This window comes from Cnephaeus nilssonii (assembly GCF_951640355.1).
Source record: "Cnephaeus nilssonii genome assembly, chromosome: 9".
NCBI classification, from domain to species: Eukaryota; Metazoa; Chordata; class Mammalia; order Chiroptera; family Vespertilionidae; genus Cnephaeus; species Cnephaeus nilssonii.
This window is the reverse complement of record NC_137080.1, coordinates 64,976,644-65,048,732: the sequence shown is the minus strand read 5'-3', so window position 1 is coordinate 65,048,732 and position 72,089 is coordinate 64,976,644. Positions and strand designations below refer to the sequence as shown.

General features: G+C 40.4%; 1 protein-coding gene across 2 annotated transcripts; it reads left to right on the top strand.

Annotated features, from left to right (window-relative positions):
• The first annotated feature begins 18,518 nt into the window (after positions 1-18,518).
• On the top strand, positions 18,519-53,561 carry OGFRL1 (opioid growth factor receptor like 1). 2 transcript variants are annotated; one of them, XM_079781434.1, is made up of 7 exons: positions 18,519-21,005; positions 25,309-25,395; positions 25,555-25,633; positions 29,293-29,371; positions 29,469-29,535; positions 29,641-29,786; positions 34,206-53,561. In XM_079781434.1, the coding sequence occupies exons 1-7, from the start codon at positions 20,769-20,771 to the stop codon at positions 34,867-34,869; spliced, it is 1,359 nt and encodes a 452-aa protein (XP_079637560.1). In that variant the 5' UTR covers positions 18,519-20,768; the 3' UTR covers positions 34,870-53,561. The 2 variants fall into 2 exon arrangements, with proteins under 2 accessions (XP_079637560.1, XP_079637559.1); XM_079781433.1 differs by having other exon boundaries at positions 25,552-25,633.
• Positions 53,562-72,089: the final 18,528 nt, after the last annotated feature.

Below are 72,089 nucleotides of genomic sequence, written 5' to 3'. Positions count from 1 at the left end.
CACAGGAAAAGGCACTTCTGTCTCTGAAGCAGGAGGAAGGAGGGGGCGGATGATGTAATTACAGTTAGATGTGTGGGCAGGGGGGCAGGGATTTGAGGAACTTCCTGTCTGACAGTTTCTAATACCTCTCTGAAGGAAGAGGCCTGCCCTGTGCCTGCTGAAAGAGAGCAAGCAAACGGACAAAGATTCGGTTCATTGTGTGATTTTTCCCCAGCATTTGCACTCAGTGATCCCAGGCAGAGTCAAGGCAGGGGGAGAGGTGGATCCATCCAAGATTGGGGTTTTGCCAGGTGAGTGCAAAAGGTGAATAGGTATTTTCTCAGAGCACAAGGGGAGGAAGGCAGAAGCAGGCCAAGTAGCAAAAGGCTCATTTGTCAAAAGCTAATTCTGTAAATTGTGAAAATAATTTTAATTATGTAATGAAGCAATTTAAAAAAATGCAAAGCAGGTGACAAGAGGGTTGGAAGGTACACAAATAATTTATTAATTTATTAATTTATTAACCTGATTCGGGCTAAAGGAAAGCCCTGAATGCCCCTTTCTAAAGCTGGGGCAATCAAGAATTCCAGAATGTAGGGATTCTCTCTTATTTAAATGCAGTCTTACTGTACGTACAGTAGAGAAACATTCTAGAGAAACAGGCCCAGACTACAAACATATGGGCCCACTTGGTAAAGAAGCCTGAAGTTTAGGTGCCAATTAGGGTGGGGAAACATTTCATTGCAAACTGCTATGGAACTATTCCATCCCAATGCGAAAGAGGCCTTAAGAATGTGGATTATTCTGGTAAAGGTCTTGAGATTCGTGGAGGCAACCAAATAGCCAACTGGGCATTGTGCTTCCCTGACCTCAGCTTTGCTTAGCTTTTCTGGAATGTCATCTTGGCAGATCCCATCTTTCCACAGGCATCTGTGGGACTTAGATGATGCTGGCTCAGGGAGAGAGCACTGCCAGGTGATGGTGAACTTTGGTCCAAAGTCACTGTCATTTTGCAATGACTCCAGGAGCTGCTTCTGACTCAGGTCCTCTAAGGCAAGGCAGTTAGGATTCTGTGGCATGAAGACAAAGAGCTACCCAACTGGGGTATGTTGGGAGATGCAGGGGACTTCTGAAGGAGACTAAGTATGTAATGATGGCCAGTGTTGCCATACACCCCATAAAATAGACCTGACCAAAGTCTATTATTAGAGACCAATTCCAGCCTCTTCTGTTTGTTTGCTGCTGTTGCCTGCAAGCTTAGGAGCAGTATTTAGCAATACAGTGACACATGCTTTTTGTCCTGAGAGAAGGAAAGCGGGGACTGTGTCTGAGTGACCCTGAGAAAATCCCCAGAGGACAGAGTGTGGCAGCTTTAATTTTGTGCTTGGTGGATGATAGGATGATTGCTTCGTTATGGATTGTATCATGGTTCCTTTGCACTCTCAAGGACATGCATAGATATGCATTCCTTTGTTTGCTCTTTTTTTTTTTTTACTCTTTTGAACATATATTTAGAATTGCTGTGTGCCATGCACTGTGCTAGAAACCAAAGATGGAAAACCGAATAAAAACCAGATCCACATTCATGAGGACTCAGGATCTATTTCTTTTCTTCTGAACCCTTCCCCTCCACCCCCACCCCAGTACTTTTTTTAATCCACATTTTATTTTATTTTATTTCTATCTTAGATAATACAGTTTTTTTCTTTATTGATTAAGATATTACATATGTGTCCTTATCCCCCCATTGCCCCCACCCCCCCAATCAAGCCCTCACCCCCCTGGTGTCTGTGTCCATTGGTTAGGCTTATATGCATGCATACAAGTCCTTTGGTTGATCTCTCCCCCTTACCCCCACCCTCCCCTACCTTCCCTCTGAGGTTTGACGATCTGATCGTTGCTTCTCTGTCTCTGGATCTGTTTTTATTCCTCAGTTTATGTCATTCATTATATTCCACAAATGAGTGAGACATGTGATATTTATCTTTCTCTGACTGGGTTATTTCGCTTAGCATAATACTCTCCAGTTCCATTCATGCTGTTGCAAATGGTAAGAACTCCTTCTTTTTTACCATAGCATAGTATTCCATTGTGTAGATGTACCACAGTTTTCTAATCCACTCATCTGCTGATGGGCACTTAGGCTGTTTCCAAATCTTAGCTATGGTAAATTGTGCTGCTGTGAACATAGGGGTGCATATATCCTTTCTGATTGGTGTTTCTAGTTTCTTGGGATATATTCCTAGAAGTGGGATCACTGGGTCAAATGGGAGTTCCATTTTTAGTCTTTTGAGGAAGCTTCATACTGTTCTCCACAGCGTCTGCATTCCCACCAGCAGTGCACGAGGGTTCCTTTTTCTCCGCATCCTCACCAGCACTTGTCATTTGTTGATTTGTTGATGATAGCCATTCTGACAGGTGTGAGATGGTACTGCATTGTCATTTTGATTTGCATCTCTGGGATGATTAGTGACTTTGAGTATGTTTTCATATGTCTCTTGGCCTTCTATATGTCCTCTTTCGAAAAGTATCTATTTAGGTTCGTTGCCCATTTTTTGATTGGGTTGTTTATCTTCCTTTTGTTAAGTTGTATGAGTTCCCTGTAAATGTTGGAGATTAAATCCTTATCAGAGATAACATTGGCAAATATGTTCTCCCATGCAGTGGGCTTTCTTGTTGTTTTGTTGATGGTTTCTTTTGCTGTGCAGAAGCTTTTTATTTTTATCTAGTCCCATTTGTTTTGTTTGTTTGTTTGTTTGTTTGTTTGTTTGTTTTGTTTTCTCTTTAGCTTCCATTGCCCTAGGATCTATATTGGTGAATATATTGCTTCAGCATGTGTCTGAGACTTTGCTGCCTGTGGATTCCTCTAATATTTTTATGGTTTCCTGTCTTACGTTTATGTCCTTTATCCATTTTGAGTTTATTTTTGTGTATGGTGTAAGTTGGTGGTCTAGTTTCATTTTTTTTGCATGTATCTGTCTAATTTTCTCAACACCATTTATTGAAGAGACTGTCTTGACTCCAATGTATGCTCTTGCCTCCTTTGTCAAATATTAATTGAGCATAGTAGTTTAGGTCGATTTCTGGGTTCTCTAATTCTATTCCCTTGATCTATTTGTCTGTTCTTGTCCCAGTACCAGGCAGTTTTGAGAACAGTGGCTTTGTAATACAGCTTGATATCTGGTATTGAGATCCCTCCTACTTTGTTCTTCTTTCTCAGGATTGCTGCAGCTATTCAGGGTCTTTTTTTATTCCAGATGAATTTTTGAAGAGTTCATTCTAGGTCTGTGAAATATGCTATTGGTATTTTAATGGGGATTGCATTGAATCTATAGATTGCTTTGGGTAGTATGGACATTTTATTCTACCAATCCATGAACATGGTATGTTCTTCCATCTGTTTATGTCTTCCTCTATCTTTTTTTTTTTTTCCAACATCTTGTAGTTTTCCGAGTAGAGCTCTTTTACCTCCTTAGTTAAGTTTATTCCTAGGTATCTTAATTTTTTTGTGTGCAATGGTCAATGGGTTTGTTTTTTATTGGGTTGTTTATCTTCCTTTTGTTAAGTTGTATGAGTCCCCACCCAATGGTTTGATCACCTGTCATGCCTTTTTTGCCTCTGAAAATCTTGAGACTAATTAGGAAAATATGATTGTTGATTATGTGTGAATCAGTAAGAACTGGGACTTCTCTAAGTGGTGACTAGAAAAAAAAATAAGAAGGGAAGAACACAAGAAAGAAAGTATAAAGGAAGAATTTTCAAGGTTTAGTGACCAATCCAGTATGGCTTGACAGGAATAGAAGTTGTGATCCTAAGTGGCCAGGGAAGTGATGATGTTTCCAGTAGGCATGGTTGTTAGCCAGTCAGGTGCCCTTTACCAGAAGTGCATATATCTCCTGGGTGCTTTGAGAGTTGACTCACAGTTGTTCCTTTCTCCAGAAAATTGCCATCCATTGAATGGGAGCATAAACATTGAGAGTTAACAGGTAGGGCTCTCTGCAGGAGATAGCAGCCCATAGTCAATGCTTAATTGACATGGACATATAGAAGAAAATCCTACTTGCCTCAAGGTGGGATCAACTCAGTGGTACCATTCATGCTCCAGAGCTCCCCACAGATCTGATTGAAACTAGACTCCAGCTGTGACCATGGCTTTACTAGTATTTAGCTCCTCCCTCTGTTGTGTCTTGCTCACCTTACTCCTTTTATCCTGAGAGTACTCTCTCAATAAATCATGAACAGCAGTTCTCAATAAATCTTGTACTTCTTGGGAACCCAGCCATAGATAGTGTTTTTAACAGAATTATGTAGTTTAAACTTAGGAAATGGTTAAAGGTGGGAGATAACATCTAGGAGCTCCTACCCATAGCTATTCTTTCAAAATCAAGGTTTGATCTCTACCTCAGAGCCTGGCATATGGAAAGTGTGGAGTAAGTTTTGTTTTGTTTGTCAAATGAATTTGATCTGGAGTCTATTGAGTTGAGGAAACAGCAAGACATCTAGTGTAAGATATGAAACATGGGCATAGGAGAGTGGATATAGTCAGATATTTAGGGTTTTCATAGGGAAAGAAACAATTCAAGAAAGAGGCAATAACTTTTACCATTTGCAACAGCATGGATGGAACTGAAGAGCATTATGCTAAGCGAAATAAGCCAGTTGGAGAAAGATAAATATCACATGATCTCACTCATATGTGGGATATAATGATCAACATAATTTGATGAACAAGAATAGATCGATCTAGAGATAAATGGTAGTGGAGGGGAGGGTGAGAGAGCAACCAAAGGACTTATATGCATGCATATTAGCATAACCAATGGACACAGACACTGGGGCGGTGGGGGCTTGCCCAGGCTGGGAAGGGATTGGGGAGGGAGTTAAATGGGGAAAAAGGAGACATATGTAAAACATTAGATAATAAAAAAATAAAATTAAAATAAAGTTAACTATACAATTTCAAAAAAAGAGAAAGAGGCAGTAATTAGCAACAAGTGCAAATAAAATCTTGATTCTTTTCAATGTAAAGCAGCCAACATTTGTCTTTACCTCAATTAGGTACATAACTCCGATTAGTCTAGATCAATGATCGGCAAACTGCGGCTCTCGAGCCACATGCGGCTTGCGAGCCGCGGTTTGCCACTCTGTTGACTAATGAGTTTGCTGACCACTGGTCTAGATCAATGATATACAATCCTTCACTAATTCTTAGGCAAAATTCCAATTAGTGAGTTTTGCTCCTTGCTAATATGTAGGTCTAGTGAAAAAGATTAACATTCGATTGGGAAATAATTTATGGATTTTGTTTGTCTTTTGTATTCTATTTGTCAAATAATTGTGTGAGCCATCTGAGATTTTTTTGTTAGAGCCAGGGAGTATGCAAAATAAATAAAATACTGTAATAAAGTATTTATTGTACTTACACTTAAGAAGTGACTTATTATGCCTATCTCTCTTCATTAAATTGTTATATATTTTTAAAGATAGAAATTTTAAAAACAGACAAAAGCATTAAGGTGCTTCAAAGGTCATACAATTTGTCATTTCAAATATGGGTCTTCAGCATCCCAAATAAGGTGGTTTTGAGTGCTTTAAATCTTGGTTGTCTCATTTCATTTCATAAACTATAATTACAGCTTTTCATATCATGCTAAATAATTCCTCCCCTACTGGATGTTTATACCTTTCAAATATTTATAGACTGTCATAAGTCCTTAGTCATCTCTTTGCAAAGTTGCACATATTTTGTTCCTAGAATATTTTTCATAAGTCAATTTCCTCAATACTAAGCTGCTTTTCTTACTTTTTTCTTCAGTTTTTCTCCATCATTTTGATATAGTTCTAATCAAAGGAAAGTGAGATATTATGGGTACAATTTATTGCAAAATTGTTTGAGAGGTTTGAGGTTTAAAATGTCCTCACCTGGATTAGAGTTCCTCATGTATACATAGCTCAGAATAGTGCTGACTTTATTGGTATTTTCACCATTTTACTTTGAAAATTCATAACCAATTTCCCATGTAATGGCATTCAAAAATCACAATGCCATTACTGTTTCTTCACTGATCATGGAATATGCAGAAATTAAATGAGTTCAGGATATATTTCTGTAATTTGCTTCTTATTATGCAATATTGAATCACATTTCCAGCTTCTTTACATCCATAAATTATTGTTATTTCTTAGTGGCTTTCCAAGTCAGTAATACTCTAAATTGTTCAAAGAGATATTGAATTTTTTCTTGCATTTTTAGCCTTTCAACATTGTTAACTTCTTTCCAACAACATTTTGGTTGATCTGTTTGTGTTATTATTTGATAATTTATTAATACAATTCTTTTTGGCCCTGGCTGGTGTGCTCAGTAGTTAGAGCATTGTCCTGTGCACCGAAGTGTCAAAGGTTCAATTCCCAGTCAGGGCACATACCCAGGTTGTGGGTTTGATCCCTGTTCAGGACAGGTAAAAGAGGCAATAAATTGGTGTTTCTCACATTGTTGTTTCTCTCTCTCCCTCTCCCTTCCTCTCTCTCTATAATCAATAAAAAACATATCTTTGGGTGAGGATTGAAAAAAACACACAATTCTTTTTGCTTATTATGTCTTGGGCATCACACTGGTAGATACCATATATATACCCTAAGTGTAACAGATATAAAAATATTTTTATATTTCTTCCTCAGGTAATATCATTCCTCAATAACCACTTTCTATATATACATATTTCAAGTTTTCAAATATTTTCACATACCTGTTTAGTTTAAAAGCCTCATATGGATGCCAAGTGCCATAAGGGAAATAATGTAGGTCTGGCCTCTGCAAGTTCCACTGAATCTGACTCCACTGGTCGCAGCTCTTTCCACTCAGTGCCATCATGCTCTACTACACACAGCGATTGTCTGTGAAGCCTTTGAAGGGTCCCCACAGAATTAATTGTCCCCTCCTCCAGGTACTTGATGCCTTAATTTGTATCTCTGTGATAGCCCTTGTTTCATTCAAAGCTTTCCTGTTATTGGTATGCATCGTTCTTCCACACATTATTACATAAGCTTGTTTTCCCCCTGCCCAGTGCCTCACAGGAGAAGTGCTAAATAAATAACTGTTGAATAGTGGCAACTCCTGATTTTCTACTTAGAGAGGGTTTTGGGTGATGTCCAGTTGAAGACAGAGTTGGCAACTAGGAAACTTGTCTGGAAGCTGCCTTGGCAGAGCAAGCAGGGGGCACTTAGAATGCTTATTTGGGGATGGCTGTGGGTGGCTTAAAAGAGAGTGTGGGGGGAGGTTACAGGCCTTTGTGCACCCCTAGGGGTTGGAAGCAATCAGGGAGGAAGGAATTGAGGACTGCTAGGTTCAGAACCGTGAAATGATTTGCAGACGTCACCCCATCTGTGATTGATCGGGATTAGGATCCTCGGCTCCTGTTTCTACTCTTGATTTGTTCCCAGAATTCATCATGCTCTTTTGCTCTGGGTGTTTCTCTAAATGTGTAATTCTTGACTCATTGACATCAGACAGAGAAGATAATTTTCTACCATCATGCAATCTGTCTAGAAGATAGAAGCACCTTCTCCCACCTTGCCCCCATATCAATCAGAGTCCAGTCAGGAAAGCAAACTACTGTAGGTATTTTAAACAGACAGGATTTTATACAGCATTGGAAGGCCTCATGGAGCAAAAGGCAGAAGGCGGGGTAGTGAAGAACCAGGGACTATAGGGAAGTCCCTACCAGCCCTGGCTATAGGAACACAAGGGAGAAGGCAGTGTTGCCAGACCCAGCTGGATGCTCACAGCAGACACTGCTGGAGGCCGGAAGCCATGCCATTGCCAAATCCATTGTCATCGCTGCTGCAGCTGCCGAAGATTATGGAGGGCACAGCCAGTTGGCTTTGTGGCTGCTTTTTTGCTTCGGGAACCGTGGACAGTTCTGGAGCTGCAGCTGCTAGCCACTGTCCAGAAGACAAGAACGACACTGAAGTCTGAGGCTACCACTGCTGTCAGGAACAGTTAGAATTTTTTTTAAAAGAAAAAATACATATTTTAAAATTTTCCTTCAGCTTTCCAATCTTCTGTGAGTGCCTCTTTTTGGAAGAACCAACCCAGAAATCATCCAGCTGAGAAATCTGGAAATTTAATTTTCAGTGTTTTAGTCTCAGAATATGAAAAGGTAGAAAGGAAACTAAGAGAAAAATGGAAACTAAGAGAGTGTCACACACTCTCTCCCACCAAATCTTTGGTATAATTCCAATTCTCTACTTTTTCCACCCATGACATAATGATAGCAGGTTAAGTTTAAATATCAATGTAACTTAACTCTATAACCCGGTGAAAGTAGTTTTAGCATATGCAAAATTTCCAGTTATTTCTTTAGATCAGTATTTCCCACAATGTAGTCTACAGTATACATCCTGAAGAAAGATCTAATGGTCACATGAGTCTGGAGATTCACACTTCATTAAGGCTCTGAGAAATTCATTAGTCTCAACTGGATTTGACATTTTTGACATCGCAATTGGTATGCATTAGTAAAAAACACAAAACAAAAAAGGTCACATACCTGTCACCTGGGGTTTATGAGGAACAGGCAGGGAATAAAGTAGGCAGAGAAGTGTGTGTGTGTGTGTGTGTGTGTGTGTGTGTGTGTGTGTGTGTGAGAGAGAGAGAGAGAGAGAGAGAGAGAGAGAGAGAGAGAGAGAGATTTAGATAAGTGTAATGAATGAAAAAATAACTGATAGAAAATATTATAAAGGGGGATGGACCTAATTAGATAGCATAGTCACTTCTTTGAAGAAGTGACATTTAAGCCAAGAACCTAGCAGATGGAATCAGTCATACACAGAGAACTCTAACAAAGGGCCACTCAGCAGCCCACGGATCTTCCCCTTCAGCAAACTGTTCTTGAACCCTAATGAGATCTGTGTAGAAATTGAGAATAAGCATTTGAAATATGTACAGTAATTTGATAGACTACCTTTATGTCTGTTAAATCTAAAAATATAATGTATTTCTTTAACAATTTTTTCCAGTCGTTGATTTTTACTCTGCTTTAGACAGTATGATTTTATGATAGATTGAAGAAAAGGAAAGATCTGATCCTTTATGGATAATTTGAGAAGATCTGATCCAGCAGAAGTGAACTGCAGTATCGAAGGTTCTAAAGAAGGAAAGAGGTGTCTGAATTAGAAGAACTGACAGGAGGCTCATGACTGGAAGTGTAGTTGTGTGCAGAGCTTTGAGGAACAATAATAAAGTGATTGGATGATTTTAAGTAAATGGGAAGCCACTGAACATGTTTTATCAACTTAAACAGACACATGATATGATTTAGATTTTTAAGATAATCATTCTAACTGCTTTGTGAACAGTGAGTTGAAATAAAGACTGTAAAACAGGATGATCATCTGAGAAACTTTGAGAAATTTTGGAGTGCTGATGATGGCTTAGACTATGGCCATGATGGCAGGAGTGGATTAACTGGGGGAGAATTGGAAGAGATTTGGCACACCACTCCCTGATGAATTGGAAGCAAATGGGAGAGATGGATGGGGAGGGAGAAACAGGAAGATGCCCAAGTTTCTCTGAGGAGATGTTAAAGATTGGTATATACATTCAGGGATCATCAATATTTAGTTTTCTAGTCATTGGGATATATGATATTGAAGTTTTCTAGTCATTGGGATATATGATATATATGATATTGAATGGAAAGGAAAGAATTGAAGGCCCAGAAATGAACCCTACATAGTATCTTTGGACCTTCTCTAAGGCCCTGTGGAATCTAGTTTGAGGAGAACTAATTACCTCAAGGGCATGGTGATTCCCAGGCATTCAGATTTGTGTCTAGATATTTCTAACATTAAATTCCATTCAGTAAATTTACTGAGCACCTATACCATTTAAGAGATCATGGAGGGAGTTGTGAAAGATAAAATCCAGATAAAATAAAGACCTTTAAGAGTTTGCTATCTGGGAGGACATCTAAGATACGTACAAAAGCACAAAATCTGATAAGTGCTCTGAGAGAATTATAAAGCAAAATGGGAATCTGCAAAGGGGAAACTGAAAAGCTTCATGAAGGAGGTGGCATTGAGCTGGTCCTAAAGGAGGTGCATAAATTTAGTCAATAAAAAAATAAATAATATGTATATATACATATAGGTATATGTGACATATATATTATATTAATACCATGCCTACACATATTTATATTTATTTATACAACTTTATTGGTATATATAACTATACATGTGTATTAAAAACATACACACACACACACACACACACACACACATATATATATATAAAATAATAAAAGCATAATATGCTAATTAGACCACACGTCCTTCCAGACGTCCTTCCTTCTGGACAAAGCCACTGCGGGCAGATGCTGCGGCACAGGGGGCAGAGGCCCCCAGCCGTGGCAGTGGCGGGTGGGGGCTGGGGCCAAGGCCCTTGCATGAATTTCATACATCAGGCCTCTAGTCTATATATATAAAAAGCCAGTGACCAGAATGCCAGAACGACCAGAACGACTGGTCGCTATGACGCCCACTGCGGCCAGCGAACTGGCCAGATCGGGGGTGAGGCCAGCCAGTCAACCTCTCACGGACCCTCCCTGAAACTGGCCCTCCCCTGATCAGCCTCTCCCACTCTGATCGAGGGTGGGGCAGTCGGCCAACCCCCCGCAGCCCTTCCCCCTGGTTGGCCCTGCCCCCGATCGGCCTGCCCCACCCCAATCGGCCCACAGCCCTTCCCCCAGGATGGCCCCACCCCTGATCACCCTCCTACCCCAATAGGGAGCGGGGCCGGCCGGCCAACTTCCTGTAGCCCCTCCCCCTGGCCAACCCACCCCAGATGGGCCCCCACCACCCTGATCAGGGGCAGGGCCAGCTGACAAACTGCCTATGGCCCCTCACCCCAGCCAGCTCCACTCCTGATTGGTCCCCCCACTCTGGTCAGGGGCAAGGCCAGCTGGCCAACCATCCATGGCCCCTCCCCCAGGCCTCTGGCCCCCAATCAGCCCCCCAACCCCATTCGGGGGTGGGGCTGGCCAGCCTACCACCCACAGCCCATCCCCACAGCCGGCCCCACCCTTGATAAGCCCCCACCACTCTGATGCCCTGGCAGTCCTCAATTCCAGCTCTGCCCCCAATCGACCCCCCCATACCAATCGGGGATGGGGCTGTCTGGCCAACTTCTCATGGCTCCTCCCCTGGCCCCATTCGGGGGTGGGGCTGGCTGGCCCACCACCCACAGCCCCTACACATGGCTGGCCCCGCCCCCAATTGGGGGTGGGGCCCGCCAGCCAACCTCCCACCGTGTCCTCCTCCTGACAGGCCCAGCCCCGACCCGCCAGTTGAGGCCAGGCCAGCCAGACCCCACCCAATCACAAATTCGTGCACTGGGTCTCTAGTATAATAATAAAAGGGTAATATGCTAATTAGGTCAAACATCCTTCTGGATGAAGCCAGGGCTGCGAGGGAAGCCTGGGTGCCAGCAGCCGGGGAAAGGAAGGCCTACTCTTGCATGAATTTTGTGCATTGGGCCTCCAGTATATATACATATGTATATATACTGGAGGCCCAATGCAAGAAATTTGTGCACAGGGGGTCCCCTCAGCCCAGCCTGTACCCTCTCCAATCCAGGACCCCTTGGGGGATATCCTACTGCCGGTTTAGGTTGGGCCTAAACTGGTAGTCAGACATCCCTCTCACAATCTGGGACCACTGGCTCCTAACTGCTCACCTGCCTGCCTGCCTGATCACCCCTAACTGCCCCCCTGCCAGCCTGGTTGCCCCCAAATGCCCCCCCTGCTGGCCTGGTCACCCCCAACTGCCCACCCTGCTGGCCTGGTTGCCCCTAACTTCCCCCCTCTGCTGGCCTGGTCACCCCTCACTGCCTCCCTGCCAGCCTGGTTGCCCCCAAATGCCGCCCACCCCCACCGGCCTGGTCGCCCCATGCAGCCTGCTATTCTGTCATTTGGTCGTCCCTCACTAACCCCCTTGCCGGCCTGATTGCCCCACGCAGCCTGCTGTTCAGTCATTTGGTCATCCCTCACTAACCCCCCTGCTGGCCTTGTCTTCCCAGACAGCCTGCTGTTTGGTCATTACTGTGAGGGTGTCCCGACCAATTTGCATATTACCCTTTTGTTAGTGTGTATATATATATATATACACACACACACACACACACACACACACACACACTAATAAAAGAGTAATATATATATATATATATATATATATATATATATATATATATATATATTGACAATCCCTGACAATTATTTATTTTCTGTCTCTATTTTGGCCAGTTTCAGAAAGTTACATAAATGGTTCATAGAATATATGGCCTTTGAGTCTATTTACTATTACTTGGTAAAATATATTTGAGATTCATCAGTGTTGTAGCAAGTATCAATAGTTCATTCTTTTTTATTGCTGAGTACTATTCCATTGCATGGATGTGCCATGCTTTGTTCATCTGTTCACTGACTGAAAAATATTTGGGTTGTTTCCAGTTGTGGTAATTATGAAGAGTTATATGATAAACATTCATTTGTAGATTTTTGTGTGAGTACAAGTTTTCAGTTCTCTTGGGTAAAAACCTAGTAACTTTTAATTTTTTTTCCTTTTTGTGTTTCAGTTTAGGTCATTTCTATTGACCAAACTTCAACATCACTGATTCTTTGTTAAGTCTACTGATACCCATTGAAGGCATTCTTCATCTCTGTTATTGTGGTTTCCATTTCTTACATTTCAATGTGATCAGTTTTTTCTAATAGTTTCCATGGCCTGCTGAAATTACCCATCTGATCTTGCATATTGTTTTCCTTTTCCACTAGAGCAGTGATTTTTAACCAGTCTACTGAAAGAATTTTTAAAACATGCAATATCTGTCTATTTAGTCAGGGGTACTGACCTCTTTTCCCTTGGATTGTCAAATAAAAGAATGACAACAGCCAACACAACAATAGCCATTCGGTGTAAATGAAACAAAATTATACCAATTTTTTTGTCAGATCAGCAAAAAATATAATATTTTTTTGGTGTGCTGCAGAATTTTAGTAATTAGTTTGTGTGCCATGAGATGGGAAAGGTTGAAAATTGCTGACCGAGAGCTTCATCACATCTCTCATAGTTATTTTAAATTCCCTGTCAGGTAGCTCCGACATCTCTGTCATGCCAAGTCTGGTTCCGTTGACTGCTTTATTTTTGACAATGTGTTGTTTTTCTCACCTTTTCGTCTGTCTCATCATTTTTTGTTGAAAGTCAGACACCTTGTTTAGGAGAGTAGAGATGCGGAAAATAGATTTTAGGCTTGGAAATGCATACACCTATTTGTGGAGTTTTTTTGCTGGATTTTTAGAGTGCAAAATGAGTTAGGAGCTGGGCTGAGATTGTGATTCCCTTCCTCTGCTGCAGTGGTTTTAGCCTCAATGCACCACAACATCAAATTCCTTTAGTGACTCCTTGTGTTGCAGTTGGGGGCTGGTTTGCTGGTAGTTTTTCTCAGTGTCTGCTTCACCCTCAACATTAGGCCTCCCCTTTGCACTGCACATCAACGAGGGTCTGTCTCCACAGTTTTGACCCTCTCCTAGCAATCTCTCTCTGTCACTTGTTACTCAGTTTGTGAGCCTGGTGTGGGGAGAGGGAGTTCTCTATTGTCATTAAGCCTCTCTACAGTCTTAGGCAGGCATGCTGGCGGGTGTGGTCTTCTCTGTACTCCTGTTCCTCCCTCACCTGCAGTTGTGCGTCAAGAAGTATTCTAGAACCTCACTCAGAGTTTGGATGACCATCTCCTCCCAGTGTGCCAGGGACTTTCCCAGTTTTCGCTCTGAAAGCCCCATGTCTGTTCCAGGCAAACTGGAATTAGGGGTGGAAGGATTATTTGCTGTTCCCTTCTTCAGTTGCAACAGGTTTTCACCACTCCTGAGGGTGACAGAGTTTGTTATTCTCCGAAATAGCTTCAGGCTTTGGTTCCATAGGCTACATGCAAGGTCCTCGTGGGGGTTTCTTACCCTTTCAGTGGAGGCTGCTATTTGGCTTTTCAGGTCTCCACGCTTAGTGCGTTCTAGGTGGGGTTCATGCAGAAGTGCTTGCAAGAGGGTGCAAACACTCCCATATCTGCAGCTCGCAGACACATGCAGCCTTTACCAATCTGTTAACTATTCTGGCTGAGTTCTTCTACAACCAGTGTCTCACCGGGTCTGCGCCAGGTAAGCAAGTGGCCACTTCTTGCCTCTCCTCCTTAGATTTGGAGCTCGTGGTTATCCTGTGACCTCAGCTCTCTGATGGGTTAACAAAATTGATGCACTTGTGGTCATGAGTGATGAATAAGTGACATTTTAAAAAGCTTTCTACATCAGTGAGCCAATTTTTTTATTTTTAATATACTAAAATAAATTTCAACTGCACACACATGATACACACACACACATACTCTATATACTCAGCTCAGAGCTGCCCTGGATTGGTGAGTATACTCACAATTGGTCTGTGTTAGTTGGATGTCTAGTTTAGAGCAGAAGGGTTTGGTTTTACTTTCAATGAACTATCCTGAAAATTTGCCATTTCTGTGTCTGTCTTACATGCAATCTAGGAATATTGTGGAAGTTTCTTTGACATCTAGAATGTCAGTCACAATATTAACATTCTATCTCCCTGCCCATGAGGCTTTCTCTTTCTTTAAAAATTGGATTTTTATAGTTTACTTAGCTTGATTTTTGCTACAGTAGATTAATTCAAATGCATTCAATAATACATATTGAATGTCCTACAGAGAGTAAGGCATATTAAAGATATAAAGTATATATTAAGATTTTATGGAAAACTCCAATATCTTGTCAGTTTGGGGCTCAAAGCTGTCTTATAAGTTGATGTTTTTGATTTTCATTCCTGTGTGTCTTTGTGTTGGGAAGGCTTGTATAAGCAGATTCATAGAACCTTCTGCTACCCATATCACCTGGTGTTTCTTCACAAGGGCATATCCTCAAATATGTACAGGTTCTCTTTACAATCTCTATCCTCACTGAACACCTAACATTGCATTTTAAGCTAACAATATGAATGTCATTTCACCTACAATTGATTTTTAATTTAGAGTTATTTAATCACAATCATAATTACTATTTTATTACCTAGTACTATGCACATTGTTTCTGTCTCATAATTTTTATTTTTAACTCATAAATATTTAAAATATCACTTTTCACATGTTTCTAACTACTTATAAAAGTGTTTATTAAACACAACTTTTTTGCATCCCTTATTTTAATATCAAAGGCACTTAATATATCTACAAGAAAAATACCCTTTAAATAGAATACTATAATATGTTTAACTACTGTAAGTATATTGTTTATTAAGTCCATTCATTGGTATTATTTTCATGGTTGTTTTTAATAGAAAAACATTCTAGCAACCTAGATCATGATAGAGATGTTTCTGGAATTACACATTGCCCTCATCCAGTGTGGGAGGGGACTTTCCGAGGCCGCAAATATCAGGAAGTGAAGCACAGTATGGCTGTCTTGGAAACTGGGTAGAATAAATGATTAGGCATTAGAAAACAAAGTTTAAAACTGAGACAAAGAACTATCTAGGCACTCCTCTAAAGGTAGTTGTAAACTATGAAGACTGAAAGCAACAGTTGTTACCAAATAGGATGGTACCTCTCTTTGAAGAGATGGCCATCTGGATAAATAGCGCCTCTCCTTGCCACACACACCCATGCCTCACTTCTCTCCTGATGGACTTGCTGACAGTCTATGAGGAACCACCCCCCCCACCCCCCACCCCCCAAACAGCACACCCATCTCACAGAAGACTAGATCAGAGTGTGGGGTTGGTTCAGGCTTAAGCGGCTTACACTTATCTTTGGGGAGCAGCATGACTTGGTTCCTCTGGAGTCCTGGGATAAAGAGCCAATGCTTGCTTTGGGTTTCTCTGCATCCCCTCTGGTATGTCCCTGGGCTCAGTGACAGATGTCTGCTGGTTCTGATGTGTCCTTCTAGGAGCTCCTGCTCTGAGTAGCCTGGAGGAGATCCATTCCTATAGCCTGCCTCCGGGAGTCTTTTCACAAGATTAAGAGTAGTTGTAAAAGAGAAGGGCAGAGACTCTGAGGAAGCCTGGAGGAATCCACAAGAATCACATATTCCTTGGCTCTAGATTTAAAGGTGCTTAAAACATCACTTTTGATATTATGAAATATATGAAAAGTGATATTTTAAGCACCTTTCTGAGCTAAGGAAAAGTCCAGAATGTGTTTACAAATTCATTTCTTATTCAGTTATGGTAATGCTTTTAAGTGATCAGATAAATTTAAAGGGCCAAGAACAAGAATGATATGAAATAATAACAAATACTTAATGGCAATAATTGGTAAAAGGAAATTTGGGGATATATATCTATTTTTATTTGTGGAAAATAAGCAATAACTTTGCAGATGATAGGCAAATTTTCTTCTTTTCCTTTCTTGATTGAGGTAAAAATTCCTATATTTCATCATGTTTATACTAATTTTCTTTTAAAAACGTGAATGTTTGTTTTATTGAAATGTGGCTAAAAAGGACCTTTACCGTTCAGCATCTTAAATGGAATACAAAACCCCAAATATAGTTCTAAATACTTCTCATTGTCCAAATAAGGACTCCAATCATTGTTATTGAGCAAATGTTATTATTTTAAAAACTTAAACATAGCTCCACTTTTAGTTTAGTGGCTGAACTTATTTGCTTAGTTATGCAAATGATGATTTATTATTGAATTATTATCATATTAATTTTAACTTGCTTCACTGATATCTTACTATACACTAATACATTCTATGAACACTCACTATTGCTTTATTAATAACTTTAGTGTGATTGGTATAAAGGGCTTTAAGCTGTGAAAATACTCCATTGGATGTGAATCTAGAATTGGCCTTTGAATTGAAAACTACTTCTTACAAATTTATTAGTCCTTTAAAAATGTTAAACTTTTCTCTTAGCAAACCATAATATTATGTGGATTGTAGAATTTTTTTTTTAATTTTAATGTCTCTAAAATAAGATGCAGTTTAGATTCAAATGCTTCTTAGTTCTCATGCAACACAGTACATATTGTTCTGGGGTATTAGCCAGTACTTCAGTGGCCAGAGAAGGCTGTGGAAGGCATCTAACATAAGCAATCAGGGCGGCTCTGAACTTCTCAAGTCTGTTGATGACATCATTATCTACTCTGTACACTTTTACTTAACTATAAAAAAAAAAAAACAACAAAAATAACTACCCAAAATAATAAAAATGGGGCTGCTTTTGATAAAAGAGGGCAATATTTTTTATAACATTTTTTTTCTCCATAGGTCTTAAGTTCCTGGGAGCTACTGAGAATATAACACCTGAGCTTGAATAAAGTGGCCTTTGATCTGTCCTTTCCTTTTATTTGAAAGGCTCTCAAAGGAAATTATATAACAATAAATGTTCTCCTGAACTTCCCTAAAACACAATTGACTATAAAAAAAAAACACCAAAATTTAAGATATGCCATATGTGTCTTTGGTTCCATCCAAAAAGTTTAATTCCTTCTTACAATGGCATCGCCCATCAAGGACATGATTGAAGCATGACAAGGTTGAAAACAGTTACATTGAAACATGGTTATAACATCTGTATTGCTTAGGGTAGATTTTGGATGTAGGGACTCAGAAGTTATACTTTATAACAGACCATTGTGATAGTTCCTTTTTGTTCCATGTAAATGTATTTTATTGTGCAATTCAATATTCTTTGAAGACATATTGAATAAATTATAATTAGAGCTAACATATATTGATAAATTAATACATGCCTGGCACTAAGTGTTGAATTTTTTTATATGAAGCAAAGATATACTTCTTTAGTGTTAATGAAGGAATATTAAATACTTTCAAAGGTAGGGATAATGAAAAACTTTAAGGTAATTTCTGTGTACAGAATCTAGAGATGAGAAGACTCCAGAATTAACTATCTTAAATATATAAATTGGACACAATGTGATCAATTATTGCTGTAAATTTACTTTTTAAAATCATTACTTAAGGTTGTTACATTTTACTTTATGTAAAATTATGTTCTTTAGGAAATATGTTGCACAATTTGGCACAAAAATCTATGGCCCCATGAAAAATTGATACATTTGCCAAGAGGTGGTAGAAAGGTAAGGACATAGATTGCAGTGGTTAAACATATGTACACATACAGACTTACACAGATATTTTTCACTGTTCCATTATCTATTGCTGGTTAAGAAACTACTGTAAAATTTAGTGACTTAAAACAACAGCCATCCTATATAATAAAAGCCCAATTTGCAAATCGACCGAACGGCAGAACAACCGGTCGCTATGATGAGCACTGATCATCAGGGGGCAGATGCTCAATGCAGGAGCTGCCTCCAGCCCACAGGCCCTAGGCCAGCCAAGACGGGTGCTAGCGGGGGCCCACCCCCCCGATCACCCTGCTGGTCGCCCCACAGATCAGCTCTGATTGCTGGCCAGGTCTAGGGACCCTTCCCATGCATGGATTTTGTGCACCAGGCCTCTAGTTTTATCATATTTCACTATTCTGAGGGTCAGAAATTTGAGCAGGGCTCTGCTATATAATTCCTTTGTCACATGACATCCATGCAGTCAGTAAGTGGTATTCAGCTGGTGGGTGGGCTGGGCTGGAGGATCCAGTAAAAACTAGCAGGATTCAGGCAGGGATGCTGGAAGGCAGGGTTCAGCTGGGACTAGTGACCAGAAGTCATGCACAGTAGCCTTTCTGGCATGGCAGTCCCAAGGTAGTTGAACTTCTTACATGGCAGCTCAGGGCTAACAGAGAGTATGTTTCAAGAGACCCCAGTAGAAGATGCAAGGTTCCTTATTGTTTAACCTTGAAAATTCCAGATATTCTATTTTTGAAAATCCTCATATTCTATTTTCCAAAGCAAGCCACTGAGGGCATCCTTGATTCCAGGAGAGGGGAATTCAACTCTACCTCTCAATGGGAGAAGGACAAAGACTATAAGGCCACCTATTACACAAATCTAAACCAACTGATGGGGCACCTAGCACAGCAACGATCCCCAGACTTGCTGTGTCTGGAATGTTTATGGCGATGGATAGCATTTACTTCTGCAACGTGTTCTGATCCTCTGCCAATGGAAGATGAATTCAATTCTCCAGCTATGAGCAGTTAGATTCAGGTATTCTACTGTTGCCCATTTCTTTTTCAATAAGCCATGATGACCCAAAAGTGTGTGTGTGTGTGTGTGTGTGTGTGTGTGTGTGTGTGTGGTGTCTGTTATTATTAATTTTAGAGCTTTTCCAAGTCAAGGATCATGCAAAGTCAGAGCTGCAAGAGACACCAGAAATAAATGTGTTCCTGTTTTATAGATGAGGAAATTTAGGTCTAAAGTAGCTATGTGACCTGTCCCAGGTCAGAAGCTGACTAGGGACAGAGCCACAGCTGGGATCGCCTGCTGCCATGCCCAAAGACAGGAAATCCTGAGTTATCTGTGGAGTGAGCAACCTTTCCCCTAGAAACAGCCCAGCGGGCCTTGATTCAGTACCCTATTTTATCATGAAACATTAAAAAAGCAACTATTTATTTCAAGTGCACCCATTTCATCTTGCATATCTACCCTATATCTAACCATATTCAACAAATGTTTACTGAGTGCCTACCAAGTTCCGCACATACAGATACAGCTGCTTGGAAAGGCTTTCCTTCTAGTTAGAAGGTCATAATACAAAGTGTACAGCAGTCACTTTCCTCTGGACCACTTATCCAATCATGTTATTTTATCTTGGAGTACTTCTATAGCCCCCGCTCCGCCCTTCATCTACAGAACAGACCCAGGGGCCAAGGATTTTGAGTTTTTCTGCTACTTCAAATGCCTGTTTGGAGAGGGTGTTAGTAAAAATGTCCACAGATTCAGGTGAAGGTCCAGTTGTTATTGCTCCTTTTTTTTTTTTTTTTTTTTTTTTTTTTTGAGAGAGACCTTTGCTCATTAGGCGAAGTGACAGATAGCTTTGACTTTATTTAGAGCACAGGGACTCCAGGTGGCTGCCCTAAATACAGTCTTCATAGCTTTGGATCTCCGTTTACATGGTACCTGTTCACCATTAGCTTTTGTCTTTTTCTGCTGCAGCTAATGTACTTTCCTCCTGGACCAGCAGGGAGAAGGGGAAGGGGTGTGGACAGGGCTTGCTGAGGACCGTGACACCTCCTAGACACCAGGTCCACCCCAGCCCTCCCTCCCAGAGCTGGGGAGACCCATCACTCAGCAGGAAAGGACCCCAGGGCAGGGGTCCCTGGCAGGGGAGTGGGAGTGGGGCTGAGGGTGGGAGAGGAAGAGGGAGGGTCAGGGAGGAAGGGGATGGATAAGATGCCAACCCCAATCCACCCCTGGGGACCTCAAAGGCAGGGCTGGGGCGGCTGGGGGAGAGGGGGCAGCAAGTGAGGTGCGTTCCAGGAGCCCTGGGCGGCGGCGCTCAGGCCGGAGCGGGCTGTTGGCTGCCCTGGCTCCGGGCGGGCACCGGCTCCCGCCCAAGGGGAGGAGAAGGAACCAGATGGGCGGGTTCAAGCGGTGGCGGCGGCGGTCCCGGGGCGACCGGCTCCTCCCCGCGAGTGTGGCAGTCTGCGCTGGCCGCGCCGAGGCAGTGCGGCGCCCGCCGCCGAGGATGCCGCCCAGCGCCCTCGCCGCGGCCGTGCCCCGGCCCTAGCGCGCCTGCCGCAGCCCGCGCCCCGCGCCCCGCAGCCCCGCGCCCCGCGCCCGCCGCCGCCTCTTCAATGGGCAACCTGCTCGGCGGGGTCAGCTTCCGCGAGCCCACCACCGTGGAGGACTGCGACTCCACCTGGCAGACGGAGTCGGAGCCGGAGTCGGAGCCCGAGGAGCCGGGGCCGGGCAGCGGCGAGGGCCCGGGGCAGGAGCCCGCGCAGCCCGCGCAGCCCCCGGAGCCAGCCGGCGGGCGGCCCCGCGCCAGTCCCGCGCCGGACGAGGACGCCGAGGCGGCGGGCGCCGAGCAGGTACGCGGCCCCCGGTGGCTTCGGGCTGGGCCGGGGCGCCCTTGCCCCGGGCGCCGGGAGGAAGGACGTCGCCGGCGAGAGGAGCGAGCGCCCGCCGAGCTGTCCCCGCGCGGAGGGCCGGGGCACCTGGCGGCGGCTGGTCCTCGGCGGCCGGACCCCTCTGTGCCCGCGGCCGCCCCGCCGCCCCGCGCCCCGGGGGCCTGCGGTGGCCGGGCGCGCCGCGCCGATCGCCGCCGATCTGGGGCCTGATCGCAGGCACGGCCAGGAAGTCCTGCAGGCAGAACCCAACTTGAATGAGTGTTTTCGCTGCCTCTGCAGCGCGGCTGGGGGATGCGAAGGTGGGGTGGGAGGACCCTGTCTAAAAATAGCGGTTGGTGGAAGCCGGTCTAGTGCGTGTTATTGGTGCAAATTACCCGGAATAAGGTGGGACCGCAGTTGATCGGCAGCGAGCGCTCTCCCCCCCGGGGGCGTTTGCAACCGGTAAAAGTAGTGTGGAAGGTCCCCATCCGAAGTTAAAACGCCACGGTTTTCACCCACGAGGAAGGCCTTTCAACGGAGGCGGTCAGGGCGCTCTTCACCAATCTTATTTCACGCAGAGGACTTGTTGATCCACCTGTGCTTAAGTCATTTGCCTAACACAATTTGGAGGAGAGGTTAGCCAAGAGATAAATATCCCTTGTGCCCTCTGAGGCAACAGAAAATAATTCAGCAAACTTTAAAAAGGAGGAACTGTCTAGCCAAACCTCTGAGGAAGTGTGCATCGTAGAGGCATTGACTGTTGGCTCTGCAGCGGGCCCTCCTCGGTATCAGCGATGGGAAAAGGAGCGTGAAAAAAAATGGAGCCCAAAGAACCACAGGTTCTCTGCTCAAGTAGGGGAATCGCCCCCTCTAAGTACTACAGCTGAGGCTGCCTCAGACCGCTTGTTGAGGATCTCTGTTTAGGTCAGGAGGAAACATACAGTCTTAGTGCGAGCTCTATGCTAAACAAGTTATTTTAATCGACTGCAATTTTGGGGGTGGGGTGGGAGTTGCTGGTTTTAATTCTCATTTTAGAGAAGACAGGCCTCGAAAGCAGCTTGCTAAGGATCATCCAGAGAGAGGAGAATGCACACCCAAGCATATACACATATCGCCACTGTCAGAATCTTAACCTGTTGGAATTGTGAATATCCCTCTGCCCCTTGGTTCTGGTCTGCTGCTGGGTCATTTTGCATTGCGAATTCCACCCCAGGAAAGTACTGCATGCCGTATTCTATATTTTCCCCTTCCATTTGTCTCCCAGTTAAGTAACGGTCTAAAGAAGTTTGGGTTATCAAAACACACCAGCAGAGATTCAATCCAACAATCAGGTCCATCTATAGAAACCAACTTGATAATTAATGTTTCAATCAGTTAATTGCAACCCCAGCCAATGGTAGACCACACCTGCTTTCCCTTTTTTCCTTGAATGGTTGATTTTTTTCATGTTGGTATCACCACCTAACTTCTAAAAAAAAAATCGCCTTTTTAATTTTGCTTTTTGACTATCAACCCCATTTGTTCCCTACTCCACATAGTCAATTCATTTGCAAGTACTACTGGCGCTCCCTTTAAAGTATATTTCAGACTTTTTGCCACTTCCTAGTCTAAGTTAATACTTGACAAGTGATGGTGCCATTAACTCAGATGGGTAAGTCTAGGGAGAAAGCAACTTCAGAGGTTAAATCAATAATTCTCTTTAGTTCGATACCCTATGGGACATCCAAGTTGAGTAGTTAATTATGTCGGTGAATGAAACCCCAGTCCTGGAGTCCTCAGCATATAAGACTGGTGGTATTTAAAGTCATGGGAAGATACTGGTCATCAAGGAGTGATGCAGAATGAGGACTAAGCCTTGGACACTTCACTGCTCAATTTAGAGCGCTTGAAGATGAAGAGGAGCCAAAGAGGGGAACTATTTGGTCTGACGAAAACCTCCTCTGGAGGTGTGGTACCTGACAGTGTTTCAGGAAGGAGGGAGGCATTAACTGGCACGATGGTACTGGGAGGTCCCCTGAATTGAGCACTGAGAAATCATTTGGTAAGATGGGAATTTGTTAGTGACATTCACAGGTGCTGTTTTGATGGAATGCTGAGGATGAAAGCCTGGTTGGGGTAGGTCATGGGAGAAGAGGAGGAGGCAGGGAGTAAGAGCAGCTCTGTGATGATGTTTTACTATCAAAGGGAGCAGAGCTATGGATCTGTTGTAATCAAAGGGGATTTGGGGCAAGGAAGGTTGTGTATATTTAAGGTTAGAGATGCTACAGCATGTTTGATGAGGGGAATGAGCCAGAAAAGAGGGAAATTTTGATGATACAGGAACTAGGAACAAAATCTTTGCCAGAGCAGGTGAAAAGGGATGGGATAGAGAGTGCAAAGGAGCAGAAGTTGGAGGAGCAGGGATGGATGCTGGCAGGCTGGTACATTTAGAAGTTGGAGGCGGCAGTGGTGCTCATGATAATTCTGGGCATTAGGTAGGGCATGAGTCATTACCTTCATTTCACAGATAATAAAACTAAGATTCAGTTAAGTGATTTGCTTAAGGCCTAACAAATAAGTAGCAGAGTTGAGACTCAGCCCAAGTCTCCTGCTTCCAAGTCTTGGGCTGTTGACATTATACCAAAGCAGGGGTCCTCAAACTTTTTAAACAGGGGGCCAGTTCACTGTCCCTCAGACCGTTGGAGGGCCGGACTATAGTTAAAAAAAAAACTATGAACAAATTCCTGTGCACACTGCACATATCTTATTTTGAAGTAGAAAAACAAAATGGCAAAAACACCCGCATGTGGCCTGCGGGCCGTAGTTTGAGGACGCCTGTACCAAAGTGTCTGTAATGACCCTTCACTTTTAGTGGAGCTGAAATTGATTTGTACCTAACTAGTTGGACTGGGAGCCCAGAGAGTAGGATCTAGTTCCATTGCTGTCATTAGACTCTAGGTCTTGTTCAACTTCTCTAAGTCTGGGTTACCTTGTTTCTAAGGTGGAAACACTAATAACTGCCAGCCAGGTGCGTTAGAAGAATCAGATGAAATAAAATACATGTAAGCACTTTGTAAATGGAAAAGTGCTTTCTATACAAATGTAGGATGATGATTCATATGGTTGTAGCTGAGGCTAAATAGATTCAGAAACTTGCTAGGCAGAGCTCTTTTGAAACGTGTGGGAAGGACCAGAATTTAAGCTTTTCCTTGCTTATGTAACAGAGTAGCTAATGTTAAACATCAGAGAATGTGGTGGTTAAGTGTCTCTGTACTTGTAGTAATAGTGAGAATCACACCACTTCAAAAACATGCAAAAATTGCTTAGGCAAAGCCAATCTATCAACACAGGTGGGGGTAGGAGATGATGAGAAAAGGATTGGGGGAAAAGCTCTTAATGAATGTTGAGATTTAAACTTTGTCTTCTATTTCATAATTGTCATCAGTCTCATTGTTCTTCTGAGGGATACTGGATATGAAGCACTTTATTACATATTATAGTACTACATTTAGCTTACACATGGGTTGTAAATAAATTACATTGACCTACATCTTATATTTTAAAACTTATTTAATGGTGGTGGGAATTTTCCTTAAAGTATAAATAGTATGAGTTAACTACTGTATATAAGTCATTACAGTCTGAAGTTCATTGAGAGCTTTTCATTTCTTTGTGTGTATATATTTTAAATTTGTTAATTTATATTGCATTGTATTATCACTGAATTAACACATTACTCTTGACATTGTGTATTTATTATGGTGCTATGAAGGATGGAATTTAGAAAGCTATTCAGTTTGTTTTAAAAGCCTCTTTTTCTTACATAAATATTACTTGATTTCCAAAAGCAGCTAAATATTGCAAAAGTAATGACAATTTTCTATGTAGAATTGACTTATTATCTTAACATAGTTTTTTTCAGTATTATGTAAAGTACACTAAAATAAGTTTTGTCATAGAATCAGTTGTATAACGTATGGTAAAGTATATGTCTTAAATTCATTTTGAATTCTATTCTGATGGATATTTATCCATAACATTTAGCCTCTGTATACTTTTAGTGAATAATAAAGTTTTTAATTTAGTAAAACACCTTAGGACAAATGTTATTATGTTCAAATCAGGAAGACAGAATGCCAGCAAATGTATTATTAAAAGGACTTTTATAATGTTTTCAGTAATCTGGACAGCTTGACACTTTTTGGGCTTTCTTTATGGATGGTCATTGTTTCGAGTTTGTTCTGGAAATTTCTCAATGAAATTATCTTGCTTAAACATGTGAATGGAATTTCACTTTTTATTTTAGGGAGCTGATTCCACTGAAGCAACTGCCAAACCAAAGAGAAGTTTTTACGCTGCAAGGGATTTGTACAAATACAGACACCAGTACCCAGTAAGATACAGAAAATTTTTTTCTAAAATGAATGTAAAATATTTCCCTTCTGTTTTTCTTATTTTGTGGTGCCAGTGAACAAACATTTAAGAAGGGTCATTGTGCTTTTTTAAAAATATGTGCATATGCTGGAGATTGATTGATTTTTTCCTTTAGCAGAACTTCAAAGATATCCGGTATCAAAATGACTTGAGCAATCTTCGCTTTTATAAGAATAAAATTCCATTTAAGCCAGATGGTGAGTAATCTGCTACTTTGGTAAGAAGCAAAGTCGAAATAATAAGTGTACCTAGTTATTCTTTGCTTATTCCATGGTCAGTACATTCTCAATGCATGTGTTCATTGACTGGGTTCACTTCACTGTACAGTCTAATGAGTCCCCAAATTCTAGAGGAATCACTGTGGATTAGCAATACCTTCCCACCACTTGTTTCCAGTGGCTATTATCTGACAAGGAGTGGAAGCCATTATTGTGATTGGAAAGGAGAGGACATTTTTAAAACCATAGAAAATTAGGTGATTAGGGAACCTTAGAGCTCAAATTCAGCTTCCTCATTTTAAATATAAGGTCACTAGGTCTTAAATCTTGAATGACTGACTTGTTGAGTTACTCAGTTGTGAGAGTTGGGTCTGGGTTCCAGGGTTCAGTATTCTTTTCACTGTGCCATACATGAAAATTATTCAGATCGTAATTGAAAAGCGATGTTTGTATTAGAATGATCTTTCCTGTAGACTTCCAGATTCAGGAGTCACGGAGCTATAGCAGTCCTAGTTCAGTGTCCCAATATCCTGCCTGGGAAGAGTAGGTCTCCACTCAGCTCTGCAAATAAACTTGCCTCCTTCTTCACAACTCCATAGTTGCCCTCATAGGGTCTTTTCTAAACCGATCGTCGTAAGAGGATGCAGCCACTATGGTAATATGCATATGTCACTGAGGCACCATGCTATGATTCATGGTGGGCTCCTAATTTTATTCAGCTCAAACCAGCAAAGCTGGCTTCTCTCCTTTGAGCCCTTATCTCTGTGAGGAGACCAAATGGCCCTGGCTCTTGCCCTTTGCTCTCAGTGAAAACTGAGCCAAAACCAAAGCAATGTGAGTCAGGAATGAAGGTCATGGATTGTAAAACTTCCCAGTGGTAGGGCCTTCATCTTCTCTGGTGAGCTAACTGGAGGAAGGATATCTTAATCCTGGGTGGAGTGTTTGGAGGAGGAACTCCCTTTACTGTGCACTAAGAAACACACCAGTTAGGTGTTAGGACTAAGAATTGCTGAAAGGCTAGAATCACTTTAATTAATTTTCTGGTGTCTCAAAAGTCTGCTCTGATTTGGAAGGGAACATCTGGATAAAAATGCTCTGTTGTATTTAATAATTATTAAAACACACTGCTTTATTTACTAATTGAAATAATATTAATTAAACTATTAGTATTTAAAAATATATATTTTTATTGATTTCAGAGAGGAATGGAGAGGGAGAGAGAAAGGTAGAAACATCAATGATGAGAGAGAATCATTGACTGGCTGCCTCCTGCATGCCTCCCTGCAACCCGGGCATGTGCCCTGAGTGGGAATGGAACGGTGACCTCCTGGTTCATAGGTGACACTGGCTGGGAAAACTATTAGTATTTTTTTTAGGAGTTGGGGCAAGACAATTTTTTGAAGAAATGCAATGACAAATTATTAACTTGACTCTGATTTGAATTTAATAAAATTTATCTATGTTCAATGTTTTAAATATTAAAAACATTGAACACAGGCCTGGCTGGAGTGGCTCAGTTGGTTGAGTATCGGCCCGTGCACTGAAAGGTTGCTGGTTCCATTTCCAGTCAGGATACATACCTGGGTTGCAGGTTTGTTACCATCAGGGCACATACAACTGATCAATGTTTCTCTCTCTCACACTCTCTCTCTTTCTCTCCCTTCCTCTCTCTAAGCATATCCTGGAGTGAGGATTAAACAAAACAAAAAATATTGAATACAGAGATATGACAGTATTTAACTGAATTATTTTGATATTTCTAATAGATTTATTTTGGAGATAGTAATTTAAAACAATAAGTAATGCACTCATTTTTTGTAATCTTTATCAAAAAATTTATTTTGAAATCTTATAAGATAGGTCCAGGTCAGAAATTTTAGCTAAGGTCACATAAAATGTTATTCTATTTTATTATATAAATTATCTCAACTCACACACTTTCCTCTCTAGTATGTATACACACACACACACACACACACACACACAATTGAAAAGTGCTTACACTCTTGACAGTAAGCATAAGCCTGCAAGAATGTATTTTACTAATTAAAAAGGAGGAGGGGCAATTGGAAGGGAAAACAAATGGGAAGCTATGGAGGTAGATGGTTTCAACATGCTGATAAAGCCAACAGTATGATTCAAAAGTAACTTTTTACCAAACCTTTTGAGAGTGGCCCTCTACTAAAAAATGATTTCTGGAGGAAACAAAAATGAGATAAGTTATGTTTAGAGAATATTACGTTGTTCATTTTTCTATAAAATAGACTAAATGGCCAATTAGTCTACTGAAAGGACCTTGACAGATTTAATCAGGAGGATTTTGTTATGATTTGTTATAATAAGTTCCTATAGGGGAACTATAGAATGTGACAAAGAGGACTTACTTTTTGAAACAAGGAAGACCTGTGTTCTATTTCTACATTTATTCTTTTATTAGTGTGTGACTTTGAATAAATCACACACTTTCCTTATTAGTAATATGGAGATGATAACACTGATTTGGGAGAGTTTTGCAAAGATTAAGGTAGATGATGTATACTAGATATAATATGGGCCCAACATATGGTAGGTACTCAACACCTTTTTCTTTTATCTTTCAATTTTTTTGTTAATCCTCACCAGAGGACATTTTTTCCATTTATTTTTAGAGAAGGTGGAAGGGAGGGAGGAAGGGAGGGAAGGAAGAGAGAGAGAGAGTGTGTGTGTGTGTATGTGTGTGTGTGAGTTAGTGAGTGAGAGAGAGAGAGAGAGAGAGAGAGAGACAAGGATTGGTTGGCTCCAGCAAGCGCCTCCACCAGGGCTGGGGATCGAACCTGCAACCCAGAGGTCAGACCAATACTCTAACCACTTAGACATACTGGCCATAGCTCAACACCTTTTTCTTTCAATATGTTTTTATTGATTATAGAGAAGAAGAGAGAGGGGGAGAGAGAGAAACATCGATGTGAGAAAGATTGATCGGTTGCACCCCATAAACCTGACTATCTGCCCTGACCCGAAATCGAACCTGTGACCTTTCAGTGTAGGTGACGATGCTCCAACCAACTCAGCCATACCAGGGCTTTCTTTCATTTTTCATTCCTCCTTTTCCTTGCTTCTCTCCATCTTTCTCTTCCTCCTTCTTTTCTTTCTTTTCCCCTGGGATTCATCTCAATTTGATCCTATCTAGTATTTAAAGAACTATATGACCCTTTAGGGCAGGGATTGGTAAATATTTTCTGTACAGGGCCAGATAGTAAATATTTTCAGCTTTTGGGGCCATATGGTCTCTGTTGCGACTATTAAACTCTATTGTTCTGGTGTAAAATACATAAATGAATGTTATTCATTTGTGCATGGCTGTGTTCCAAGAAAACTGTTTACAAAAACAGATGTCAGACCGTAGTTTGCCAACTCTTCTGTAGAGTAACGCTGTTCTGTAGAACTTCCTGCAATTTGAGGTATCACTTTTTAAAAAAATTAGGCCTATTATGTAACTCAGTGTATGGCATAGGGAATTCATTTTTTAAAAGCTATATTCTTGTGGGCTGTTATTAATATTTAAAAACGTCTAATATAAAGCTTAAGTGATTAAATTTTAAAATGCCTTCACCAATGTGTTCAATGTCTGTCTCACTTTCTGCATGTTTACTGTTCAGGTGTGTACATTGAAGAGGTTCTCAGTAAGTGGAAAGGAGATTATGAGAAGCTGGAGCACAACCACACTTACATCCAATGGTCAGTTTCATCTCCTCTGTCTTGAGCCAAGCCCTATTCAATCATGCATGTTTTCCGGACAACATTAATATACAAACATTATTTTTCTGAAAAATAGGCTTTTCCCCCTGAGAGAACAAGGCTTGAACTTTTATGCTAAAGAACTAACTACATATGAAATTGAGGTAATGCAAGCTCATTTTATTTTATATGAGATGGCCAAGTAATATTGCTACTTTATTGACCTGGTAACGACTGAGTCATTTCAGCTGACTTTTTCTTTTCATTAGGAATTCAAAAAAACGAAAGAAGCAATTAGAAGATTTCTCCTGGCTTATAAAATGATGCTAGAATTTTTTGGAATAAAGCTGATGGATAAAACCGGAAATGTTGCTCGGGCTGTTAACTGGCAGGAAAGGTTCCAGCACCTGAATGAGTAAGTGAAGCCCCTGCTGTACATCAGGGCCAGCATGCAGCTTTCCTTCCCTTGGTTGGACTTCTCCATGGAACCCGGGAATTCCCAGAGGAACAATGAGCAGATGGACCCAGGAATTTGAATTCAAAAGCTGGTCTGAAATGCATTGTATTCCCTGTTCTATATTCTAAAACAAAACAAAACAAAATTCCAAGTAGAAATATGGCTGTTCAGCTTCAGAGCTGTTTATTCCTGAAATGGCTCCACTGCCCACAGCCAGAGGCCGGCTTCCCTTTTATGACTTCTTTCTGGTCATTTATGGCTACTGTTTGTACGCAGTTTTCTGAATCCTCTCTACGAGGTAGTGAGCTTCATGGGGCACAGTCTGTTCCTCAAGCTTAGCGCCTTCTTGGATTAAATCCATGAAGTAGGCCTATGACACAAAAGTCATTTTATAAGACTGAGATAGTCTCATATACCAAAAAAATAAAAAATAAAAAAATAAAAATTCAAAGAGGGAAATTAGAATCTTTTAGAATCTTTTCTGTTTAGGTAAAAAACCAAAGGCCACTTTTGGTTCAGGAATCTCAAACCCTTTGAAGGAAACCTTAACAGTTTATTTGGAATGGATTTGCCATATTATTTGTAACTTTCATTAATACTTTTACCCCAAGTTTATTTTTCTTAATATTTTCTTTACATGCAAACTGCCTTATTTTCCCTTTTTAATTCTAGGGTGGCTTATGAGTGCCAGACTATAAAACCAACAGCTTGAAAGCATTTGTTTAGCATGTTATAATTAACTGATCTGGACAGGTACTAAGAGAAAAAATAATTAAAACTACCTAAGAAATTTTTCTTTGTCCAAAACAAATCAGAATTTTGTGCATCAATTAATTAAAATTGTTGTATCTTTCTAGAACGTTCATCTCACTTAAGTAAAATAAGTATTAATGTTTAAGCCTTTCTCTTTCTTTCTTTCTTTCTTTCTTTCTTTCTTTCTTTCTTTCTTTCTTTCTTTCTTTCTTTCTTTTAGAGAGAGAGTAAGAGAGGGAGGGAGGAAGAGAGAGAGACACAGACATCGATTTATTGTTCCACTATTTATACATTCATTAGTTGATTCTTGTATGTGCCCTGACTGGGGATTGAACCCACAACCTTGGAGTATTGGGACAACACTCTAACCAACTGAACTACCCAACCAGGGCTCTTTTACTTTTTTTAGTTATAATCAACACTATTAAAATGGTGACTTGTACTACAATACTGAAGAAAAGGGCATAAAGCTTTATGATCCTGATTAGAAGATCCATTCACTCATAACTGAAGTTAAATTTGACTTAGGGCACTTAAAGCAGAAGTATGTAAGTCTCTGCCTAAGCAATGCTGGTAGCTATCTCTAGACAGAGTTTCTAAGCTCTTACGTCATACTGTCAAAGAAAGCTGTATGCAAGGAGCCTATTGACACGAAGGATGGCGGAAGTAAATCTTTGGAGAGGACGGGTAGTATCTCATCTTTCATGTACTCATGTTTATCGTTTTAGAGAATCTCTGCCTCCAATTTGTTTTTGGTTGGAATAGCAATCTTGCTTAGCAAATGTTTGTTGAACGAATAAATGATGAACAACATATGTTTGTCAGCTTAAATCCTCCTGGGGTTATATTGTCAGACTTCTAATTGATAGCTGGAAACAGAGCCCTTCTGAAGGTTTTAGTTAAATGATTTCCTGGGGTGAGTCAGGGGAGGGGAGTCTGAACTGGCTGCCATGTGCCCCCCCACCCCCCCACCCAACCCGCTCCATGCAGCTTGCTTACTTTCCACCACCCATTGTCTCTTTTTTTTTCCCCTGGCGATTGCATAGAGCTTTTCCAGCTGTGAGTGAATTGCCTTAAAATCTTCCAGAAAACAACTTTCCTTTGAGGTTTAGTTGCTAAAAATTTATATTGCCTAGATTTGAACAAATTACAGGGGACTCTAGGAAGACTTCTATGTCATTTTTTTTCTTCAGTTGGTTTCTTTTCTGATTTATCCTTAAATGTCATAACTTATTTGCGTTTTAACCTATATGACATCTTGAGTTTTTTAGAGTAGACAGGGAACTCAATATTTATTTATAGGAGCCCAGCTGACAAAAAATATTGAATGAAAGTGAAATGAAATAATGTTCAGTGAACAAGTGGCTAGAAGAGGTGAAATATTTTCAAACATGACAGTACAGATATATAAACCAATCACTAAGATGTATTTCCAATTTTATTTGTAATCACCTTAGATGACTGACTGAGTCATATTTTAGACTCTGGAATCTCCTCTAACTTCTATTTTCTGTTTCCTAGTTCTTGCCTTTTGTGTATTCTCTCTTCACCTGCTTGGTCTTCCTGAGGAAGTCCTTACCTCTGTCTAGAAGCCCAGCCTCTCTTGTTTATCAGCTGATAACCCCAAAGACTGCTCACAGTATTAGGAGGATTTTAGCTACTTTTCTTTCTTCCATTTTGTCTTTATTTGTGACATTTATTTCAAATCATATTGAAACACCTAATTTCTTTCTTATATAATTTTGTTCCGTCATCCTGATCTTTATTTTCTTCAACCTAAGTTTTTGTCCTTTTCTACTGTTACATTAATATTTTTAATTGGAGAGTGTGTAGATATAAATGTATACAGAAAATTTATTTTGGCCATTCATCTTGGACCAAATATATGAAATTGAGCTGTTTGCAAATATAGTAAATTTTGTTGTGTCATATAACTCATTAGGATTTAAAAAATATTCTTTCACTTTCCCATACTTCTCTTTATTGTAGACATATGAGGCAGATGTTGCCCAAGAGTTTTGTCACTAAGTTTTTAGATTATACAGAATCTATATTAACCTAACAACTAAGTCAATTGTGCCACTAATGGCATATTGTCCTATCTTCACCCAAATTTATATTGTCCCCAAATACCCTTACTTCCTATTAAAAAGTACAGATTCATAAGGCTGAAACATGCTTTACCTTTTGCCTTCAAAGAATTGAATGTTAAGATAATACTTTTTTGGTAAACAACCGGAAGGATGGTGACAATAAAAACTGCTTGACTTATCTTTTCCAGTGTTTGGTTAGCTCAAATCCTTAAGACGTTTGTTTTGTCCAAACAAACTCTCTTATCAAACTATGAGACCATGGAACCACTCCCTTGTTTCCCTCAAATAATTCATTAACATCCTTTTCCATTCTTCCCAAATAGTTTGCTAGTTATTCCTAAGTGAAATCCTCCAAGCATGTTTGGAAGCCAGGACAGGCATATGCAATGCTTGTAACCAGTAGTTTCTGAGGTATAAAATAGGTTTCAGGAAGTTAAAAGTAAGTGATGGTTTGGTTGTGTTGCAATATTGTGTAAACAAATATCTGGGCTGTTGATGACAATACATGATTAATATATGTAGCTGAAGATTCCTTTTGGATGCAGCCAGGCATGTGCAATAAGGCAACTATTGGGCGGAGTAAAGTGGGGGAGGAAGATTATGAATTGTGACAAAATAGAATTGGGAAGCTTTAATCTGATAATGGCCTTAGTATGGGGACAGGAGAAAGATGATAGTGCTATCTGGGGGAAAGGGCATCTTTGGAATCAATGTCATTGGAAGGAAAATTTAAAATTCTTCGATAGGGAAAGAGGAGAGAGAGGCCAAGCATGGAAGAGAATTGAGTCACTAAGTTGGGGTAGGTACAAATATGGTAGTTCTTAATATCAGATATTTAAATAATAACAATATTATTATTAAATAGTACCTATTATTTATTGAGTTCTTCATGGCTTGCATATTTATCAACTGAATTAATTGTTGCAAGAGTCCAGTGAAGTCCAGCAAATGAGGATACGAGCCTTAGCGAGCCATCGTCATTTCTTGTAGTTGTACGTGTTCTGCTAAATTAGTCAGTGTTGCATCTTTTGTTAGAATCGTTCTAGCAGGATAGAGTGTTTTTTTGCATCTTTCCTTATGAGTTGGCTAATATGGTAGATTTTGCTGACCAGTTAATACTGCAATTCATACTACTCAGTTAATAGCTAATGTTGTGTTTAGATTCAGCACTGGTTACCTGTGACAGGTACAGTACATTGCTGTTGCAAATAAATACTCTAATAGTTGTATTTAAGAAACAACAATTCAACAACAGTGGAAATAAATTTTAATCTAAATATTTTTTCAAATTTGAAGAACTTAAGAAATAAGGAGAATGTATATTATATGTTTGAGTTTCACATGATTGACATTGCATTGAGGTATAAGGGTTTCATACCTTCAAATTTGTTTTTCTTAGTGGTGTCTCTACAAGTCATTACAAGGCTTATTTCCGTAAAAAAAAAACAACATTTTCCCAGTAGTTTTTATTTCCCTGCTTTCCTCCACCTGATTTCCTCACCCCCTCATTTTATTCAATCCTCTCTTTTAGGTCCCAGCACAACTATTTAAGAATCACCCGTATTCTTAAAAGCCTTGGTGAGCTTGGATATGAAAGTTTTAAATCTCCTCTTGTAAAATTTATTCTTCACGAAGCTCTTGTGGAAAATACCATTCCCAATATTAAACAGAGCGCGCTGGAGTATTTTGTTTATACCATTAGAGACAGAAGGGAAAGGAGGAAGCTCCTGCGTTTCGCCCAGAAACATTACAGGCCTTCAGAGAATTTTATCTGGGGACCCCCTCGGAAAGAAGACGCAGAAGGAAGCAAAGCCCAGAAAATGCCTGCCCCTCCCGTCCCCGGTCCTAACAGTCAAACTTCTATGCACAAAAAATCTAAGGACTCCAAAACTTCCTCCTCAGTGGCTCCTGTAAATAGCAAAGCAGCTGAAGAAAAAAAAGCGGCGCCTAAAGAGCCTGGGGAAGCCACAGACAGGCCCTGCGCAGAGCCCAGCAGCGAAGCCGCCAGGCCAGGGGACGCAGAGGATGGGAATGCTGAAAATTCAAATTCTCAACCAGAAGAAACAGTGAGTAATCCCACAGAGAAGAAAGAGAGTGCATCTCCTCCCGAAAAAGATGAAGGAGGTGAAAATCATAACAAAGACTGTGGAAGTCCTGGAAATACAGCTTCCCAGGATGAGGTACTGTTTCAGTGAATTAACAGAAACCCACAAACCAGTTTAGGGAGAGGAGGCGGAAACTGCTGTACGGTTTATCCGAAACAACAGAGGTCACAGTTCAAATTTTAGCCATCTGTTTGTGATTTATGTTGTAAGCATTTTGTTGTTGTTTTTTATTCTGGATGATATTAAGTGTAATAAGATGTTTAAGACAAGACCCAGTAAATGAATGTATTCGGTAACACTTTTGGGATGTGAGTTTACAAATTCTGTGTACAATAATTATTTTATGTATCTGCAAACACTGATGCAGTACTTGGGATATCAAATAAATTATTTTGAGAGGGTGCAGTCTACCTGAAGAAAACCAAGAGGATAATTTCATTATGTTGCCACACCTTTGCCTGTTTTATGGATTCCTTTGTTTTTTTTTAAGCTGGAAAGATCTAGAAGTACTTTGGATTTTTAATTATAAAGTAACTTGGATTGTTTTCATTACAATACCTCAACATGTTTATTTTAGATGAAATGGATGCTCTTGGGGAGCTGTAGCCCCCTCTCCCCCAGCCCATTTGTCAGTCTTGCTGCTGTCTTTTCTTCTTCCCCTCTCTACTCTCACCCGCACCCACCATCTTGTCAGGCAGCACCTCTGTTTCTGGTGTACATTCGGATAAACTATATTGAAACTTAAATGGAGCAGAGTGGGACTTTCAACTGTATGATTTCAAGAATTTGCTTTGCTTGAAATAATAAAAGTGGTTTTTTGTATTAAGTGCTTAAACATTTTTTTTTTTTGATGCAAAAGTCCAAGAAAAGAATTTTGCCTTCTGTGGCTGTTCCTTTCTCATATATTTCTTATAATATTTTAACATTATTATTACATATCAAGAAAAATCATAAACACTGTGGTGAGAAGGTCAAAATATGCATACAAATATAGTGAAAAGCAATGAATAGAAAAAAATTTTCATTTTATTTTATTTAGAAAGGAATTGGCTTTTGTGTGTCTCTTCTGCTTTTAAGAAAAGTTCTATTCACTTTAATCCCCAGAGAATGTTTACTATGTCACATTTTTAATCACATCATAAATCATCTGTTCCATTTATTGATCAGAGGATTTTAAGCAGAGCATTTCTGGAAAATAAACACACCAGCAGTATGCCTTTACAAATATGATTTTATTGCTTTGAAGTTTACATGAAACATCACAGTTGCTCAATCTTGACTTTGTTTATATGAATGTTAGTAACACTCGTGTTGTATACCATATCCTAATAAATATAGAATAGTTACGATTTTTGGTTCCCAAAACATGCCAATTTTTGCTTTCTTATGATTTTGAGAAGTGATTTTTAGGATTTGGGGAAACAATTCTGCTTTTATATTTCAATTTCTTTTTTACATGAACCCTCGAAGGTGGTGTTTGTTGAAGCAATGTCTCCATAGAGTTCAGTAATCAATTTTGTAGGGTTAGCAGGTGAAAATAGCTTGTCATGTTGGGCTAAATTATAGGAATACAATTAATTGAATTAAAAATACCTTATCAATTTGACACACATAATAAAGTCTTTAGACTGTTTTCTAAATGCATAATGTTAAGAACTTGTGACCAGATATTAAGATAGTAAATAGTGGACAGATACTAAAATAAATGGGTATCATCTAAATTACTTAGAAACTGTATGTAGTATGTCAGAACCCTTAGATATAAAAACATTTTATTCAATAATTCAACTTTCAGAATATAATTCCTAATTAGGGGTTTATTTAGGATGTGCCATTTAATTTGAGAACATCTTGTCTCAAAGGAAAAACTGCCTAGCTTCCATTGAAAACAGTGGCCCTTTCCCACCATGTTTTATTTTAAATGCATATTCACATGTAATAGTATGATTCCTACATTTAATCTGTAACTTATGAAAGAGTTATTCATTGGAGAATAACAGAGAGGATATTATTTATTTTGCAGATAAAAATTATGAGTGTCTAGACTTTTTTCTATTAAGAATAATACTTTTACATTTTATAATTTTTAAAAAAGATCTATAGATATGTATTTATGTGTGTCTTACATATGAAACAACCCTTTGGGTTTGACTGATGTTTTGTATCTTTAAAAAGTACCATGTGCTTACAGAAATTTACTAAGAAGCTGTTATAAAAATGCAGTGAAGCATGGCCAAATAGCTAGAAACATTATTGAAGTTTTGCAAATATATAGACTTTATTGTTGTACCTTGGACTGTAAGGATACTAAATATTGGCTATTGATAAAATACTAACTTGCATTTCACAGCAAATCGATGTTATACTGCTTGATTAGTCCAGTGCATTTATGATATTTTGTGCTTTTATATCTCTAAGGAGATGATATATGTGAAAATACTTTGAAATATTGTAAAGTGATAAAGTTATAAGGTATATGTCAGTACAGTAATGGTTTATAACATTAAGAACATTGTTCCCTTATATATTTTCATGCTCGATCTTATAAGAAATTCAAAAGAATAACAATAAAAGTGAAACTATGTCTGCTTTATCTAAATCAAGTCTAGTTCTCAGTTCAAAAAGTACTCTGTATAGTTTTATTTTAAATTTAGTTTTTCAGACTACTTTTGCAGCTTTAAGGAGAAAATAAAACCGACAACTCAGGAGTTATTAGAGAAGTTCTAAGATTTTTTTTTGCTTAGTATTAAAAATATGAAAATGCTGTATGTAGCACTGTCACGGTCATTATGTTTCCTATTTTATGGTATACTGGTACAGTAACCAACTTTGCTTTTAGCTTTTATACTTTAATCTGAGTGAAAGTATTATCTGGTGAAAAAGGAAAAACAGTCTAGTGTTACATGTGAGTTACTCTTCAAAAATCATTTTAGTAAGTAAACTGCCACATCAAGTGGTTAAAAGTGGGTTGGACTGATGGGTAGAGAATATTTGGTTAATTGTTTAAAGTTAAATTTCTGAAGTTTGTAGTAGAGTTATGGCTGAGTTTATAATCTACTGAGTAACCAAATCAAGAATGTTTTTTGTCTCTTAGAGTTGAGGCTCTTCTAACCTGAGAAAGGGGGCATCCTTGATCCTGCTGGGTTGGGGTTGGCATCAGTGGGCCTTCCATGTCTGTTGGGGGTGAATAGGGATCTTTTGTTAGAGGAATAGTTTTGAAGATATCTATTTTGTTTCCTACTTAGAAAACCCCCCTTTCTCTTTTGGGGTGTATGTGTTAAATACCAGGCAGGCAGGAGTTAGACATGCTAGAATCATTTCAGGTGTAGGTGTAGTTGTAGAGAATGATGGCCTGGGATAATGTATGATCAAGAAAGTTAGGAGTGAACATACTGTATATTGACTTCTTTCAACTTTGAATTCTGTAGTGTTTATTACAGGAACAGACGTGTGTGGGTAATCTCTAGGGTGACAGCAAGTACTACCCTGCTTCCTTCCCTGTTCTAGTTTTCCAGCCTACCCAGCAGCTTGTGTTCAGGGACAGACTGTTTTTAGAAACCTCTTATTATGAAGTCAATATAGTTATACTGGTGAATGTCTGGAGATGCCCAGATGTGCCTTAACTAACGCAAATGGTTTTCATTCACAAGTTTAAAGTTTTACTCCATTGTAAAATCTTGCCATAAGGAATGTTCCACGAATATCAATTATTTTAATGACTTTACTTTGGTGCTTTTTCATTTTGGAGAAATTTCCATTTGTAAAGTAGCATCAGTTCACAAGGAACTGTACTCACCACAATGTTCAACACCATGTTATAGTTGACAAAAAGTGTTTATAGTAAAATGGCTTAACTATATTATTTCATTTATTTATGGTTTTGCTTAATTTTGTTACATACTATACTTTTCATTTTAAATATCTCTGTTACTACAAGTAATTTCTGTGTTTTACTTCCTGTTCTTAGATGCAGATGGATGCAGAATTGAATTCTATTAGAGAAATTATTTAAAGTTTACTTCCAGTAGGTGGTTGGAGGAACCTGAAATTAATTTTTAAACTTTTATGCCATAGTCTTATTAGAAACATTTACAAAGCACTGTTGCTGCCTTTTCCCTAGATTAGAGAGAATGTTTTTGTCATCTCCTGTTTTCCTGATCTGTTGAAAAACTTAATGTTTTAGTTATTTGTGGGAAAGAACTTCTTAATAAGTTTGTCTTCCTGAATTGAAGCTTCTATGTAGAGGATACAATTAATCGTCTTGTTTTATGGTCCAAACTCTGCCCGGAAGTAGAGTTCAGAGAGGAGAGGTGACTGAGAACCGGAGTGGGCATCTCGGCGAAGTGGAGCCGGCACTGCCTGCAGCCTCTCCAATGGCATGACGGGTCCTAGAGCCAACTCTGCGCAATGAGGCTGTGGGGCCTCATGACCTCTGACTTCTGAGGAAAGTGGGCCACTGTGGACTCAATACACCACTCTAATAAGCATACTTTTTCATGAAATATCTGTTATTTATTTGCCACCATTTTATAGTTTAGAAAATTGTGAGCAATTGGACACGTGCTAAATAAATTATAGCTGTATCCTTATATCTATCTTGGGAAACATTGTAATACCAATTCCACATAGGTATTTCCCCAGTTTTTCAATTAGAAATTATTTTAGATTGTTCTTTCATATATATATATATATATATATATATATATATATATATATATATATATATATCAGTTACTACAAGTAATTTCTATGTTTTACTTATATATAAACATATATATATGTTTTTTCATATATGTATTACATATATATGTGTATGTTTATGCCTTTTCATAAAGTATTTTGTGTATTTTAAAAATGAAGTGAAAGGGAAAAGGCATGGATGCTCACTTGCTGCGCCAAAAGACCTTTTTAAAAAATAATCAGAAACCTTATGAAGGTATAAGCTACAAAGTTTATCATATTTTTATTTTTAAATTACAATGGAGTTCATGGAACAGTTTGCATTACTGGAGTGGTTTAAGTAATACATTTTGATCCTAAGAAATGTTCAAGTGCAGCACTCATTGGTGAAATGTGCATTTTTTCCCAATGCTGATGGATTTTGTTTCATGTGAAGAAAAGAAAAACACAAACTGAAACAAAAGATTAGAAACAGTAGCAAGAAACTCACTGCAAAAATATATAACTCATTATAGGTTCATGCAAGTGCCGGGATGATTGGAAGCTGATGAGGAATGATCTACAAGAGCTTTATGGTGGGGACATGCCTTCAGAATCAGCTCTGTTTGTGCCAAGGAGATGATGGATTGGTGTGGAAACAGAATCCCATTAATACTCTCATTTGGACCGTGAATTCCACCTACTCCACAGGAGACTGATAGTATTAATCAAATGATCACATACCAAGTTTAATTCCTTTGCTGGTATGAATTGATAGTTGGTGGTTTTACAACAAAAAATTAAATTGAGGGACTGGCTGCAGATAAGTGAAGATTTAGGGATAAGTTGTTGATTAATGAAGTAACTATCTCCTGTACCATCAAGAGTTGACAGCATACTAATCATGTGGCATTACAATTCAGAGAAGCAAATGAGACCAAGTGCTGGCTACTTTGACAGCCATATTTATTTTCCTTTTTACAAAAAGGGCACTTATTTGTTCCCTAAGGAAGATACTGCTCTTCTTCAGTGTTACCTGAGAAGATAGTTGGCCAATTGGATCTAGTCACTATTTTAATTTGGGAACTATTGTGTCCTTTGTATTTGAGGTATTTCAGGAAAATGGGTATGATTCTTAAAAAGATGTGTCTTGCTTCCCACGTAGGTTCTGACTCTCCAGCAGCCACCAGGCCTTCTCTGTTCTCTGTGTGCTGCTGCGGTATGAATTATAGAATGCTGTGCATGTCTGTTAGTACCAATACCCTGTGTATGTGGTAGGAGATGTAACCAATTTCTGGATCTGTATGATACTGTGAAACACTTCTTTTATAATTCTGTAACTGTATGGCAGTGTCATGACAAAAAATGTATCAGAGCAATAGTTCTGTTGCTTCCTGCTGGGTTTTGAAATATTGTTTCTGAACTAATATATTTTAGAGTTCCTTTAGAGTAATTATTTTAATAACTATTGCCAAATACAAATCCTGTAAAACAAATAAAGGCCTAACTTCATCTTAGTTAACATTTTAGCATTACGTTAGAGTACATTATGTTGATTTTGCATGATTAAAATATTTTTAAAGGTCTGGAGCAAATGACTTGCTATTTTTCTATGAGTAGACATATGTATGTTTTATGATTATCACATGAGGTCAACATTATTTCCTTTTATGCTCCAATATAAATACCTTATTTTGGAGGGTGGAATCTTATTTACACATAAAGTCATTTGTGTTGTGAAATTTTGGAGTGCAGATCACATGTGTAAATACTTGGATGTTTATTGTTCTCTCTTTTTTACTTTTCTCTGATGCAAAATATTAAAAGTATATTGAATACAGATGAATGAAAATGAAAATCTAATGAGATGAATTTTTTTTTCACTTAATTGGGCTAGTCTTTTTAAAAAGTCAAATTTTTTATTAAGAAAAATGCAGTTATGAGGTGAAATGAGAAGGTTACTCTGATATCAAAAGACAATGTGGATAAAGATGAGGAAAAACAACATTTGAGCTTGGTTGTATTGATCTGTTCCAGCAGGAAAGAAAGGATGAGAGAACTAAGATTAAACTGTGGTAAGAGAATGAAATCACATTGTGTATAATTGAGAGAGAGAGGGAGGAAAAGATGAAGGAGGAAGGGAGAGAGAGAGAGAGAGAGAGCGAGCGCAAGCGCGAGCGAGCGCAATATGGGTGAGTGAGCATGATTTTAACTGCAGCCTTTGAGATGAATTGTTTAGTAGAGGAATTCGCACAAGCACTTCTTGTCATAAGGGAAGAGTGGACACATTCCAGTAATGGGATATAGAGAGGTTTTGTTTTCCCCAAAGGTTGAATGTCTGAGGGCAATGTATAATCTTAAAACAATGGAGATTCTCAGTATAGTGAAAAATTCAGGACTGAGTCTGCATTTCTTCAAGGAAGCAAAAATTTAATATGGAAGAGAGTTTAGAGAAAAGATTTATAACATGTTCCTTATGCTAAGCCTCAAATGAATGCAAAGCAGGCAAGCTGGTGTTTCAGGAATGGAAGGAAATCCCAGCCTGGATGAAAGCAATGATGAGCAGGTTGGCTTGTGGGTGATTTTAAGCTTTGGCGATTGTGACAGAATAAGGAGTCAGACTGATACAGGGAACTTGTAAGGATTATCCTGCCTTGGGCATTATCCCTATGAATACCTAGGATGAATTGGAAGAGCATTTTAAAATAGATTACTAACGAGAGAGATTAGAGAACCAGCAAGGATTTGACTTAAATACTCAGGAAGACTGGGTTTATTGATTTTGTTATAATAGTTAGCATTCTACTATTTTTATAACCTTAGTGTATTGTCCAATACTACCAAGGAATACACTAATCTTTTCAAATGATGAATAACATTTTTTTCTGTGATTGAAATAGGTTGTTTTATCTACTCTCAGCTTTAGAAAGGGAAGAGGTGAGGAAGAAGGAATAAACAAAGAAGTAGTAGATGACGTGAACCCAATGAGATCTGACAGCTTATATTAGAGTGCTGAGGTTGTCTGAGATCTTTGAATAAATGGTTTAACGGTTGTCAGAGAGAGAAGTTCAAGAAAAAGCCCTGAAGCAGTAAAAAAGTAAGGGCAGAGGCACTTTGTTAAATGGGGAGAGCTGGCTTGGAGACCAGATAGACTTGGGTCCATATGGCAACATCATCATTTATAGCTGGCTGAGTGGCTGTGGGCAAGTCACATAAATTCTCTGGGTCTCTAGTCTCTCGTCGGTAATACATCTACTTTGTGAGTTTCTTGGAAGGATTAGAGTGTAGGTGAAATGCCAGGGACATATTGAAGGCACTCCTGTATAATGGCTGCTAGTGTTCTAGACAAAATTAAGATCTTTGGGCACAACTCTGTGTTGCATTTGTCTCAATGGAGGTCAATCTAATCTTCTAATGTATGCATATCAGGTTTACAGGACAAAACAAACATTTTAAGTTTTACTTATGACTTTAACATCGTTCTTACTAAAAAAAAAAAAAAAGCTATCAAGTATGGAATTGATGATTTTATATTAGACATATTGATATTGACAGGACAGAAAATTTCCCTCGCTGTGAATATAGTGAATGTACAAAACAGCTCTTTATCACTTCCTTAATTTTTTAAACTGGTTTCCCTTTGCCAAGAAAGAACTGAAGCCTTTTGATCAGGATCAGGATTAGTTTATTTTAGGAAACCATCAGTATTGATTCTTATTGAAAGGCAATTTTAACTTCAAACCTTCCACTATACATTTATTTCACATCCTAGTGGAAATCCACTTAACAGTTAACACTATTTAAAAATGTGTATATAATTAATACTATGAACATGGTGGCCCACTTGCCATTGTTTTTGTTTGTTTGTTTTTGCAATTCATAACTAGGCAGATGAATAATATTGTGCTAAATAAATATTCAAATCTTTCAAAATTCTGAATTGTAGGTGTCTTCATACTAAATTAAAATGGGGTGAGAGGTCTCGGGCTATTGTCTTGTTCAACTGTTTATCCTTTCAGAATGTCAGACACATACATAAGACATGAAATAAATTCTCATTGACAAATAGAGGTTGAACATTTTCAGTTTCTCTAGCATTCATTTCAGCCAGTTTCCTCTCATTTTATCTGTTTCAATGTCCAGAAATGGGAAGGGAAATTATACTTTTAGAATTGGCAGTGAGTGTGGGTCCTAATTTTGTAGATAATGAAGAGAGGTGACATGACTTGTCTCCCTCAAATGCTGCAGATGCAAGAGCTTGAGGTGGGGCCCATGCCCCCTGGCTCTCTATTCAGTGTGTTTGCTCTGGGGCCTCTTTGAACTCATGACCACCCTTTAATAATTAAAATGAATTCCAAAGCATCAGCTTACCTATGCTGTAAATATTAATCCAAGGCTAAAGTCCTCTCCATGAAAGAGGCTTTCTCACCATTTAATGTATTTTCCACCAGCTAGTGTTTATGTTTAGCAGGTTTAGAAGCAGGTTTAAACATTTTTTGGGGGGAAAAAATACCCACTGAGGCTCTGAAAATGGACTTGAATATGGCCATCTTTGACTGTACTTTTCTGTACACAAGTAGTTCTTTTAGACCTCCTTCTGAAGTAATGTGAAGCTGACTATATTGCTCTCACTCTGACATTTCTAATCTCATCCAATGGCATCACTTGATCCCCAAACTGGAAACCAGGGAGCTATCTCTGAATTTTCATTTGTCAACACATCCAGTTTGACAACAAATTCTGTTTATTCTACTCAAATCTGTCTACAATCCACCCCTTCTTTTGCACCCCCATTGCCTCCATAGACCTTTATCTATTGCAAAATACTCCTATTTTCCCTCTGCCTTCAGAGAGAATGTAGCCTTCACAAGACACCATAGTGTATCTTTGTATCTTGGGTGCTTAACACTGGGTCCAGTATGTAATAAACAATAAACAGTCAATATTTAGGGATAAATTTAACATAATACATGCAAATCTGTACATTGAAAACTACAAAAAGTTGTTAAAAGAAATTTTAGAAGACAATAAAAATGAAAGATACCATATTCTTAAACTAGAAAACCCATGGTTAAGATGTCAATTCTTCCCCAATTGAATTTAAAAATGTTTAGCAGTGATTTCTTGAAAAGGACGTATCTGAAATAAGATATCTTCTTCAAGACAAATGGCCTTCATAATGAATTACTTTGTATGACAGTACAAAAATTTATATAGAAACAATTCATACATATTTAATGCTTTGATTGACAATCTCAGATCATAGTTTCTTCCTGATTTCTTGGGCTACTTAGCAACAAATGCCATTAATGGGTTTTAAACCTATTTAACAGAAGTTTCAATTTTGAGGTTATAAAGAGGAAAGTAAGTACATGGACCTACTTTTCCTGCTTGGGTTGACATTTTAAATAAGATGAAGTAATTTTAAACTATAGTCAGTGGGTCAACCAAGTAACAGGTGCGAGCACGAGACGGAGTGTCTCTATAAGAGAAGCACCTGGAGCCTTTGGCAGAATAAAGGCAGTTCCCTTGGCAGTTCATAGAGAGCTGCTTTTTCCTCTGGTTTTACACATAAGAGCAAAATTCTGATTGACAGTAAAGGCTGCCCTTTAAGAAATAGCTTTTTTCCTTGATGTTTAATGTTCAGGTTGTACTACTTGGATGTGAGCTTTTCTTTTTCCTTCATGTTGACAACCAAATTGAAACTAAAAACTCACTTACTTTGAGGTTTCATTAAATGGGAACCCTATGGAAATTTTCATAGATGGAAGTAAGTGGTCACCCAAATTCCTTTAACCCCCATTCTTTATGAACATTTCTAAGAGAGGCTGTGTTATATACTCAGAAAAATATTTGAACTAAAATAGACTTTGTGAATAGGGTGGTTCCTTATTTTGTTTGTTCTACTTTAGCTTATGGTAATGAACTAAAATTATAAAAGTATAGTAAGTGCAGACATCTCACATAGCAATATGTTTACAGATACATCTCATAGGGCAAGTTCACAAAATTACACTAACCTCAGACGTATAAAGAAAATATAGCACCATTTCTTTCTTGTTTTAAAAAATAGGTTTAAGACTCTATTTTAAGATAATTTTTAAAACAAGAAAAATTTCTTGGGTTTCTTTTTTTCAATTATAGTTGACATACAATATTGTATTAGTTTCAGGGGTACAATCCAGTGATTAGACACTTATATAACTTACTAAGTGATCACCCTGATAAAACTAGTACCCATCTGACACCATACAGCTCATCTTATCTTCCTCATGAGTTCCGCCTTGTTGATTGGTAGCAACATCTTGGAGTTGCCAATGGGAACTATTTCTATCACTTCATGTCTATATTTCCCCTTTTGGTTTAAACATCTAGACTATTCAAAATGTGAATCAGGGTTGGACTAACAGCCTCTTTGGAACGAGCCTGTTTCTTTTGGAAAATTACTAGCCATTCAGCTTTTATCCTCTGCTCTCTTTTTTTGCCCAATGTGATTTCATGACATATTGAGGTGGCTTCACGGAACATTTGTGGCAGTAGATGTTCTCTGGGCACAACTGTGGATTGGCCGGGCTAGGCTGCTTGTGAATTGGCAGCTGCTAAAGTTCAACTGGTCTCATCTGGCTATTTGACTTAACCCTGATGGTGACCGTGATGGAACTGACAGCCAATCTTGAGGTTCCTACCAACACAGCCACATCATTTAGACTCCAAGCTTCTGCAGGGTCACCAATGTGGGCTCCCCTGGGTCTCATGTCTATGGGAAACCAGAAATACTGATGCATGCTCATTTTTTGATCTACCTCCTAAAGGGTTCAGCCCACATTGGTTACCCAAGGAAGTGCGATACCTGGCTTCCTTATACATCTAAGGATATTCCTAATCTGAGTTGAAAAGGTCACTTATATAGAAAATAAAAAAAGAAAACAATATTACCCCTATAATAATAGACTTTTTTTTGTGGGGGGGGGTAAGAATCTCTAGTTGGAATAGGCTTTCGAAATCATGAAGTCCAACATCTGCATTCAACTCATCAAGAAACACATTTAAAAAGATTTTTTCTACTTTGTGGCAATTTGCTGTTTCGATTTAGATCTAATCTAGACCTCTCAGCCCCCAGTTCCCTGCTGTTTCTATGATGTACTAAGCAGGTATCTGTGTAGTTTCCTACAAGATGCAGGTGAAAAGATCTGTTAAACTATATGCTAAAGCCTACCTATATAGTCATCCTTTGATCTGAATTAATTAAATAAACATTGTAGTTTTGCAGGCACCTGTGTGATAGAGAAAACTTGGGTTCTGTGATTTGAACCCCATCTCGGTGATTGAGTCATGGGGCCTTGGCAAAGCTTACCTACACTCCATGAGCTCCAGTTTACTTGTCTATAAAGGGGAACCATAATATGTGCAGTCTGAAAGTTAAAGAATTGCAATGTTCTTGACACAGATAGTTAATATAACTATTATTGTTGTTGGTATTTTTGAATATTTGTGGTTTCTGAGTGTTCCTTTTAAAGCTCAAAATTTACAAGAGAAGAGGAAAAAAGGGAAGAAAGAAAAGATACAGAGTCAGATCTCTATATATCTTAGATTATACTTTGATTTTTCTTTAGAGTTTGTTTCCTGGTTAGATAATAATAACACCTAATCCTTCTTTATCTAACTTAATGGTTATGAGAAAAAATTGATATATCACAAATAGAAGAAGTACTGTATAAGTTAATATGTTATTATATTTATAATATAGTTATTTGGGGAATCTTGAATAATCTACTTTATTAAATAAAGAAAATCTATAAACTACCCATCAGGGATTTTAGAGAGAGAAAGAATGTAATATTTAATGGTTCAGAAAGTTAGTTTCTTCTTTATCATCAATATTTTTATGTGAAAAGCAAAAAGATCAGTAAGGTAGTTAGATTTCCCAAAAGTGTTTTTAAGAGAATTTTGTCCATGTAGGTCCGTGGTCGGCAAACTGCGGCTCGCGAGCCAAATGTGGTTCTTTGGCTCCTTGAGTGTGGCTCTTCCACAAAATACCATGGCCTGGGCGAGTCTATTTTGAAGAAGTGGAGTTAGAAGAAGTTTAAGTTTAAAAAATTTGGCTCTCAAAAGAAATTTCAATCGTTGTACTGTTGATATTTGGCTCTGTTGACTAATGAGTTTGCTGATCACTGTTCTAGGTAAAAGTCTGCTTATAAACATTTATCTCTGCTTTTAATTTTTAGGCCTCCTACATGTGCTCTGTAATTACACAAATGTTATTGCTGATTTAGACTAAAGTATGGGAATTCTAATAAAAGAAATATCCTGCCCTAGGTAAAATTTTCAAAGTGCCCATTAATGTGATAAATCCGATAATTTTTGATGGGAACTATATGTAGATCTGTAGACTGGGTAATCCATCATAAAAAAGCTGCTTTCAACTTTACCTAATTATCTTGCTAAGTAACTTCATTATTGACACCAGGGAGACTTGTCTACGTCCACTGTCTCCCTAGTATGTGTATGCATTGATATTCCTGCAAGTTGGGTGCAGCACCATTTCATCAGGAGATGTTTTCTTCTTATATGGCAGGGAATTATAACTGGAATGGTTTGATTTGGGAATTCCTCCCCCATTACCACTTCTCATTCCACTACTACCAATTTGAATAAATTGTTATTCTAGAAATTAAACTAGTAACACTAATAAATAATAGATGAGATTGCTTTCTGCAGTAGTCAACTTCTAAGACAGGCTGTCTGTCTGAAATACTTAGGAATAAACTTAACATATTATGTGCAATATCTGTACATTGAAAACTAGAAAATATTGTTAAGAGGAATTAAAAAAATAAAAAGGAACAATACCATATTCTTAAATTAGAAAACTCATATTGCTATGATGTCTATTCTCCCCAGATTGATCTGCAGATTCAAGCTCAATGGAAGCCCCAGCACTTCTTTGTAGAAGTTGACAAACAGATTCTAATAGACATATGAAATGTGAAAGTTTTAGAATTTCAAAAATAACCCTTTAAAATAAAAAATAAATTTGGAGGACTTATTTCCTGATTTTAAACCTTACTTGAAAAATACATGACCAAGACTGTGACCTTGGTGTAAGGATAAACAGGTCAGTAGAATGGAACAGAGTTCAGAAATAGACCAACGTATATAGTCAATTGATTTTTCACAAGGTGCCAAGGTAATCTGTTCAGGAAAGGATAATATTGCCAATAGGTAGTGCTGAGATAAATGAGTATACAAACAGAGAAAAACTTAGACTTGACCCCTAACTCATACTGTACACAAAAATAAATTCAAAGCAGATGATAGATATGAGCAAAATCTAAACATAAAACTTCTAGAAGAAAACAGAAAATTTTCAGGATTTGAGGACAGGCAAAGACTTTGTAGATAAAACATAACCCCATCCATATTAAAATTAAAAATGTTTACACTTCCAAAGACACCACCAAGAAACTGAAAAAGTAAGCTGTAAATCAGAAGACAGTATCTGCAATACTTATATCTGGGAAAGCTTGCAGCCAGGATGTGTAAAAAACTCCACAACTGAAAAATAAGAGAAGTGACAGGAAAAAATGTGGGCAAAAGATCTGAACAGACACTTCACAAAAAACACATACAATAGCCACTAAGGACATGAAAAAAGGACATAAACAGATCATTAATCATTAGGAAAGTGTAAATTAAAATCATAACAAGATACTTCTACAAATGTACTAGAATGTTAAAATTAAAGAAGACTGACATATTGAGTGTTGGAAAGGATGTGGAACAACTAGAACTCTGATACACCGCTATGTTTATTTTTTGCTTCATCATTTTTAGATTGTGGCATCTTTAAGCAATTGCATGATGTTCAACACAGGGAAATAATTTCTTGAACTTGTTCCTTATTGATAATCTCTTTCACATCTGTCCTTTTGTCCTGGCTTTCTAACTAGTTTCTAATTAATCTCCCTACCCACAATTATTCTACAAAACCACCATGTTAGTAATCCTTCTAATGTCTTTCCCTAATCAAATCACCTCCCTTCTCAGAACCCTTCACTTTGCTAACTGAATAACATCAGACTCATTAGTTTGACAGTCATTATCCTATCTTTCCTAACAAATATCCCACTATTCCCTCGTGAATGACACATGTTCTAGCTGTAACTGACCACCAGTCATTCCTTAATTATCTCCTTTGCTACCTCGACCCTTTACTTATGCCTTCTTTCCACTTGGGATGCTTTTCACTCCATCTTTGCCTTTCTAGATCTCAATCTCACCAATCTTCCAAACCAGTTTGTATGTCCCCTTCTCTACCATCACTCGCAACTGATGTGATCCCACCTACTTAAGCATTTGTCCTTTCTCTTGCAGTTGCTTCTATATTTGGTTATAAATTCTTAGAGGGCTGGGCGTGGTCTCTGACATCTTTATTTCTCCCACAGCAGTGGCTTTGAATCTAGTAGGAAAAATACACAATTGAGTGAATATGTAGAGTGACTCATGCAAGTTGACATGATTGAGAAGAGAAGAGTGAGGGAGGGCCATAGCCTCTATCTCCCTATTCCTTGCTCTATGACTTTTTACACCATGGATGTTGGGAAAATCTCCCATAGGACTTTGAATTGCCTTCAGGAGAGAGACAAGGAGAGCACATTGCTCCAGACATGTACAATTGAATCCAGGAAGCTAGTAAAAGTTTCTGCAGGGAATCATCTTCGCAGAAAGATTAGCTTAGATGCCTTTTCTACTTTTAATCTCATATAGTAGTAGAGCAAATGGAATGTGAAGCCCCCAATTGAAACTGTGACTATTCATTAGATCTTTTCATATATATTGTTTTTTTTCTTTTTAAATGGAACCTGATTGGAGGCTTATAGAATATTTTGTATATGGTCAATACTTTATAAATGGGTCTTAAAGTTTTTTGTGTGTGAGGAAGTCTTTCACAAAACAGATGGCACTTTTTGAAGGCATTAGCTTCCACCAGAATTTGTCATGGCACACTCCCTAGGCCACTGTTTAGCACCATGGTGCTGTTTGAGAAGAGCCACATGCCATCTTGACCAGCTTGCTCAAATCATTGTTTGTTCTAATAAAAACAATCTTTCTGTAGGCTGGCTTGACACTCACTATAAGATCTTAGACCTTTCATCAAATCGTACACACAGTACTATAAAGTACATTGGCTTGGTTGTAGCACAAATACATTTCTTGTGTGGGTAAAAATGTGAGCATTCGCCTATGACATGATACACATATGAATTTATGCTATTTTAAATGACCAAAGTGGAGGAGATGGGCAGAACAAGCACACCAAGTGGTGGAGGCTGGTGGCTGTCCTCCAAAATCCATTCTACTTTTGTTTCATTGGGATGAAGTTGTATCTGGGCACATGGTTGTTCAGCCACAGACTCATTTCCCAGCCTCCTCTCCACTATGTGAGGGCTTGTGATTTAATCCTCAAGGGAGAATGTGAGAGAAGTGACATGGGAGGGGCTTTGTAATAGGAGTGTGTGCTCTTTTCCTTCCACAGATGGAACTTAAATATGCCCACAATCCAGCTTCCACCACACAGCAAGGTCAATACAGAGCAGAGGTGGGCAAACTTTCTCTGTAAAGAACCAAATAGTAAATATTTTCAGCTTCATGACTATACAGTCTTGGCTTTATAGTGTGAAAGCATCCGAAGATGACACATAACAAATGGGCATGCTGTAATCCAATAGAATATTATTTATAAAAGCAGGTGGTAGGCCAGATGGGGCTCACAAGCCTACAGCTTTCGAACCTCCCTTTCCTATGGCAAAGACACTCTATGGGAAAAAAGAGGTGCCTAAATGAGCGCATGGAGCTGCCCACTAGACCAGACCAGACCACGCACCTCTGGACTATTAATGAGAGAGAAGTAAACTTCCTTTTCTGTAAGCTGCTGTATCCCAGGGCCTCTTGTTTAGCAGTGGGCTTTTCCCCTAACCAGGACACGTAGCAGACATTGTTGTCCTTCCTCAGATGCAACTTCACATTTGAAAGCAGAAACTTTCAGCTGGACTCCAGCAATTAGAAGTGAACTCACCACTTCTCCCAAGTTGTCCTACTTCTCCCAAGAAGTCTCTAAGTCATTCCTTCCTCCCATCCATTTAAGAAAGATACAGTTTTCTCAGTGGCCATCTATCTATTCAGCCTATTGTCTTACATTTTCTTAAAACTGACACAGTTATTCCCAGGATCAATATTGACATCTCCAGAGCTGCCTGGGAGCAGAGAGGAATCTAGATATTATATGTGAAGAAGGTAAAATTTTGTCAGGGGTCATTTCTCATCCCTCCTCCATCCAAAGGCCTCTTTCCTCAGGTGTCTCTTCTATATCCTACTCCTGGAGCATTGCTTTTTCATCACTGTAAATTAAAGTGATAGATGGTAAAACTTAATATGTATGTCCTTTTCCCCAATTTGTCTTGTCTTGTTTTGTTTTTCCCCCCTCAATCATAAATTACATGGCCTTTACAGAAAAACTTGAAAATATAAAGTTAAAAGTTTTGCACAGTACAACTCCCACACATAACCATGGCTAACAATTCTGGTGTATTTGCTATTTATGTTTGACTTGTATTTAGGCATAATTTAAGAAAACTTCAAAATCCAAGGGATAATATTCAGTAATTAAAGCAAATGGAATTGGTGAATAATAGGCAGCTTGGTCAGTGTTTTCTGCCTGAGGATCAGGGAGGGCTTGATGGAAGAGGTAATATTTCAGTTTGTTCTTATAGTATAAGCAGCATTTTGAAGGAGAGAAATAAGAAAAAAATCCTATGATTAAAAGAAAAGCATGAAGGCATTAAAATATACATGTGTATGAATAATTTAATGGCTGACTGTGTTCTTGAAGAAGGATTAAAATTTTGTGCTCATTTCCTTGTTTATGCATTGGGGGTAGTCCTATTTGAAAGATTTTGAACTCTTCAAAGGAAAGGTGCCTAAAAATCTACAGAATAACTGAGGTATCATCTTTTTGTCATTCTTACCATCTATAATGATTTTATTCACTATAATATAAATAATTCTTCTCATAGTGGTTTCTATTAAAAATTCATAAGAAAAAGATATTGCAAGTTTTAAATATCTGTTTATCTTCTAGACTTTTATTTACATGGAAAAGTTATCAGAAAATCATACTTATTCTAGGTTAAATGAGAAGAACATTAACTTAATTTTTCTTATGTGTTTTTGGATGTTTCTGACTGCCGTAGAAGTGCCTCACAATAACTTATAAAATTAGTTTTCAGTTTCAATCATCATTAATTTGGCTGTCTCAAAATCAGGCTATATATTATTCAAGTACCATTCTTTAGTGTCATGAAAACAAACCACTATTGTGTGTGTTGAAAAATAAACATTTCAGTTGCAGATACTTGCAAATAGTTCAGAGTATGTGTTATTATGACAGCAGTTACACTTCCAATATTTCTGCTTCTCAGGTAAAAAGAAAATCTAAAAAGCAACAGTACAAAAACATATTGACAAGTAATCTACCTAAATATCCACATGAATACTTGGAAATGTCAGATCTTTACTCACTGTAATCTTGAATTCCCCATCTATATATATAAAAGGCTAATATGCAAAGTATCCCGTCGGGAGTTTGACCGGGAGACTGGTTGTTGGATCACTCACTATGACGTGTACTGATCACCAGGGGGTGGCGCGGAACATGGTGGGTGACCAGCAGCAGCGGCAGGGCACTGAGGGAGCAAGGGAAGGAGGAAGCAGGAGGCAGGGGGAAACAAGGAGGTGGTAGTGTGTGGGCAGTGAGGGAAGGAGGAGGTGGTGAGGGGGCGGGGAACCTGATTGCTAGCCAGGCCTAGGGACCCTACCCATGCATGAATTTCATGCACTGGTCCTCTAGTATCATATAAAATTGTACAGCATTACATTTAAATTTAAGATTATATTCTAATGTTCATGTGGAATAAATAAAAAAAATACCCTATTTATGCATACCTATGCAAGAGTAATTTCACTGTCACATTGCAAGTTGAGTTGTATAGTTTCATTTATCAAAAATGTTTATTTCTTAAAATTTTATTGTTGAGAGTATTATAGAGTTTCTCCCCTCCCCGTCCCCCACCCCCACCCCATTAGCCCCTTCAACCAGTTCCTGCCCTGCCCTATGCCTTCACCACCGCCTTCACCACCCAATTGTCTGTGTCCATAGGTTATGCAAATATGCATATAAGATCTTTATTTAATCTCTTCCCAAGTAACCCCAGCCCCCTTCCCTCTGAGATCCCTCAGTCTGTTTCGTGTTTCTATTCCCCTGGTTCTATTTTATTCAGCAGTTTATTTTATTAGATTCCTTGTTTACTTATTTTGATTTTTAGATTCAATTATTGATAGATATGTATTTATTGCCATTTTATTGTTCATATTTTTTTACATTTTTTTTCTTCTTCTTCTTCTTCCTCTTCTTAAAGAATACCCTTCAACATTTTATATAATACTGGTTTGGTGCTAAAGGAGTTCAACACCACCAAACCAGTATTACATGAAAAACAGGTTTATTTTTAAAGGGAACTCCAATTCAGGTATGACAAGTGTAGAAAATAAACTCAAGTGTACAAGAAACATCCCGGTTCTTATGTCCTTTAAATCAAATTAAACAGGCTCTGACTCAACCTTACCAGACTAAAAGGAAATACACTGTCCGTCAGTACTGGGGTCCCTGCTTCCTGTAGAATCATCTCAACATCTGGGAGGTCACAAAGTAGGATCAGGGAAAGGGCTTCTACTTGCTGGGCCATCATGGTCCTTGCTGATATGTCAGTTACTGGTAAGCTTCAAAATCAGCGCTTCCTTGAAGTTTCCCGGCCCTCTGTTCCACAGCAAGTGGGGGAATAGGGATTTCTGCTGAGGCTGGGGCTGCCAACACCTAGGGTCTCTCCTCTCGAGGGGCACCAAGGAGCCATCCTTCTGTAGTCTTGCTACCTTTTAGCAGGGACACTGTGCACAGTGGTGCACTTTTATGGCAAAAGACTAGATTGAGGGGGTGAGGGGACTTAGAGCCGGCCTGCATCCTGCTTGCCAGGCCCTGTGCCTAAGTATAGGGTGGATTCATTTTACTCTGGACCCAGCACTACCTGTTCATAAGCCATATTCCTTTTGGCCTGCATCTGCCTAGAGGGGACCCTTTTCCAGTGGCACAAAAGGTTTCCTGAACAGACTAGCTGCAGCCCTGTCCTCCTTCCAGCATTGCCATAGAACATAGCACGAGTTGCTGCCCCTTGTGGAAGTCCTCCAATCTCTTGTCCTCTTCTCCCTTCATGAGGAGTGAATGAATCTCTGCTCTCAGCATGCGGCTTCTTAAAGGCACTCCTCTCCCATTCTCTTCCAGGACTCCCAGTGAAACTTCTTTTGAGGATTTAGGATTTTGCGAGAGTGAAAAGGCCTTTGGCTACAGGTGTTTTGGTTTTCTGGCCAAGCTATCCATGGGAAGAAATGACCAGAGCCTGGTGCCCAGCTTGGAACAGGAGAAAGGTGCCAGCTAACAATGCAGCACACACACCAATGTCTCCAAATCCCCCACCACTCAAATGTTAAGGGAAATTATTAAGTTATAATGTTTATGATCTGCCACTCCTCCCACCTCTAAGGAGGAAGGACCATCTGTCTTGAACTTGACTGCTCTCCAGGATAATGACTGAGGGAAAGAGAGCTCAGAAGTCAGCAGCTGGGGATGAAGAAAGGGAGATTAGGGCAGAGGGAGCCCCAGCAGAGAGGAGAACAGAAAGGGTTGTACTGTGGAAGGAGTGGGGCAGCTGACATGATAGTGGGATATTAGAGACATGCTGTTGTAAGAGTATCCTTGGAAAGTTCTGCTGTGTATTATGTTATTACTAGAGGCCCAGTGCACGAAATTCGAACATGGGGTGTGGGGGGGGGGGAGGTCCCCTCAGCCCAGCCTGCACCCCACCCTCTCGAATCCGGGACCCCTTGGGGGATTGAGCCTAAACCGGCAGTCGGACATCCCTCTCACAATCAGGGACCACTGGCTCCTAATCGCTCACCTGCCTGCCTGCCTGGTTGCCCCCAACTGCCCCCCCCCACTGCCGGCCTGGTTGCCCCTCACTGCCCCCCTCTGCTGACCTGGTCGCCCCTAACGGCCCCCCACCCCCCCACCGCTGGCCTGGTCGCCCCCAACTGCCCCCCCCCCTCTGGCCTGGTTGCCCCTCACTTTCCCCCTCTGCTGGCCAGGTCACTCCCAACTGCCCTCCCTGCCAGCCTGGTCCCCCAACTGCCCCCCCTGTTGGCCTGATCACCCCCAACTGCCCCCCCCCTTGCCAGCCTGGTCACCCCTCCCTGCCCCCCCTGCCGGCCTGGTTGCTGCCAACTGCGCCCCCTGCCAACCTGGTCACCCCTCACTGCCCCCCCCTGCCGGCCAGGTCACCCCACGCAGCCTGCTGTTCAGTCGTTTGGTTGTCCCTCACTGCTCCCCCTGCCGGCCAGGTTACCCCATGCAGCCTGCTGTTCAGTTGTTCGGTCGTCCCTCACTAACTCCCCTGCCGACCTGGTCGCTCCATGCAGCCTGCTATTTGGTCGTTACTGTGAGGGCGTCCTAACCAATTTGCATATCACCCTTTTATTAGTCTAGATGTTATAACTAGAGGCCCGGTGCATGAAAATTTGTGCACTGGGGGGTGTGTGTCCCTCAGCCCGGCCTGCGCCCTCTCTCCATCTGGAACCCCTTGGGGGATATCCACCTGCCAGCTTAGGCCTGCTTCCTGGGGAATCAGGCCTAAGCTGCCAGTCAGACATCCCTCTGGCAGCTCGGGAGCCCTCGGGGGATGTCCAACTGCAGCTTAGGCCCACTCCCCTGCAGCTGCTTCTGTGGGAGGTGTGGCACTGGGACTGGGACTGGGACTGGGCCTGGGCCGCCACCTCTCCCACCGCCTGTGTGGAAGGGGTGGCGCCGGGACTGCCATGGCTGGCCAAGCACGCAGGCTTGCTGGCCCCGGCACCTGCCCACTGGTCGTTCCAGCAGGTCGTTCTGCCATCTGGTCTAATTATCATATTAGCTCTTTATTATATAGGATTCTCCCACTATCTCCTCTTCAAGAGACTAAGTAAAGACCTCATTGCTTTCCCAGGCTGTGGGGGGTAAGATTTATTTTTTAGGCCATCCCACTGTGCTGAGATCGTCCTCCATGTGGCCTAGTATAGTTGGGCATGTGGTTATTCTGCATCAACACCAGGAAGTGAACTGTACTCTGTAGCCCAGAGGAGAAGGATAAGAGTAAGTCAAGAATGAGCCAATACACCCTATGAGAATGGCTAACATTTAAAAAATGAACAATGCCAAACCTTGGTTAGGATGTGGAGGAACTGGAATGCTCCTTCACAGATAGTAGAATGTAAATCAGTATAACCATGATGGGGCACTAATTGGAAGAACACATGTGTACCCTATGGCCTAGCAATAAAACCCCAGAGGTGGATCCTCAACAGCAGTGCATATATATGGGCACCAAAAAACATGTACTATTCATAATAGCCTCAAACTGCCCATCAAACTGCCATTATAATTCACAAATGCATAGTATATTCAAGAATGGAATTCTATATAGTAATGATCATGAACCATTTATAACTATACTAGAAGCCCGGTGCACGAAATTCGTGCACGGCGGGGGGTTGTCCCTCAGCCCAGCCTGTACCCTTTCCAATCTGGGACTCCTGGAGGGCAGTCGGACATCCCTCTCACAATCCAGAACTGCTGGCTCCCAACTGCTTGCCTGCCTGCCTTCCTGATTGCCCCTAACCGCTTCTGCCTGCCAGCCTGATCACCCCCTAACCACTCCCCTGCCAGCCTGGTTGATGCTTAACTGCTCCCCTGCCAGCCTGTTTGCCCCCAACTTCCCTCCTCTGCCAGCCTGGTCACCCCTAACTGCCCTCTCCTGCAGGGTTGATCACCTCCAACTGCCGTCCCTTGCAAGTCTGGTCCCTCTCAAATGCCCTCCCTTGCAGGCCTGGTCCCTCACAACTGCCCTCCCTTGCAGGCCGGGTGCCTCCCAACTGCCCTCTCCTGCTGGCCATCTTGTAGTGGCCATCTTGTGTCCACATAGGGGCAGCTATATTGTGTGTTGCAGTGATGATCAATCTGTATATTACTTTTTTATTAGATAGGATAGAGGCCTGGTGTACGGGTGGGGGCCAGCTGGTTTGCCCTGAAGGGTGTCACAGATAAGGGTGGGGGTTCTCTTGGGGTGTGGGGCGGCCTGAGCGAGGGGCCTGTGGTGGTTTGCAGGCCGGCCACGCCCCCTGGCAACCCAAGGGGAGGCCCTGGTATCTGGAATTTATTTTCCTTCTACAATTGAAACTTTGTAGCCTGGGGCGGCAGCCATTTCTGGGGCGGCAGCCATTTCTGTGGCAGTTAATTCACCTTCTACAATTGAAACTTTGTAGCCTTAAGCGGGTGAGCCCAGCCAGGGTGTGCGGAAAGCTTTGCTTCCCCTGTTGCCACCGGCAACCCTGGCCTGCTCTCTCAAGCTCCATTCTGCCGCCATTTGTTTGAATTTGTTTACCTTCTATAATTGAAACTTTGTAGCTTGAGTGGAGGCTTAGACCTGCAACGGCTATGGAAAGCTTGGCTTCCTCTGTTACCTGGGAAACCTTGCTCTCTGTGGCTGTAGCCATCTTGGATTGGGGTTAATTTGCATATTCGCCCTGATTGGCTGGTGGGCATGGCTTGGCTGGTGGGCATGGCTTATGTAGCGCAGTGATGGTTAATTTGCATATTACCATTTTATTAGAGAGGACTAGAGGCCCAGTGCACAAATTCATGCACCTTGAAAGGAACTGTGAGCCGCAAGGCTGCAGTGGGTACAGGGGTGGGTCTTGGCCCATCCTCTGCGCCCCTGCCTGATCCCTCCCACTGTGGCCCCTGGTCCCCTGGTCCCCTGTCTGCCAGCAGCCACGCTCCCACCGCCGCTGCTCCCACGCGTTGATGGTGCCAGCCCTGCTTGCACCCACTGACGGCGCAGAGCAATTGGGGCCGGTGCCTGCAGTGGGTGTGAGCGGCAGCTGCTGCCCCAATTGACCTTCAGGAGCAGGGGGAGGTGGAGAAACCCTCAGGGGCAATCAGGGCTGGCACCGGGTGCCAGCAGTGGGTGCGAGCACTGGGAGAACCACAGCGCACGGGAGCAAATAATTTTCAGTAACCACCAGAGGCTCGCCCAATGACAGTGACCAGCACTCTGCCTTGGTCTGGCGCCCCTGATCACCTGCTCCACCATACCGCCGCAGCCGATGCCCACCATGTTCTGCGCTCTGCCACCAGCTGCCGCCACCTGCCATGTTCCATGTGCGCTTCCCCTGGTGGTCAGCACATGTCATAGTGACCAGTTGTTTGGTTGTTCCGCTGTTAAGTCTATTTACATATTAGGGTTTTATATATATAGATTCAGCAGTGGAGCTGATTCTTACAGATGGCAAGTTAAGTGAATGAAGTCAGACATAAAAGAGTTTACATGCTATGATTCTATACATACAGAGTACAAATACAGGCAAAACAATACCAGTGTGGGTGTTGTAATATTGAGAACTGATATTGTAATATCAGTCACAAGTGGAAATGGTGGTTACCATTGGGGAAGGGCTGGTGACAGGAAGTACAAAGGGGTTTCTGGAATGTTGATAATGTTCTTTATCTGGGTGCTGGTTACACAGATGTATTCAGTTTGTGAAAATACAACAAGCAATATAGTTATTATGTGTGCACTTCAGGGTATGTTTCTCACACTTCAAAGTAAAACAACAACAAAATAAGATTACAATTCGCCACACTTTATAACTGGCTTTTCTTTTTTACAATAAGGCTGTAATTCTCTCATATAAATATTGAGTAGGAGCAGAATTGAATACTGAATCATTTTGTATTCATCAAACTCTGATACAAAAAAACTGAAAAATATCATTAGTCGAGGAACTTGGGAAATGGAATTATCTCTTCTTAAAGATATCAACACCAGAGTTAGACATTTTTTTGTTTGTTTGTTTCTCTCACAGAAATGCAAAGATAAAAGCAAAGATGGCATGGGGTCATGTTACAAATGACAAGCACAGTGCCTGGCATAAGGTAGCACTCAAGGAGTGAAGCTATCTTTATTTCTCAGGGCTGTAACTATACGGTTCAAGAAGACTGGCGTATGCTTATCAAGACGACATGTCTGCTATAGCCTGTTGCTCACCTGTACCTGAGGGACTGGACTGAATGCTAATTCTGGTGTGTCTTGAGGTCCCAGTTGTGATCTGTTTAAATGGATTTGCTTTTAAGGAATCCAGATGAGCAGCTGATGTCAGTCAACAATTATTGAGCATTTGTTTGGTGCCAGGCATTGTTCAAAATAGAACTGGTTGGAGGGAGAGAAATTCATGCAAACTACTAGGATTTAGTGGTTTGGAAGAAGGCCTTGGCAGTATTAATATTGTATATCAATGCAAGTCTTAGACAAAGATTTTTTTTTTTTAGTTAAATAACTGTGGATGGAGTCTCCTCCCTCCCTCCCTTCCTTCCTCCCTTCCTTCCTTCCTTCCTTCCTTCCTTCCTTCCTTCCTTCCTTCCTTCCTTCCTTCCTTCCTTCCTTCCTTCCTCCCTCCCTCCCTCCCTCCCTCCCTTCCTCCCTCCCTCCCTCCCCCTCTCCCTCCCTAGGTAGTATTGCATTTCACAGAGGGGAAAACGAAGTCACAAAGAGGTTAAGTAATTTGTGCAATGTACCACAGCTAATAAGAAACCTAGCCAGGATCTGAATCCATATAGTGTGATTTCAGAGTCTAAGATGTTAGCAATCAAACTATGCTGAGTTATGGTTAGTTGCTCATGTTTATGTCACCAAGTCCAAACAAGACAGACCAAGATGGGCCAGCCATAGTGCAAAGAGAGAAGGATCCGGATGTTAGAGATTAATCCGGACAGCAAATGATGTGTAGGCCAAGGAGTCCTGGAAATCTCTGGCAAATGTTTTGCTGGAGGTTTAAAACATAATTCAGTTTATTTAAAAGTCTAAAATAAGTTTCTTACAAACAAGAAAAGCTCTATTCTAATCAACTGGATGCCTATTAACATCAGTCATTGTAAGCTATTCTATCTTATTTGAAGGGTTTTTAAATCAATATTCTGAGATAATACACTTAAGTTGTCATAAAATTCCTTTTTGCATGTTTTAGTAATATAAAAGTATTCTTTTCCCTGTCAACCAATATTTAAAATACGTTTTTTCATATTAGTGGAATTTTATGTGCCTGTTAAGTACCACGTGGAAATAATCAAGTCCCGTTATGACCTCAGTACCAATTCAACACCAATTTCAAAGCAGTTTACCCACTTAGTAATAGCAGCTGTGTACTTTTTAACAGAGTTTAAATTTTGCAATGCCTTTGTTTTAATTTTGAGTTTGGTTATTGGATATAAGTTCATTACTCTGGCCCGACCGGGACCATGCCCGAGTCTGTAGCGCTGGAACCAGCACTTGCTGCAGCAGGTGGCCAGCTGTGGGCTACATGCAAGATGTCTGGGAGGGAGGCGTAGCGTTTCCTGGCAGATGACTAGCTTTCTCTCTGTCCTTCTGGGATTTTCATGAACTTTCCCTGCTAACTTGGACTCAGGTTAAGGAGTTATTTCAGTTAGAGAACTAATGCAGATTCCCACTACTCTCATTCTCTTACAGAGCCCTTGCCAGGGGAATCTGGTCCTTTGGTGTGTGTGGAGGTTACGACCCATGGCAATCTCAGGCTCACTTTCTTCCTCCATTCCTGACCTGGGCCCAGATTAAGGGACTGTTGCAAATGAGACACTGATGAAGGTAACCCTGAAAGCCTCTCCGGGGCACCCCCAGTGAGCCTATGAGGGCTTGAGTAATGAATGACTGAGAAGGTCTAGAATCACCCAGATCAGGGTCGCCTTTAGGTGTGTACTACTCAAAAAATAGAAAGCAATGATCTAAATGTGGGGACCTCAGACCATAAAACACTATCTTTTGAAAAAAGGGCTCAATCACTTCATACCTTGTTTTTAGAGCAACTGACTTGCTTACCTTGCATAGAGGAAGGCTTGCTGCGCCAGGCACTGGCCTCCAGCCTGTCTTACTGGCTCAGGTGCCCTTCTTTATCTTAAGTTTGAAGAGCACTGTCATCATTTACAAAGCTCTTAACTTGCATTGTCAGCATGAGCCTCTTTCCACTGTTCTTAGTTCTCAGCCCAGAAGCCAGCTCCTTGTCTGCTGACATATGGTCTTTGTGACTTTAGCCGTCTGGACACCTGCCCTAACGCTGTCTGTCCCCGCCAGCTGGCCTTCCATGCTGTCTGCACATTACTCTGCCTTGACTCTGGGCATACCTAACTTGGTCCTGCCCACATTATGATATTTTAGAAACTAGGTCTCATTTTGATATCCAAAGATGCCATCAAAGGGCAATAAAATTTCCAAGGACTTAGTGTTAGGACAGATGAATTTTTGTTGTTAATCCTCACCCGAGGATATTTTTCCATTGATTTTTAGAAAGAGTGGAAGGGAGGGGAAGAGACAGACAGAGAGAGAGAGAGAGAGAGAGAGAGAGAGAGAGAGAGAGAGAGACATCAATGTGAGAGAGAGACATCCGTTGGTTGCCTACCACATGTGCATGCACCCTGACCAGGGCCAGGGATTGATCCTGCAGCCTAGGTACATGCCCTTGACTGGAATCAAACCCAGGACCCTGCAGTCCGCAGGCTGACGCTCTGTCCACTGAGCCAAACTGGTTAGGGAATGACAGATAAATTTTTAAAGAAATAATATTTCCTGGTTAAAGAAAAGTACCTTCTTTTTTTCCTATTATAACAAACTAGAGGCCTGGTGCACGAAATTCGTGCACGGAGGCGGGGGTGTCCCTCAGCCCAGCCTGTACCCTCTTCAATCTGGGACCCCTCGAGGGATGTCCGACTGCCCATTTAGTGAAGGTGCTTAAGTATCCACTGGGATCAGGCCTAAATGGGCAGTTGGTTATCCCTCTCACAATCCAGGACTGCTGGCTCCCAACTGCTTGCCTGCCTGCCTTCCTGATTGCCCCTAACTGCTTCTGCCTGCCAGCCTGATCACCCCCTAACCACTCTGCTGCCAGCCTGATTGATGCCTAATTGCTCCCCTGCCAGCCTGTTTGCCCCCAACTTCCCTCCTCTGCCGGCCTGGTCATCCCTAACTGCCCTCCCCTGCAGGGTTGATCGCCTCCAACTTCCCTCCCTTGCAGGCTGGGTGTCTCCCAACTGCCCTCCCCTGCTGGCCATCTTGTGGTGGCCATCTTGTGTCCACATGGGGGCAGGATCTTTGACCACATGGGGACAGACATATTGTGTGTTGGAGTGGTGGTCAATCTGCATATTACTCTTTTATTAGGTAGGATAGAGGCCTGGTGCAGGAGTGGGGGCCAGCTGGTTTGCCCTGAAGCGTGTCCCAGATAAGGGTGGGGGTTCCCTTGGGGCATGGGGCAGCCTGAGCAAGGGGCCTGTGGTGGTTTGCAGGCCAGCCACGCCCCCCTGGTGACCCAAGCAGAGGCACTGGTATCTGGAATTTATTTACCTTCTACAATTGAAACTTGGTAGCCTGGAGCGGAGCCAAGCCTCCTGCATGCTCCACCGGCAGCCATTTCTGTTTGAGTTAATTCACCTTCTATAATTGAAACTTGTAGCCTTAAGCAGAGGCCTGAGCCCGGCCAGGGTGTTTGGAAAGCTTTGCTTTCTCCATTACCTGGGGAAACCCTGGCCTGGTCTCTCCAGCTCCGTGGCTGCCGCCATTCTGTTTGAATTTGTTTACCTTCTATAATTGAAACTTTGTAGCTTGAGTGGAGGCTTAGGCCTTTCAAGGGCAGGCGGAAAGCTTGTTTCCCTCTGTTGCCTGGGAAACCTTGCTCTTGGTGCCTGTAGCCATCTTGGTTCGGTTTATTTGCATACTTGCCCTGATTGGCTGGTGGGCGTGGCTTGGGCTGGTGGGCGTGGTTTGGAAGTAGCGGATGTATGGTCAATTTGCATATTTGTCTATTATTAGGTAGGATTCCTGATCCCTGAAGAAAATGCAGGAAATGCTGGAGAAAATGAAACTATGCTAAGCACTGGATGTGGTAATTCATTCATTCATTCATTTATTCAGCACTGGACATAAGAGTGGTAAACAAGTTAGACAGTGTCTCTGCTTTCATCTTATATGCTAATGAGGTAAATAGGCAAAAAACAAACAGAGTTATGGATAGCTATTAAGTCATTTGAGAAAATAACTCAGCATTAAGGAATAAAGAGTGATGGTGTGGGGTCTACTAAGGAAAGGGTGGCTAAGTCTGAGAAGGCAGCATTTAAAAAGATTGAATGATACGAAAAGGAGAGTCGTACAAAGATCTGGAGGAAGAGCCTTCCAGCTGAGGGAGGAGCAAGCAGGAAGATCCTGAGGCGGGAATAAACTTGGTGTGTCTGAAGGACAGAAAGAAGGCCAGTGTATGTGCTAGAGTTTGACTGGTGATGAGGATTAATGGAGGAGAAAGGAAAGGCAGGCAAGAGCAAGGACATGAGAAATTGTAAGCATTGGTATTTAGCTCCATTTTTACTCAAAGTGCCTTTGGAGATTTTAAACAGGATGCAACTCATACCATGAAAGATCACTTGGTAGAGTATGCAATGGATTTTATGGGGAGAAGAATGGAACTATTAGAAGCACAGGGCTTGGATTATCTTATTGAAACCTCATTAACACGCTCTGAGGTAGCTATTATGAGACTTAATCTATAGATAACATTTAAATAACAATTGATGGAACTGGGGTTTTCACATTGGAAATTCCATCCTAGAGCTCCCATCTTAAACACTGTATTTTCATTTTGAAAGCTCTGGAAGAGTACAGGGGGGCTTCTAAAAGTAATGAAATTCCAGAGAAATATAAACTGTCCTGGGAAATAGGGTTGGGAATTGGACCACCATGGGGAGCCATGCCAACCCAGAGGTTTCATAATTGGGTACCAAGCGTAACTGCTTCTTTCTGTGATTCCGATCCCTTTTCTTACCCTGTGAGTCAGCCTCCTCTGCTCCTCCTTCTCTTTGACTGGTGCATACAAGCAGCCTACCCTCACTTTCTGTGCCTTCTCTGACCCCAATTATACTTATTTTTAAAAATATATATATTTTATTGATTTTTTTACAGAGAGGAAGGGAGAGGGACAGAGAGTTAGAAACGTCGATGAGAGAGAAACATCAATCAGCTGCCTCCTGCACACTCCCTACTGGGTATGTGCCCGCAACCAAGGTACATGTCCTTGATTGGAATCGAACCTGGGACCCTTCGAGTCCGCAGGCCCATGCTCTATCCACTGAGCCAAACCGGTTAGGGCTGACCCCGATTCTAATGCATGGCATCCTTTCCAACTCCACCCTTACAGTACACTGTGCCCCTCTTCTGGTGTTCCATTTCCTCATTTCTTAGGAAAGTGTTGGCCTAACATAGTTGTTAGAGTATGTTCCTTGCAAATAAAAGAGACTAATTCTATTAAGTTCTATTAAAAGTCAATTCATAGAAACTATGGGTAGATCACAAGAAACCTGTTTGGAATTTAGGGAACCTAGGTCTCTCTAGAAAGTGTCAGAAGCAGGCTCTGACAGACATCCACGTATGTGCCAGCCCTGCAATGTTCGTGTGTTTTTTCTGCCTTTGCACAACATGGCCTGAAATGCAAAGCCCTCGAAGAGAGGATCTGATTGACCCAGAGCTAGTGATGTGCCGCCCCTTAGCTGTGCCCGGCAATAACAAGGAAGTTACTTGAAGGAGCCTCCAGTGATGCCTAGCTTCACTTTCCCAACAGCACTGCGGGGGATAATTACTTAGATGGATATTAGGAAGCTATAAGAAAGTGGGGATGAATGTCGGGCAGAGAAAATATCAGAAATGTTTCCCATGCCCATTCATCTTTTCTCTTAGCCCGGCACACCACTCATCGTTTCCTGGCTAGTCTATAAACGGGCTATAAACTTGTGGCCGGCCTTAATGCATTTCAAAGTTACAATATAAATGACTTTCCAATTATCTGCTGCTTTGAATTATTTATGCCACCACTTCCTTCTGTTTGCACATGCAAGATCTGATCATGGAAAATGATTCTATTATAACCATCTATCAGACAAAACTCTGGCACTGTATTTCTTTATTTACAAATATTTCTTTAGCATTGCTCTTTTATTTACTACTGTGGCAGGTGCTATGGGGAGATAGAGAGGTACTGGATGTGATTATTGCTTTCGAGGTGCTTAGAATCAAATGTAGGAAACATAATACAAAATAAATAATATAAAATAAAACGGTGCATAATAAAAAAATAAAAAGCATGCCTCTGTGTATGGAGGTACATCGATGAGAACATAACTTGTGCTAATGTAAAAGGAGTTAGGTGCGAGGTGTAATTTAAATCTTGAAAGAACTTATTTGATCTGGGAAAGAGATAAATTTGTGGTGCGGCAACAAGATGATCTATGTGTAGGCTATGTTGATCTAAATTACGATGTTTGCTATTCATTTGTTCCAAAAGATGGGACTCAGGTTGATCACTTCTTCTGTGTATTATATACACATTTTGTCCCAGGGTCATTCCCCTTGGCCACAGTCCTGCACGCAGCCTTGCAGGGAGGTGCTGTAGTTCTGCTGTTTGTAAATGGCACAGGCCTGGGCTTCCTGTCTACCACTATCTTTCTACTGGAATGTCATGAAATGCCTCTGGCAGCATAAATAACTTTATTACTAAGCTGTAAAGTAGAGCAAGTTATTAATATTGTATGAATTGCTTTCTATTCAATTTTTTTCTCTAATGGGGAAAGATCTCACTATATTCTGGAAAATACATCCTTAAAACTGCTGAGTTGCATGTATTGAATGAACTGAGTTAGGAAGCACCATTGCTGCTGGAAATTTTGATTGGAAGCTCCTTTTAATAAGTTCGGGTTTGCTTCTGAGATGCTCATTTTCTTTAGGAATTCAATTGATTATGGCAGCCTAACTCTCAGCAGTAACTACAAGAAATTAGATTTTACTGTGAATCGCAGGCTTGCGATTGATGATATGACACTCTGAGCATTATCAAGGGGCTCATGGACTGCTTTGTTGTGGGAGGTAATTGACACTAAAAGCTTTTGAAAATTGAGGTTTACAGGAGCAAGTCCAAGTCAATGATGTTTTGTTTCATCCAAGGTATTTGAATAAGACATGAATAAGGCATGCTGTAATACCACGTTACAAAGCCCAAGTTTAGGCAAGGTATTAACTTCCTCTCCAGCAAGCTAAAGTTAAGCTAGAAAGGATAAAAATTAAATTCCCTCCAGATCAGTGTGACTGCTCTTTGAGGAACAGAAGAAGAAAGGGGACTGCAGATATCACAGACTGAGCTCGTTTGATACAGGTTTATTTCCCTTGGGCTGCTAATAACCACATTTAAAAGTTTCTCCTTTTTTGATGTTTAAAAATTGAGAGTCTGTCTATCCTTTATTTTAAATGGATTTAAAAACAAAACCCTCTAGAAAACCTCAGGATGCTAGGTTCCAGTCCTAGATTTCCCACCAGCTCACATGATTTTCAGCGGTTATGTCCCCAATGTCAAGAACCACCTGACTCATAACGTTGACTTGCACACTTCTTCCCCAGAGTATGCAGGGCGTGTGCAATTCCTGGCTCACTAGCAGGGACTGGACTGACACCTTTCTCTCCTGCTATCCAAACATCACTATTTTATTAGTAGTTAACAAACTACTATGACACTTCCAACCGATCATGACCTACTCTGTATCTTAATACATGGCTGGGATCGGCTGCACTCATAGTCCGGCTGTGAATGAATCGCTTAATTATTCTTACTCATCGGCCTCTTGTAGGTATAAAAAATCTACAAACACCACTGTATAGCAATAATCAAGTCAATGAGGCCTCTTTGTATATTGATATCATACTAACATAAAAAATCGTCATATTTATTAAGTCGTAGATCTTGCAACACCAAATCCTGAATTTGACAGTAGCACAAGGAAATGATTTAGGATGTGTAGTTATTCTGACTTGCATTCATCTACAGGGTTATGGATACTTCCTTGAAAATAATCTTTCTTGAATGTCTACATTGGATTTATTAGCCATTAATGCATAATGAATACAATCATGATGTTAATATTAGTGTAGTAGAGATATAAAATTTATATTTGCAGTCCATTCCAGTCATCAGGGCACTGATCTATAAGATCCATGAAGCCTGGCCTTTGGTCTGGTTTGTTCATATCCTCAGAGTCTGGCACAGAGGAGATGTCCACTGATATTTGCTGTCAACCAACAACTTCCATAGTAATGACAATATATAAAATAGAGGTGTGTTTTATATTTTTTTAATCTGACTCTTTTTGTTTACATATGAAATAAACCCAACTTAACTGAATTTAAGCTAAAACAAAAGATGCTGTTGTGTGACCAACCCCAAAATGGAAGGCGGCTGTCTGGTCTTAGGAGTACTACTCAGTGACCCAAATCAACAGCTTTCTCCATCTCTCATTCCTGATTTGTCCAGCATCTTCCACAAGGTGACTCATGTCTGCAGGCAGCACTTCAGTTCACATTTCAATTTTAGCATCAGAGAGGGACCACCTTCCTTAGTTTCAGTCTGGCTCCCGTTTTTTACCCACTGTTACTGGCAAAGGATAAGGGCAGGGCAAGGTTCAATAGAAGATCTTTTATCAAGGATTTGTTAGTTCATACAAGAGTTTTAAAGAAGAGAAAGCTTTAAAAGGTTATTTGTTAAACATTTTATTTTAACTTAAATTAATTTGCCTATCTTTTGATGTAAAGCCAAGACTTTTTCTTTTTTAGTTTGGGACTAGTTGGAGATGTATCTTGTTCTGAAAAAGTAAACAAACAACCCAGACCTTCATGCATTGTACTTTTCAACTGTGATTTCTTTAAAATGGACCAAAGATTTAAAGGCACTATAGAATCCTTCTAGATGTTTAATATTTCTCCCTCAAATGTTTATAGTGGTATTTCTCATGATGTTCTTGACAGCTGTGTGTGTGTGTGTGCGCGCACACACACACACACACACACACACACGCATGATTGGCCTTTACTTTTCCCAAAGATTTCCGGATACATTTTACAAAATTAAAACTTTCATTTATGATGTACTCATTTTATGGTTGCTTAATATGTAATGAAATTACATACTTACAATAACTAGTAAAGCTGGCATAAAGGTGTGGGAATAAATGAGCTGACTCTTGATGAGTATACCACTCCAAAGGGGCCACTGAAGTATGCACATGTTCTGCGAGACGCCAAGGAGCCACAGCGTTTTGTGTGTCCTGGGTGCCAGCTGCCCTGAGGAAGGGACTGAAGGACATATGTTGCTGTGGTGATGAGCTTAGTGAAGGTAACATCTCTGCCACTGAGTCCTCACAGTGCATGGAGGGACAGACATGCACATATAAAATCAGGTAAGGTAGAATGTGAGGGTCATAATAAAGATTGATACTAGGAGGGCAAAGAGAAGGGAGTTACTCATTTTGCCCAAGGGTAGGAGGTCAGTTGGAGTTGCTTCTTTAAGAAGAGCAAAGGGGAGAAAGCACAAGGCAAATATCAATGCAGGAATTTGTGAAAGAACAAAACAGAGCTTGTGTCACTTCCAATGGCTGAGGGTCCTAGATTATTAAAAACGGAAGAAATGCCCAAACATTTTAATAAAAATTGTGATATATTTTAGTTGCTTACATTTAATAAATTAAAACTACTAACACACACACGAAATATTTACAAGGAATCACAGTAAGCCATCTAGGCCAGTGGTCTGCAAACCGCGGCTCGCAAGCCACATGCGGCTCTTTGGCCCCTTGAGTGTGGCTCTTCCACAAAATACCACGTGCGGGTGTGCACGTACAGTGCGATTGAAACTTCGTGGCCCATGCGCAGAAGTCGGTTTTCGGCCTGGGCGAGTCTATTTTGAAGAAGTGGTTCTAACGCCGAGCCACACTCAAGGGGCCAAAGAGCCGCATGTGGCTCACGAGCTGCGGTTTGCTGACCACTGATCTAGGCCATAGGGGCCAGCAATGGGCATGTTTAAAACTGTATGATACACAGTTGAATGATGAATATCCTGTCAGTGTATTCATGTGACTGTATGTACAATGTCATTTGGAGATAATGCCAAAAGCCTAACTCTGAAGTAATTAACATGTTGCACCATAGCCAGTTGGCTCTCCTTCATGCATACCCCCTCGCTCACATGCACCTGGAGTATGGTATATTAAAATGACTGCAAACTGACAGTGGTTGGGGATGGATGATGTGTAGGGTATGTTTTAAAGAACTACATTAACTAAGCAATATTGGGAGACAAGAAACAAATCATGAAGGACCTTGCAGCCAAGCTCAAGAATTTGGAATAAAAGTAACAAATAACCGCCCAAGCTGGTTTGGCTCAGTGGATAGAGCGTCAACCTGGGGACTGAAGGGTCCTGGGTTCGATTCCTGTCAAGGGCACATGCCCAGGTTGTGGGCTCAATTCCAGTAGGGGGTGTGCAGAAGGCAGCCAATCAATGATTCTCTCTCATCATTGATGTTCCTATCTCTCTCTCCCTCTCCCTTCCTCTCTGTAATCAATAAAAATATATTACATTATATTATATATATAAAAAAGTAACAGATAACCTAACAGATCCCCCCTCTGAAAAAGAGCTTTTGGTAGTCAGAAGCCAATTCATGCACTTTCCCATTCTTTACATCATTTTTCTTATAAGACTGTGATCCACTCCTAAAAATATTGAATGGGTTTAGAATTAAATACCCATTATTGTGTACCTATGACTCTGGATAACAAAAAAACTGAATAATACCTTAAATTGCATAACTGAGAACATGGAATGATCTGGCCTTAAAGATAAAATTTTGGCTCAGGTTGAATATGAAAATGTTCAAGAAAATACTCAACATCAGAGCTCTGCACAAAATTCTGATCTGGATAAAGCACCCTAGAATCTCAGAGTTTCTGCTGTTCTTCTACAAGTTTGACCCATCATCATTTACTCTGACACAATCTACACAGGATTTGGCCGGCAATGTCTCTCCCTAGGGCACCATACCTTTACCCTCGCAGGCAGGGCTCGTGATGATGGATGTCATAAACATGCACAGACAGCACGAACATGAAAAGGTTGTGGTGACTCAAAGAAAAAAAATAGTAGCAGAGTGATGCTATCTGTCAAAGAATGTGATGAGCAAGTCTATTTTCTCATGCTTGTTAATGACTCCACACTTTTAAAGAAAAAAGGAGTATGCTTTTGGAAACATTATCGGGGAGAATAACCTTTAATTGAAGGAAGTATATCTGACAGTAAGTCATGGATGGACTTTTCAGAGGGACAGATACTGCTATAATGAGCACCCATAAACTGGAAGAAACCATGAGGTAGTTGACAGCTTTTCATGCGTTAAAACTTTCCTTTTAGCCCTGAGTCAGAGTTTGATTCTTTCAGGCTTGACCAGGCACTGACAGGGCTAACATGTTAACTTCCAACACGATTGGCTGGATTAAGGAAGATTTTAAGATGTACTTGACATTTCTAAGAGTTACACAAATGTAAAATTGTTTGAAATTCTGATTTTTTTTTTACTTATTTATCTCAATTAATTTAATTTTCCATGTGGAATTAAAAGATCTAATTAAAGTGGTTAAATTACAGCATTTTATATTTCAGTTATTGATCAATAACATGACCGAATTTAGAAAGGCAGTGCAAGATGGTAACTGGGGTAGAGGAAACAAAATGTGAAGGTCAGACTTTGAGATCTTTGCATTCATGATGAGATTTTGATCTCCAAATGGGCCCTGAGGTGATAATGTCTGGCTTTGTGTAAGAGACGTGGTTGTGAGCTGAAATTTAAGGGATATGTTTCCATTTACAACTTCTCTGTTTTGAGCCTAGAGTTTTTAGCTCTACTCAGTTAAAAAAGGGAGAACATGTCTATTCTGTTTATTAGGCTCATGAATGGATCATGGAATGTCATAGAATGGTGTGAATGAAATGATAAACACCCTGTTTATTTATACTTTTGTTTCTACCTTTTCTAAGTTGTTTTGATTGAGGTAAACTTTACCTTGTATTATGTGTTGCTACTGCCATTTACCAACAGTGGTTTTACATATATCAATCTATTTTTAGGTAAAGGTGGTAGTTCAGCAAGGGCATTATTTTTTACTGAGCCACAATAAGAAATTTATTACATATTAATATACATTTATAATATAAACTATATTTATAAAAACATGTGTGTTAAGATTATGTAAATAATATTTATTCACTATCTATGCAAATTATGTAAATATACATATGAAACAAAAGTCTCATAAAGCAAATTTTATTCTTACCACTAACAATGCTCTCTGACAGGGACCGATGGGATATGGAGGGCTCCAAGACCAGTGTGTCAGCACCATCCTGGCAGCCCAATCTCATATGATTCCACAAAGGAGATGCTGTGTCAGCTAGCAGAGTACCTCCTACACCAGGCCACCCACAGGAACCAGGGTCCAGCCCGGGGGCTCTGGGATGACTCCATGAGTCTCAGAACTCT

What these genes read in the sequence shown, in the direction of transcription:
- OGFRL1 (XM_079781433.1), top strand. Translation starts at nt 20,769, where the DNA reads ATGGGCAACCTGCTCGGCGGGGTCAGCTTCCGCGAGCCCACCACCGTG. An exon ending in AGGCGGCGGGCGCCGAGCAG is followed by an intron (nt 21,006 to 25,308) that starts GTACGCGGCCCC and finishes TTTTTATTTTAG; the next exon opens with GGAGCTGATTCCACTGAAGC. An exon ending in AATACAGACACCAGTACCCA is followed by an intron (nt 25,396 to 25,551) that starts GTAAGATACAGA and finishes TTTTTCCTTTAG; the next exon opens with CAGAACTTCAAAGATATCCG.